This window comes from Odontesthes bonariensis, chromosome 9 (assembly GCF_027942865.1).
Source record: "Odontesthes bonariensis isolate fOdoBon6 chromosome 9, fOdoBon6.hap1, whole genome shotgun sequence".
Taxonomy (NCBI): domain Eukaryota; kingdom Metazoa; phylum Chordata; class Actinopteri; order Atheriniformes; family Atherinopsidae; genus Odontesthes; species Odontesthes bonariensis.
In genome coordinates this window covers 12,382,925-12,455,013 of record NC_134514.1, presented here as the reverse complement: position 1 = coordinate 12,455,013, position 72,089 = coordinate 12,382,925, and the positions used below count along the sequence as shown (strand labels likewise).

The following is a 72,089-nucleotide window of genomic DNA, read 5'->3' as shown; positions in this document are numbered from 1 at the left end:
ACATCACAGGTCAGCAAACTATGATATTTTTTTTATTATAATTATGCTGACTCATTTTCTTTTTATATGAAATTATAGGACTTTTTCTTGTTCAAGACCTCAAAATGTTAGATTTTAACTTGAAATATACAATTTTGTGGATCTTATCATCAGAAATAACTGATTAAAGATGATTAAAAAAGAGAAAAAAACAGTTGCAACTCTAACACAAATTACGTTCTTAACATGTCCTATATTTTGGTAAAGTCTCATTCTTAAAACTAACTGCTGTTAAAACAGCATTTAAGTGCAGTACTTGAGATTATTTTTAGACACTCCCCACCACTGGTTATAGCCCGTCACAACATTATTGTATAGCATTGCACAATCTCTTTTATTTAGAGAGCAATTAGCTCAAAAGCCAGGTATTTTCTTATCAGGACGTTTTTTGAATGGGGCAGCCTTCTACTCGTGACACGACCGGCGTGTTTAGGCTTTATAACACTTGCTGTTTACCAAGAACCCTCCATTATACCTGAGTCTGTTTAACACTCACCTTTGCTCAGAGCCTGCTGTCTAATGACTCAGGTCTTGGCTGCAGGTCAGCTTTATCAGGTTAGACTGTTTGCTGGCCGCAGGGTCATTTCAGGGTCAGCTGCCCCCCCACATCAAGTGAAAAATAAATTCCACAAACAGTTTAAAAGAGGAGAGTGGAAACTGAGCTTTTCAGACTCAGAAGGAGAGGGATGGGGAATGTATTTGGCCAGGTGTGGCACATGAAGGTGGAGGGGTGCAAGGACTATTTAGAGTAAAAGAAGCAATGCAAGCAGAAATCCCGCATTCACGTTTTTGTTTAAGAATAGAAGTTTGAGCAAGAAAATGCACTTTAAGTGACTATAATTGATATTTCATTTGTGAAATTGCTATATTCAGCTGCCTCGTTTACTTTCACAGCTCTCGCAAGCTGGGTTTCCATTGCCGGTTTTGATTCACATTTAGATGTGAATATGAAAGGGTAATGCACGCTTGATTCGGCAGAGATTAAAATGAAGTGACTCACCAACTGTTTCCAGTTTGAGCCGGTAAACAATAAACTCATTACTTACTGCCATCTTCCCAGAAATGAGATATTGACAGGAATTAAAGTAACTCCTTAAGAAGAGCTCACTCCATTTTCTTGTGAACGTCCTCTACAGTTGTTATTTGCTTTCTGTTCGGATGATTAATCTTCTTTGTGAAGTTTTTATCTTTCATTCCTCCACCGCCCCTCCAACCTCAAATAACTTGTTTCCACTGCCATCTTGCGGAAAGAATTGCTTCTGCAGGTTTAGGATAACAACATTTCAAAGTCATAATTGATCAAGTCACTTTACCTGATCATTATTTAATGCCTCAAATTTCTTAAACTTGAATGTTTCATACAACTGAGAGGCAGCAAGCCACTGTATCTGTAGTTGAGAGAAATAAACTAGTATAACGTGTCAGTTTTAGATGCTGTTAAAAAACATATGAGAAACATTTTTCAGTGTAATGCAGCCCAACACTAGTCAATATGGCGTCAGTAATAAACATAACGTAGACATATCGACTTTCAGCCAACAAAGACTCAAAATTAATTCAATTAAGAAATAGAATACATTGTTGAGCTGTTGTATTGGTACTCTGGGGGCTTTACACTATATGCAGCATATATAATATACATATATCTGTGAAACTGGATAGATTGTGTTTATTGTTTTATGTAACACAGGTTTACTTTGTTTGACATCCTTCTCCTTTTCTTTTTCAGTGTCCTCTTCAAGCCTGGTGAGAGCTTCCACCTGACTTCCTTGCTGCCCGGCGACGAGAGCACATTTTTCCACCCTCTCACCTCGGTAACCATGACAACTCTTAATAGCTCGCAACAGCGTGCTGGATGACGAGTCAGTCAACAAACACAGAGGAGTGACGACGGTGGGCAAGGCGGTGGAAATGAGAAATGGGGACAGATGAGGAAAAGGAGTGGATTCAGTTCTGTGGCACAAAAATGATCAACAAGGATGTTTGATTTTTAACGCAATCTTTGAAAACAGTGTTCAGTTTTTCATGCCCCCCTCTTAAAGTTATCGTCTGTTGTCACATGACAAAGGAACAAAAGCACCAAAATGAACTTTGTGGACCTGAATGAAGGCTCTGCGATGACTTTAACTGTGATTTAAGGTGGAAATATGAAGACACGGTGAGGCAAACAGAGACAGTGATCGACCTCTGTGGAGGCTGCGGGACGCCAGGGCTGAAAGTGTGTCGTCTCGCTTGTGAGCGGCCTGTGTGACAATCACAATAACCTGTTTTGATCTTGTGCATTCATTCCTCACTGGGCTTTAAAGGAGTCTTCCATGTTATTCTTTTCGCACTCAGTTTACTGTACTTGCATCAGTGCAAATGTTGTTGTTTCATGTTGTTCAATGTGTATACTGTGATTGAAAAGACTTTGACAATCTTGAAAGGACTATGCAATGCGACTATAGGTGTAAGTGATGCTTTGTATAACTGGATTCTGCACAAAACTCCACAAACTTGAGGCTGGAAATGAATCTGCAGCTGCCTGTAAAGTAACACAAAAGCAGATGGATGTACGTGTGACCAATATGTCAAGAAGTAGGAGGGATAAATGTAGGTCGTAAGCTGTCCTCTATATCTAGAAATCTGGTTTTCACCTTTGTTCGAGTGAGGCTGACTCACATGCATTCAGTGTGGCCCTTCCCCTCCATGGAAACCTCTGACTGTTTGCATACAGGTTCAGGTGAATTTCAGGAATGGGACTCACCCTCCCTTTATCTCTCCCGCTTCCTGCCACAGTGTGAAATAGGACAAATATTTTCAATAACTCCTCATCATAAATCAAGGCGCAGGATCCCCCCTGGGTAGAATGAAAACTTTGACAAACATTCAGAAACCAAACAAACATGAAAGAGGACAATGTTGTGACAGCACCAGCTCTAATTGTACAGGAATCCAAAGAGGCTGCTGTGGGCACAGACGCCCACGCTGACAGTATTAAGGTGTGTTCAGAAATTTGACTTCAGCTGGGATATCACATCCCAACTTTGAGATTAGCTGCATACTCCAGCTTCAAATTTAGCATCAATGTTTAGTTTCCATTTTGATATAACTCCCTGAAAGCAATTTTGTTCATAAGCGTGCAGATCCAGTCTCCTGTTCAATATTAGGTCATTACGTTGTTATTATTACATGCTTGGTTTGTGACTTTTATAGGCATATCTGCTGCCATCTGATCAGAGGGCGCTCATACCTGTGTGATAGGACTTGATTTTTTCTCCTCCTAATGTAATATTTTTGTATAAAATTTAAATCAATCATAAATCATTATTTATACTTTCTGAGAAAATATTGGTATTTCAAGTAAAATGTTGTTTTTTTTCAAAATGAATACATGCTTGTGGTTATTCTTATGCAAATGCCTGATGGTCCATTTAGATTTTTTTGTCACATATGACTTCACTTTTAACATGCAATATGACAAAGTAAATGCAGTAGAAATATACTGAGTGGAGTCTAAAGCACAATAAGTCCGGCTGAAATGTAGTTTCACAAGACTTTAAACTTGTGGAAAATATGTCTTCTCAGCAGCAGAAAGAAAAGGGTAGTTCAGTGTGTCTGTTTATAACCTCGACAGATATGTTACGATGTTGCTGTGCGATAAGAAAACAGCCGCTTTGAAGTGTATAGATCTAAAGTGCACATTTCATTTCAAGCAGCAAGTTCATTGACCCTGACATGTTGATAGCTCAATTCATGTCAGCCTTTATCAGGTACTAACACTGAATGCACCGTTAAAAAACACTCTATACTATATGGTATAGAGTGTTTTTAATGAGCTGAAACATATTTCATTGGTATTTTCAGCTTAAGGTTGAGATATATAACAAATTTTCAGTCATTACAGTATAAAGTACTGTGTAAATTTCTTAAGCCACATTTCATTTCTTTATAATTAGCTGCTAAGCACCCAAACTTTCTTGTAATCTTTGAGAGCTTCTTGGATATTGGCTTATTTCTCACTCGTTTTCAGTCGAGTATTTGTACCATTTGGACCATTTTTAGGGAAAATATTTTTGTTTCTTTTTTATTGTTGCTTGTTAAGCCACTCAATGCTTAAGCATAAGAATAAACCTAACTTGAGGGATGAAGCAGTATTGTATCTACACAAAACAGACAACTTAGAAAATAACCAACTTTAAAATGGATCTTTTGGCACCTAGCAGCAGCTGAATGAAAATATATAGCTTGTTTCCATTCTTTAGTTATGTCTGCAAAAAAAAATTGTGAAAGATAACACATTTGACATACACTGAACAGGATTTTTGCACCAATAAGGTGATTGCCAAAGAGATATCTGCTAAAAATGTATATCTTAGCATGTTGTGCAGTGTTTCCTTAAAGAACTGGACAAATTGAGGAAAAAATAAGTAAAAATTATCTTGAGCACGTGAACAGTATCCGAAATTGATGTCCTTCCAGCAAATACCTGATACAGGTCCTGAGAGATGCATCTGGATCTTCAGTTGATCTATCTACTGATGGCCCAAGCCTCATCAGGAATGGGCTCCATGGAAGGGTGGCTGTCGAGAAGCCATTCTTAGGCAAGGGTAACAGGGAGAAAAGGCTGAGGTACGCCAAATGACACAAGAATCAAACTGTAAATCAGTAACAACAGGTCTTATGGAGGGATGAATCCTCCTCAGAGCCCGGACCTCAACATTACTGAAGCAGTGTGGGATAATTTTAACAGAGAATGGAACAAAAGGCAGCCAAGATCCAAAGAAGAGCTTTGGGATGTCCTTTAAGATGCCTGGAGAACTATTCCTGAAGACTACTTAAAGAAATTACAAGAAAGCTTTTCGAAGAGGGTTCAGGCTGTGTTGGAGAATAAAGGTGCTCAGACCAAATATTGACTTTCAAGCTTGTTAGAATTGTACAAACTTTTATTTTCCTTATATTGCCCATATTTCCATTTATGTTTGCAAATTTTTCAATAAATCAGTGCACCTAATAATTTTTTTTCCTAGTAATAAATAAAAAAATGAGGATTGGCTCAAGACTTCTGCATACTACTATATACTTGTGTAAATACAGTTAAACTAGTAAGTCTAACTGAACACTGGTTTAGGTCTCTTAATCGATAAAACTGATATTATCAGTATTACTTCTATTATTTTTTCCCCGTAATTTTGAGACAGTCAGTTTAACCAGCATTAATTGTCTTTTTCACCACTTGGGGGCAACAGAAACAAACTCAAAGCACATATTAGATCTTTTTGAGATAAAGGAACAGACTTTAGACAGATTCCTTTTCCACATTGGTACGCTGGAGTTTTGTGCACAATCACAGTAATACAGGCAACAACTGTAATTGGCCTTTTTGGCATGTTGTGTTTATGCAGAATTCTGACTTGCGTAAGAAATAAAAATGTTATGTGTCACAGGCTGTAATCATATCTGGCTTGCTCACGATGCTAACAATATAACTAGTATTCTTGCTTTTTTTTTAATAGCTCTGACAATCAAAGCCTCCACCGTACACACCAACTCCTCCAACATCCAGTGTTTCCAGGTGCCATTGTCTGAAGCTCACAAACAAACCAAGAAACAGCAGCAAAGAAAGCACAGATAAAATTGTCCACAATGTAAATCTTGTTTGAATGCAGAAAGCCGACGTAAACAGAATGCTCAGAGAGCAAATTGTCTGCCAAGGCCAAAGCTGCATTTCACAAATATAACAAAAGGGATCCTAATGAGCACCAAAATTATAAGGGCTCTTCCTTTGCCCACGACCCGACTCTCTGACATGTTTTATGGTTTGGTGGTCTGGTCTTTGTAAAGTTTTGCCAACAAACACGTAAACACACAGAGACAGACATCAGAAAAGAACATCCACAGCTTCTTGACATGGCAGATAAATAGTGGTTTATGGTGGTCGCATATATCTGAATTGTAGCAACAAAACACACTTCACAAAGTTTTCATGGAACACACTGAACCGGTGCTGCTTGTGCTACAAATAGATGTAAACATTTCACTCAGGGCACTGCGCCTTATACAGCATTCTGTTTGTTGTACTTTGTTTCACTGGTGTCAAAACTCCTTCCAGGCAACATTAATATTCATTTGAAGTTTGGAATTTCCCACGTCAGTGTAACTAATATTCACTCTCCTTGTACCTCAGTATTTTTTCTCCACAAGCATAGGTGTTATTCTTCAGCAGCTCAATGCAAAATGTGTCTGGTTCTGCAAATCTATGTTTATGTTTATGCATTTAACAGATGCTTTTATCCAAGGCGACTTACAATTGAAAAAACATATAACATTACAGCCAATATCAAAGCTAACAATAAGCTAGATAGAAGGAAACCACAAGTCAGACTCTGTCAGATGTGACAGAGGTGACAGTGTAGCGATAGAGTGCAGGCATAGAAGGAAGTACAGAAATCTAGAATCATGAAACCAAAAGTAATAATTATGATAATAAAAAACAAACACTGAAAAACTATATAAAACAATAGAGCTGAAACTGATACAAAAGTCATAAGTACGATAACTGCATGTGACTTATAATTTCCTCTTTACAGAGGAAACGTTTTTTGCACTTTAATGCAAAAAGTTAAAACATAAATTTCAAATAAACATATGTTTTCTGTGGAGAAAAGTCCTGTGAGACACTTTAAAACTTAAAAACCTTCCAGGGTTGTGATTTATATGACCACCTCTGTTGACCTGCAGCCTCCACCATGGAGCCCCGCAGAGGAAAGCCTTGTAATCCACTGATGTTGCTCCATTTGCTTTTCAATGAGGGCTTTGATTCCAGGACCCAGGACGCCTCTAAAGATCTGACCGTGTCCCTTTTGGTCTTTTATTCCAAAGGAAACTGAAGTACTGGAAGCTTATTTGCATCTGTTAGAGTTTGACATATAACACTATTGTGTCTAAACATCACATGTAATTCAGCATTAAGGTCTGAACACAAACTGAATTCCTTCTAAAGCTTTTAAATGATTGTCATAACTGTGCTGAGGATTTTTTCTAGCTGCAGTTAATTGTAAGTATTGTCATTTTCTATTAAAGACAATTAACCATTTATTTCAGCATTTTTGACATCGTCACCACTGAGCGATGGGTTATGAAGGTTTAGGTGTTTCCCTAAAAACATTTGACATGACACATTGATTATATATTAGATTTAATCTCTACATTAGATTTACATGTAGATATTTGATTTTATTTCTGGTGAAAAAAAACAATCATGTTTCCAGTTTGATAAATCACTCCTAAAGTTCTGAGCTGGTTTGTATCATATCTGTATCAAATTTTAGGTCACAGTATTTATTATCATTGTCTCAGCCTTGAACCTTGAAAAATGAAACTCCTGAAAGTCATCCAGAAGTATTAACAGTATTAGTGGCAGTGATACTGTACTTGCACTGGAGGTGACGGTAAAAGTAATGGCAGCTATATTTATGGATTTATCACAGACAGTTTTACAGTGCATCTCTTAAAGTTCTTCTGAGTCAGGTTTGATAAACTATCAATACTCAGCAGAATTCTTCATTTGTGCACTGTATTTCTTGAAGAAGTCACGCTCTGATGGGTAAAATTTCCCATTCATGACTGCACTGTGTTTCACATTCTTACCTCAACTCAGAAATGAAAGATAATTACTGATCTACCTGTCACTTGAACTTTTGCTAATTAGTTTATGGTACTTCAGCTATTAAAGGAAGTACTTCCTGGAGGATAATCAAGGTCAATAGAGATGTTAGACAACAGTTGCACACTAAATAACAAGTTGAAATGTTTCACGAAATTAAGTTTTATTTACCACAACATTTTTTTCTAACGTGCTCCTTCGGCTGGCTTTCACCAACTATGATGTTAACTTTGTGGATATACTTTTACACGAGAGAAAACTTTAATCTGTGGTTCTCCTGTGGTGAGATAGACAAGAACCATAAACTAACGTCTAGAGAACGTGTGTACACGATTATGCTGGAGCCGAACGTTCCCGAAATGTTTGGGGAACTACAAAAAACAACATTTTCTTAGAGTCACATTCCTCTATTTACACAATATTTCTGTTGTATGTTTGGTATTTCTAAATACATCAAAAAAGAAGGTTGCTAGAATGTTCCAAGGTTAACAAGTTTAAATATTAGACCATCACAAATATATTCTAATCAGTTTCAAAACTCGTGACTGAAGTTTTTTAAATAAAGCCATTTAAGTTTAAGTAACAAGGGTAGGAAATATTTTCCAAACTTCCATAAAATCTGATATCAGAGGTTTCCCTGCGACGTTTTAAGCACCAAGAAATTTAGCCTTGGTTACTTTAAATTTTAACATATTTTGCGCTAGAATGATGACATAATTTTGTTTAACATTGTCATAAGGTTTTCCAAAGCTTGGATGCAATGTAAAGGTTAAGGGAATGTCTATACAACCAATTTGGAACATTCTGCAAAGGTTGAGAACAGATAGGACATATTTGGGGAAGTTCAGAGGAACAAAAACATGCACCTAAAGCTGATTAGGTTAAGTTTCCCAGTGAACTATATGGCAACCAACACCAAAACTTTCATGGGAACATTCCCACAACCCAAAAAAAAAAGTTTTTCTTCTGGGAAGATGTTGTGTGTGAGCTGCTCATTAGAATACCTGCTGCTTCTGCATGTGGGCAGGTTTGGCTCTCCCTATGGTTGTGGGATGTAACACCACTGTCATCTCAGTCTTAATTTCAGTGTGAGATGTGCACATGTACAGCCATATGACAAACACATAAACAAAGACGGCATCAAAAGCTCACAGAAATCTACAGTGTAATGTAAACTGTAAACCAAAGCTGTGCTCCCAGATGTGCTCTGAGGAACTTTCAGGCCCAGGAATGTGCATAACAAAAGCTACTGTACTTCATAAACTTCTCTTGTGTTGCTTTAAATGACTTTTTTCTTTCTTAGAAGTGTCTCCAATGCTTTTTGATGTACGGAAACTTTGGAAGTTTTATTTGTCACATGTGTTTTTCATAACTTACATCTAAAACACGGCTCAAATACATAAGTAATAAGTTACCATGCCCAGCAGAAATAGCGTTACATCTTCCAACAAAAGGAGGAATCAGATATATCGATCTTGGTAGATCATCTTGGATGCACAGTCAAAAAAGACAAAAAGTATGATAATAGCAGCTCAATGTTATTTAAAGGTGATTATAATAGAAGAAGAAGGTGAGACTGAACACGAAAGATAGAGCAGAAAATGCTCTTTTAGAGCATCGAACCATTCGAGATGGAAGTTGACCAGCTGATTACATGCGGCCGGGACTCAAGAGGTCAACACGAGAAGCGAGCTGACACACAGGGAACAGAGGAGCCGGACAAAGAGACAGAAAGTGGAAGCTGCAGGGTGAATGTGGCCGTGTGTTTAGCAGCGCCGGAAGAAAGGACGCTACATCAACTCCAGCTGAGCCCCAAAGGGTTCATGGATAAGACTACCCTGCAGGGGTCAGGGGTCGGGAGGCCACTCTTTGCCAGGTCTAATTGGTCACTGCGACAAGAGTTTACACCAACCTCTCTATGGAGAAATACATACACATGTATGGAGCTACTCTGACAGGAGTCTTCCATCAAAAGCCCTCATCAATGAGGCCTCTGTTGTGCTCCTGCACAGTCATGGAGATCAGTCGGTAACAATCAGTGCCCTTCACCGTACATCCACACTAGTACCACCTACAGTGACAGCTAGGGAACTTTTGATCTAACTCATCTTATTGATCAGCTTCCATTACTTTCAATAACATCCACTCAGTTATTGTTTTACAATGAGGTTATCCATCATGCATCAGAAAACCATGCAGTCTCCACAATGCATACTGGGCCCGCAGAGTCGCAAAAAGAGTTAAGTGAGCAACTTTGCCAATTTGATCATTCGATCATTCTGTTTTATCATACATTTAGCAAAGCGACGGACACTTAAACTTTAAAAAAGCTTGAACATCCACATTAAAGAAACTGTTGTAAACACATGGAAATTGAATAAATACAAGAAGAAAGCTGCAAATATTTATGCATAGATTAATAGTTGATTCGAGGGTTTAGTAGTATTGTGTTTTTGTTTTAGTTTGTGTATGATAATCATTAACCATTAATGTCCTGCTCTAATATTTGGTAGAAAATTGATAAAAGCTTTTTTTCCCCTCAGTGATAAGGACAATAAAGGCTTTAATAATAAGAAACATGAAGCTTTAATGAAAAAAAAAAAAAATAGGAACAAATAAATCAAACCAAGATGTCATTTTTTGATCACCTGCCTTCTTCAAAAGCCAAAAACAAAAAGCAGCTAAAAATCTTTGTCTTTAAATTTCAAGTATCAAATGTAAAAATATTCACTTTGCAGAAGTACTTCTTTCAAAATATACAGTTATGAAAATTGATTAACAACACTTAATTCTGTATTTTTACAACAGTAAAAGCTGTCAAAAATAAATGTAACAGTAACTCTCTGTTACAAGTGCAGCTCTCAAGTATTTTAGAATTGCATTCAGGTATACCATTAAATGTATTGAAGTGTCATTTAACACTCAATCACTGGAAAATACAGAATTAAGAAGATTTAATCAGCTGAAAAGAATTTAGTCGAAGTAAAATGAAGGGTTTTGATTCAATAAATAAATCAATAATGTGAATCTGCCAGGAGATGTGGAAATCCTGACAGTGATAATAACGTAATATATTCTCATTTTTGTCTGACACTGTTGCAAACCTCCTGCAGGACCTCAGGACCTCAATTTAACACACACACACACACACACACACACACACACACACACACACACACACACACACACACACACACACATAGCAAATAGATAAGTTCCATATAAGAGAAATCATACAGGATAAAGAGAGGTTAAACTAAACGTGAGAGGAGGGCACATGTTTGTGTTTTGGGACAAATGTGTGAGACTGTTCTCGCCTGAGTCCCACAAACGGACTCTATTTGCATCTGAGGCGGAAAAACTGTTAGAGTTCCTGGTTCAGAGGGATTCTGACAGATTGATGTTGTCATGCTGATGCTGTCACTGGCCTGCTGCTGGACAGGTTAATGATTTATGAAGAATAATGAGATGCCCAGAAAAAGACCCAAGTTAATGTTCACCTTTCTCGCTGGACCTTCTCTCTGGGGGGGCTACCAACAACCAGTCCAGACTAACCGTCGAGGGGGCTGACCGACTGACTGACTTACTCAACCGGCCTCCAGCTAAACCCTGCACACAAAGCAGGGAGGTAGGCCCCGCTCTGGGCCTCAGAGAGAAGGAGGAGATGAGAGACTGACAAGGGCCTATTGTCTCTTTAATTTGTCTCAGCAGAAGCAACAAGGGCAGCAGAAAATGATCCAAACAGTTGTTATGAGCCACTTAAACACAAATCTTCATTTGAATGTTTTGATTTTACAGATATTTACCTTACTCAGATGTAAAGAGGCATGCTCAGTACACCCTTTGTTTTATGCTAATTTTGCTAAATGGGCATCTACTTGAGGCAAGTCCTCCCCTAAGAGCTGTACATGTTTTTTTATGTGTGTTCGCATGTGTGTCGACAAAATTAGCCAGAGGAGAGTTCTCAGTTTTCCAAATCAATGACTTAGAGAAGGGAAACACTTGCATGGGATGTGTTTGTACTGAAACTAATTCTAATGACCTCACATAAACACAACAATAAAAGATTTTATAAAACTCAGTATCAAGCTGCAGCACACACCTGTATGGACTATATAAAGAGATCATGAGACACATATAAGATATGTGATATTATCTTTAAGTTATTATGAATTCTAAACCAGCTGCAGATCAAATTTAGTTGATCTAGTCGTAGTTTTCTTTCTTAGTATAAAGTGATAATAGACCACAAACAGTTGCAAGATACAGTGTGTTCTCCGAAAAGAAGCTTCTTGTTGAAATCTAATCAGAGACAAATACTGTTCAAGTTAAACCCAAAACCTCTGAAAGGTGTTCTGGAAGAGTTTGGAATCAATAAGGATTTCTTGTGCATATTTATTCAACTTTTTATGTTCAATTTTTGCACATATAAACATAAACATTTTTACACAATGTGACAGATAGTTAAACAGATGTTGAACACGTTAAAGATTCCATAAATTTACTGGAATCTGATAAGAATAAATATTTTCTATGTAAGACTACCCTTTCGAAATCTCCTGGGATTATAAATTATACACGTTTGGACAAGAAATACAGAGAACGTGATCTCATGTTGTTCTCAGTAGAAATTACATCTCTTCTCTGTGAGACTTTTTTACTGCAAGATGATGATAGAAAATATCGCTCCCACTAATAACCTGCGTTAAATCAGTTAAAACTGAAATCTTCATCTGTTTGTTACACAGATTTCTCCCAGTTGTTTGTCACTGTGAAGCTTAAATGGCTGCATTTATCCCTCTGTCATGCATATGGACCCTGAATCATTGCTGATGAAGTAAAGGAAAGGCGGATGGCAGACCAGGTGATGGATCACAGCAGGATTTGTCATCCGCTGCCTTAATGTAGTCTCATTAAGCTGTAAATCTTTCACAACATCACCCACTAAGACAATGACAGACAACCAAAGTGGTGCAAATCAGAGATTGTTGTGTAACAACACATTTTTAAAAGCAAAGAGGATACATATGAATAAGAAAAAGGGAAAGGGGCAGCACACATTTTCAGTTCTAAAGTATACAAAATATACAAATGTTTTTAAAAGATAGGAATCCACTGCCAAGAGATTGAATTCATTGAAACAAACTTGATAACATATCAATGGCATGCCTAAATGTAGAGGTATGTGCTATGGAATAAAGACATTCAATATATCAAAGTAAATCACAGGAAAATAAAAGCGAAATGCATCTTAATATTGGCATATAGTGTCATACTGGAGTCACACAATCTCCTTCGAAGATTCCTTTAAGGTTACAAACGCAGTTTTGGCAGACTGAGGTTGCCGGGTTAACTTTGTGCAACAGAATCTGGGTCTTACAGCTCAACAGAGTCCTCAGAGCTCAAACTTTACATTACAACTGTCAATAAAATAAGTTGAAGGCAGGCACCTCAGTGTTATTACCGTATAATGAAACAGACTGACTGTCTGTGTTCCTGCTGCAAAATCCCCCCCGAAATGGTAAGGTATATTGACTGAATTGAAGATCTAAATCCTAGATGATGCTTTCATAACTGACGAGTACAGTGAAAACTCTTTCAAATGATTTAAATCTAATCGCAGATTAGAAACAACTTCCAAAATACAGACATATATACAGTCTGCTGTATCTTTACTTTAACGGTTTGTTTTTGGAGAGTTTTTATGGTTTACGAACATTCACGACTGAATTTTAATTTTCTCCATGTACTGTTAGCGTATTTACTGCAAACAGTTCTTTGCTCATGACCACACAGTGTTTTGGTTCTCGCATTGGTGAAGCTGCAATAAAGCTAAACACTGACATCTGCTGGTCTAAACATCTACTGCAGAAAGCAAGAGGATGTAGTAGAAAATATGATGGCCTACTGGACATATCTGACTGTGTCTTTTCCCCCCTGACACACTCAAAGCCAGTGACTCCAAAGTGTATTCAGTTGGCATCTGTCCTCCTATGTCTTTTCTCACCAATAACACTTTTCTACTCCTAATTGACGTGATGAAAACTACTAAGAGACAGAATGATTCAAATGAAGAGGTGGAAAAATGGGGCAGATATTTGCTAAAATCATCCCCCTCTGTTATAAAAGTCAGACCTTTCAACAAACCTCCAATGGTCCAATATTTAGTGCTGGGAACAAATAAAAGGAAGCATGAAGAGAGCAAGGGTTGGCGATGTATCAATCAATGCCAACCCAAAAAAGGATTTACATTAAAAATAAACTCAAAAGGAACAAAGAATGCACAAAAGCACTATACAAAGACACCACTGTGAAAATATACTGTTCTGAAATGGACATGTGTGATGTGATGTCAAAGAGGTATTCAAATCCTGTCCAAACTCGTTGAAGTACTATCATTACACATGATATTATTAGATTATTAAAACGTATTTACAGCCGTTCAAAGCCCATCAGGCATTGCCAGATGTGCCTGTCAGGCTGTACTGAGGGCACACTCTTCTCTTTTACCGCTTTCGTCACTGCTGACATCATCTTCCTACTAGTGACTTCTGTTATCAAGATGGCGCTGCGGCCAGGATCAGGGGGAGGCGGCAGGTATTTTGGCCTTTTAAAATAGACTCTCTTGGCAAAAAACATTCTCTATAAGAAGTATTCACCACTGGCTGCTGTGCAGCCTCGCATTAGGTGCCTAGAGGCGCCTCAAACTGGTCGTAGAGGCTGGTTTTGTTGTCGAGACATGAAGATGATATGGCTGGTTGTCAGGTGTTACAGCTAACGTTAGCTGGTTGCTTTTACCTCTGCCTGGCCAAAATGACAAAATGACCAAAATAACACAACAATGGCACTTTTTTTTTTTACACGTTTTCATGTGTTCTGTTTTGATTGTTGTATCTAGTGTTTACGAGATCCGGCGTCATGACGCGATATTTACAAAAGAAATGCAGATTAATCTCTTGAAGCATTGTTAGAAACAAAGCTAGCTTCTACAGATAAGCAGGCCGGTCTGTGGGTGACTGGCGACTGATTTGACACTATTATGTGCCATGGATATAAGCACTGCCATTTTGATATATATTTGATATATAACTATGACAAAGCAGATGGGACTCTTTTTGTTTACCTACAGCTGTAGAGACATGGACACGTCAGGAGTTTGCTCTGCCTTACATTTACTTCATACCCATTTACTGAATCACCCTCTCACACATTTGTACCCCTAAATACAAGTAAATGTTTCTGGAATGTCCAGGTATTTTATCAAAGCAGTGTGATGATGGATCTGGATATAAGATGGAAAGGCCAGCCTCATGATTGTTTCATAAGAAGAGCTGGAGCAGCTTGAATAATAGATATGCTCTGGCTACAAGTATCTCGACTGGCCAGGTGATACTGATCCGAAAGGTGAAACCAAACCCTCAAGACTGGAAAAGAGCATGAGTAGTAGGGGAAAAAGCCCCACCAGTACACATTTAGGTCCTTGTAGATGTGGGCAGTAGTAAAACTTTGAAGAACCTTGTAGGTTTTGCTGAAATATAGTTTTTGATATATGCTCTTGAATTTAGGAATATATTTGTTTAATTATCTGCATCTTATTTTGTATTACAGAATAATCTCATACATATTTGATGAAGCTTCAGATCTAGAGTGGGTGTCTGTCTGTCAGACATGAGAATACACAAGTAATAAAGTAAGATGTGCCAGTTTACCAAAGTGCAAAGACGAGAGGTGAAGCAGCTGTGATCACTCTCCGTAATGCAACACATTCAACAGCATGAAACAGCTGGAAGAACCAAACAGAGATGTCGTGTTCACACGCTGCTTTCTGCTGTTTCTTAGAGCCACTGCTCGAGTTCATGTCACCTGAAGCCATTGTTTTTTTTACTGAAAACATTTGGCACCTACAAAAGAAAAACAAAATACTTTTCATTATAAAAGGCTGTCATTTTTTTAAAATAAAATACGATTCTTTCAACATTTTTAGCTGGCTTATACTGCAATAGACAATTCTCAATGAATTGCAGTTATTTGGATGACAATTCGTCATCAGCCAACATCACGTTACAGCCCACCTACTGTGTGGCAATAAGCAAAGCCGCCTTTACAGTCACAGCAGCTTTTCTTTAGCGGCTGTGTTTCCCCAAAGAAACATGGCAGAGAATCTTATCATGTGATGATGGCTTTGTCCAGATTCCCTGTCTTGTGATTGCACGTTTCAGACATTAATTGTTCCTCCTCTATGTTCAGCTGTTAACTAATAAAGATAATAAAGGCCTGTTGTATTTTTCACCACAAAAGCAGATTCACAACAAACCAGAATTCATTTTAGTGTCACCCATTATGGCTTTGACTGTAAGCCTGTCTTCTTTCCCCAAGCCCTCAAAACTGTGTGACCATAGCTGTTGGGTGATTAAAAGCCTTTTCACGAAGCACTGAGCTTCCCGGTGTCCACAGCTGCTGTAGCTGCTTATCTCCTCCCATGTTAATCTGTTGTGCTACGACCTGTTATTTGCTGCAGAATGGCGGGCAGCACTGTCGCGGTGCGCCTTCTATAAAAGCTCTTTAAGCTGCAGATCTTACAGGGAACAGATGCGAGATTCTGAGACCCTACAAGTCGAGCATCATCACTGAGGTCAACACCATTGATATTACATCATTACTCTGTGAGGGAAAACCTTGGCCTCCTGCTTGTAGGTTACCTGCTTTTAGATTATGACTTATTGTTGTTGTGTTCCATTTCTTTCTTCCCTGCCATCTTGCATCTGAAATTAATTTTTTCAGCACCAACAGTGCACACAAATTCATGTCAGTATCTTATTGTGCCAGATCTTTCTTTAATAGCATTACTAATCCTTTTCAAAAGTTTGCTTAATTTCTTACTGAACGTAGCTCAGAATTAACAATTCTTTTGGGCATTTTAAGGACATTGGAGACGAGCTTTAAACAACACTTTGCAATAATACTACCTAATGAAGCAAATAGTTTCTTCTGGCAGACATGCAGCGGTACATTTACTCTCCTCACCAGCCTTAAAGGGAAATACTGAAATTTTGACCAGATAATTTCTCCACTGGGCTCATTAGCTGATCCCAATGTGTGAGTAAAATATAATGAAATAAGAGCTCTTGCTTTATGTAGGCTTTGTTTTTTTGGTAAGTTTTGAGGATTTTCTCATTACTTTGACATTTATTCACTAAACGATGAATGATTTTATTTTTAAAAAAATCATCTGGATCTGTATGTAATGAATATCTTTGCTTGCAGTTACTGTGCAGTCAACGTAAAGTGAGGCTGTCTTTGTATTTGCCACAGGGACTTCATCATTATATTAGTAAAGCTTGAACTGTCTGACACCGCGCTGACACAGTTTTCTTTAGTTAGTTAGAGCATGGACCCTCCCGGCTTTGTCTTCAGTATCTCTCTGCATCGTCGCTTCCAGCTTGAAGAACTGAGTTGTAATAACTCGTTCGACAAATAGCTGAAGGCCTGTGTGGGTTGGCTCTGGCGAGGGGTAGACTTGGCGGAATGGTAGAGATTTTCTCCGATTATTTGTTAAAAGCTTGTTTCTCTGCCCAGAGCTAGAGACGGAGTCCAAGTCGCCTGTGGAAACTTAACCATAGCATGCTCGTCTGCGATGTTTCCTCACACTCTTGTTTGTCCGGCGTAGAGTTTGTGAATAAGTTTCAACTGCTGCAAGGTTGCAGGGCAAAACTGAACTGATCAGGGAGCGCTGTTCTCACCGAAGACAAACTGGGGTTGGATCCATTTAGTTTATTACCTTTCTTTTGTTACTCAGCTTTTATTGGTAAAAGCAAAGAAAGTACAACATTAACACAACACTGTGTTGGGTTAGGCTCCACCTAATTGAAACCCAACTGAAGAACTATTCCCAGTTCCAAAAGTTGGTCTGAATATGTGCATAAGGAACCTTCAGAAAGCATCAGACAAGCTAAACTTCACATGTATTTTCACTTAACTCCTTCAGCATATTTTTTTAATGCTTCTGAATGTTAGAGGCCTTGTTTTTAACAGTGATTACAGCTAGAAAACAACAATCATTGCCAAAATTGACAGCACATCACGTATAAGGAAATCATTGGGCTGTGCCGCAACAGTCAGTGCTGCTTGTGTATTCATACCATCTTTTCCGCAGTCCGCTTTGAATCTCATAATCTTTGTTTTTCTTCTTTATTTCTTCAGCTTTATGTATCCTGTCGGAGGGGGCTTGGGACCACCACAAGGTGAGTCATTCTGCAGTCAGTGCTACGTTACTCCTGCCAGTTTTGAATATGTTGAACTGGGTTCCTTTTCAGAATGAAAAATACTTGGGATTTTTTTCTGAATGTTAATGTGAAAGAGACGATGTGAGAGTTTCTACAATTCTTTTGAAATGAAATGCAACCAGATATTGAAAAAGACAGGTTTCCTTAGCAGTAAATTTAACAATCAGGGTTTATAAGAGTGAACATACTCCAATTCAGAACACGTACAACAGGATAGACGTTGTCATTAAAGTTTAACATTAAAGATTTTTAATAGCTGGCACTTTCAGAGTTTCATCACCACAAGCCACTACCTTTGTGAGGTAGCAGTGAGGAATCAGCACAGTGGTGTTCACACCTTTGTTACCTGTGCCAGGCACCATTCACTGCAGGCCTCTGATGTACCATCATTTAGCCATGCTGGCTTGTCTTATTTAAGCCTTCGGCTTTGCAGCAACACTCCCGATAAGCCATTCACGCACCACTGGGACAAGCGTCTCTTAGGGGTTATTACATGCCCCCGTTAGCAATGTCATTTCAGTCAGACAAATTAGTATGTGTGCAGCCTCCTAAACAAGCCATTTATTCAGCCCAGTAGGGCCCTAACACGGTGAATCATCTGGAGGCTCCAGCAGGAGCTGGCTGCTCAGCTCTGGTTGTCAGCTTACACAGCATGTGTGAAAATAAACACACACTTTTCCAATTTTTCCCCTCGCTCCTCTTGTTTTGCTCCAAGCTGCCACAATAGTCGCCAGAAAAACCGAACTGGTTGTTTTTGTGCACGTGTCTTTTTCCAGCAGTCCAGAAAATGTGTTTGCATTATCGATTTGTTTTCAATTTTGTTTTCAAACTCCAGACTTGTGTTAACTTTCACTTTGTACTTTGAATTGGACTTTTCTGTCATGCTTCCATAAGTAATATGTAGAAACTTTTCTTCACCAGGTCCACAGGATATAATAACAATGAACACAACTAGACACAAAAAGTAAAGTGTATATTAATATAAACAAATTACCAGTAATTCCTTAATATCCTAAATGTGTCCAGACTGCTGCTCTACTCTAATGAAGTCCTGATTTTATAACCACTGCCTCATCTGACAAAAGCACCATTTAAGTGACCTAAAGACAACATCTGCACAGTGAATTCAGCTATACTAGCATACAAAATGATTTCTCAGACAACGTTTCCTCACGAATTCCACAACATTGCGACGTCGGACATATTTCAGTCAATAACTCAATTTTGCTCCCCGGCATGTAATGTATACTGGTCCAAAGGCAAGTGTCTAACTAAATGGCCAGGTCATGCAGCTGTGCCTGTCACCATGCTGACTGTGTGTGTGTCTCTGCAGGCATGGTACCCATGCAGCAACAGCAGCAGCAGCAGCAGCAGCAGCAGCAGCAGGGCTTTCCTATGGTTCCAGTCATGCAGCCCAACATGCAGGGCATGATGGGAATGAACTTTGGTGGACAGATGCCCCCAGGCGCCATTCCTATGCAGGTGAGCCTCAGATTCAGTACTGGCCTTGAACCCGCTTTTCTATTTGCTTTCAATCTTTGAGGTGAAATTGATAGCTCCCTGCATCTGTGGTATTTTAACCAACACGCTACTGTATCTCGAATTCATGCAGTAATGCTGACACACTGCTGTAGTGATTGAATTTAAGTTGATTTAGAGCTCCTTGTATCCCCATTTTCTTCCACATTAATGTCTTAGCAAGAATTTATTACAAGGCTCTAATCCATTTCTGTCATTCTGCTTTCTCTCTGAGTGCGTTTAATATCAAGCCAAAGGAGTGTGACAGTAGAAATGCTAATGAGATTTCTAAGCTGCTGTTTTTGGATGTTTTTTGGGGGGACTTAAACAGGGCGGGATGGCGATCGGGATGCAAAACCCTGGGATGCCGTTCTTGGGTCAACCGCAGTTTATGGGCATGAGACCCGCTGGACCTCAGTACACTGTTGACATGCAGAAACAAATGGCCGAGGAGCACCAGTAAGACATTTTATATACTGATATCATATTTCTGCTTTGTCATACCTGCATTTGTTTTATATATGCATGTTTGCGAGTAGGGCTGAACGATCTATCGTTTTCGACCGAAAATCGCGATCTCTGACAACACGATTTTGGGATCGTCAAAGCTGCGGTTTTTTTTGGTGCATAATTTTTTTTAAATTTTATTTCTCCCCCAACCTCTAACAAGCTCCGAATCGCCCCCCAAACCCCTCCCCCTCTGTGGACAAGGTTGTGCACGTGAGTTCACACCAGTGTGAGCGCACACAAGCTGGGGCAGACTCAAGGCTCTAGCATGGTTGCCGCATCTGCTCGCGCGAGCGGTGTTGATGACGTCACGATTTCGTGCCCACCATGTATAGTGGCGCAAGTCGTTGCGCGCCAGTAGTTGCAATTTTCTCCGTCACAGAGGTGGCGCTGCTACGTGAAGGTTACCTCTACTCTACAACCACGAAAGTGGAGAAGAAAACAATGCCGCTGTCAAGAGCAAGAATACTGTAATTAATGATACTGCTGCAGTTTTCAGATCATTTTAATTTTTTAATTCAGTTAATAGAGGTGAAGGTCTGAAGCCCCCGGCATCAACAGAGTCTCTGCCCTCTTCTTTGCCTTCACGTATCTGTCCCGTAGCTTCTTCCACACATTCTTACAGAACTCTCCCTCTTTCCCCAAAGTTCTGCCCATCTCTGTGCACCAGTTTTGGGAGTTTACGTGCTCCCTGTGCTGTTTCACTGCAGTTTCGTACAGCTGCCTGTACAAACGCACCTCCTGACTGAGCCTGGTCTCACATCGGTCCATCCGGTTCGTTGTGCTCGGCGCCGCCAAGTTACAAAAATCGACTGGTGCACGACAACGCGCTGCGCCGTCTTTTCAAGGGAAGCGCCATGCCTGAAACGTCATTTTGACGTCATGGTGCGACACCGCCGTGACAGACGCGGCAACCATGCTACCGCCTTCACGCTCAGCAGCGTGTGCACAAGCTGTGATTGACAGGTAGGATTCCTCCACCCTAACTTGATTGGTTAAAAACAGCCGGGAGCGCTCGATTTTTGCAAGCATGATTACAGGCTTCAGAGGGAGCTACAGATTTCTTTATTTTTCCTAAACAGCCTATTTAATATTCTACTTCCAGAATCCCATGACAGTTCAAGCTAATATGACTAAAAAAAAGTTGCCGACCGCAGCTATTTTTTGGTGCTTTTTATGCCTTTAATGTTAGGACAGTTTGAGAGAGACACGAAGCAGGGGGCAGAGAGAGGGGAAAGACACGCAGCACAGGGCCGCCCGGTGCGGGAGTCGAACCGGGGCCAGCCGCATTTAATTAATTTACACTGAAACTTGATTTAAAGAAAATAAATCGTGGTTGAAATCGAAATCGCAATCTCTGCCAGAAAAATCGCAATTTCAATTTTTTCTTAAAATCGTTCAGCCCTATTTGCGAGACAGTTAACCTGAAGATTAAAAAAAAAAGTGCTGTTTTAGAGGAAAAGAGATGTTTTCAGCCACACCAGAGTTGTGGTGTGTTGTGCCGCCACTTAAATCCAAATGAAAATGTCTCAACAGCCATTGGATGAACTTGGATGTACATAAATGCTCACTGAAAGTAAGGATTAAATTGAAGACCGAATGCCCTCATGACATCACCATGCTTGAAATGTGTGCAAGTGCCCCTAAGAGTATTGGGGCTGTTTTTAAGAGAAGGAAAAAAAACTGGATTATTTATTTATTTATTTATTTATTTATTTTTGCGATAAATGTATGACGTAAAATTTTCAACAAAACTAGTGATGGGATAATTCAAAAAGTGCAGTCTAGTGAGTAAATCTTTTGCACAGCAGTGTTTTGTACAGACATTAGTGGTCTGCAGAGGATTTGCTAATCCTCTAATTGCCCACAGCTACTTTAACATCATCATGAGTTTGTCATCAGTGGTTTTGAGTAAAATGCCCCGAAACCAAGAGTGGATTGCTTTGATGTTTGTTACAGAGTCATTTACCCCTCAGGATGAGTTGTAGTCAGTTTGATGCCTTAACTTTTAATTTATAAAGTGCCATAAGGTTATTTTGTCCTCTATGTCATGACTAAACACCTGCTGAATTAACGACTCTCTACTTTAAAGTAATACAATGTAACTTCTCAAAAAGCCCGTTATGGAGCTCACCCTACAGGCTGTTCCGAGAGCAACTCTAGTCCGGTCTCTTGCTTTGTCGGCCTCTCTCTTTCTCTTCCTTGCTTCATCAGTCAACGTCTTCTTCTGTTTCTTGGGTGCCTCTGCCATGATGATCGTACTGACAATGTTGCGCTAGCTTAGCCTTATACCTGGGAGCGTGAGAGGGGTCTATTTGTTTTTGCGGTAGGTGTGCCAGAAAGCAAGTCGAAGTACTTCCGCTCAGCTCCCGGGCCGGTCCAGCAAAGTTACATAGCGCAGTTTTTCCAACTCAGACCCCCGAAGGGCATAGGAGACAGGCCAATCGTAATATTAAAACTCATTCTTGCCGCACAATTTTTTTCAAACTGTTATTTTAAGGTAGAAATGTTACATAGTATTCCTTTAATACAGCTTCGTAGACCTGCTGATGTAAACTTTGTCAATGCACCGAATCACTCAGGTTACTACTGCTGTGATAACTTTATGGATCTTTCCCCTGTCTAGAGTTTATACTTCCTTCCACTTCTTTTTTCTTTTGTTTCCTTCTCTTTTTTTCTTATAGATTTGCTATCCATTTATCTACGTCTTTTCTATGCATGCACAAGTGCCACAAAATAAACCCCCTCCCCTACTTAATGTTGCGTACTGTAGCTCCCCTTGCTCTACCAAAACAGCCTTTGAACTGTCAGAGCATGGACCTTTTAGGGGTGTTTTTAGGGTCTGGCATAGGGACATTGGCAGTGTATCCTTTGGCTCCTGTTGGACGGGGCATGGGACCTCTGTGGATTGGGGTTGTTCTTCTACGACTCACAATCGCTTGATTGGATTGGGATCAGGGGAGTTTGGGTTGATGGCTTTTCCATGTTCGTCAAGCTAGGCCTGAACCGTTTTTATGTTGCGGTGAAACACATTTTTGTGCTGGCCGAGGTTGCTGGTGCCTAGGTGCGGCATTGCAGCGAGGGGTGTGCTAGGCGTGCAACAATGTTTAGTGTATGTGTAAATGTAACGTCATTGCATCATCATGCCAGGACTCAAAGTTTCCCAGCAGGAAATTGCATTGTGATGTTGACTGTTGCTCCTTTCGCCTGTCAGTGGTTTTAAAGTTGTGGGTGTCCTGTTACTCAGGAGCATCCTGTTAGCTCCTTTGTGTATAATTGTAATATTGTATTGTCACGGTTATATATGTAGAAGATAGAATCATTTTAGAGATTAAATGTGAAAATATTGACATTAATGAACTACTAACTGGTAGAGCACCATATGTAAACACTGATAAAACAGAAATGTTGATTTTGTCAAATGAATCTATGCTTATCTAACGCTTACTGTACTTTATTGTTATTTTAACTAGTAATTCATACATTTTGCCTTACTCCCAGCACCACCAACAATGTTTTATATGATTCTGGTTCTTACTGTAACATCTGTGCTGTTCTTGCCCTTTAGAAAACGTCTGGAGCAGCAGCAGAAGATGATGGAGGAAGACAGGAAAAGAAGACAATTTGAGGAGCAGAAACAGAAACTGAGGCTGCTCAGCAGTGTCAAACCCAAGGTGAGTTTCTCTTCACATCCCGTTTACCTTGTTGTTTTTCTGGCACTTCTCGTCTTTGCAGCCCTCTTGATCTCATTACTCTATTGGGCTGTCCTCAGACAGGAGAGAAGAGTCGAGACGACGCTTTGGAAGCAATCAAAGGCAACTTGGATGGCTTCAGCCGAGACGCAAAAATGCATCCCACTCCATCATCACAGACTAAGAAACCAGGTACTTTCATCCTCTTCCTGTCATTTTTCTTGTTGTTCTTCTGAAATGCCTCAGTCTGACAATAATGACCTGATTTAGAGGCAGGTCATCATGAATGCCCAGCTGGCAGCCTGATAACCCATAAATGTGGATTTTTTTGGGGGAATATGATCCACAACACAGATTTCTCTCATCACATGGTTTTTTTCAGCCACCCTCTTCATCTGTAATCCTGTCAGTTGTTATTCATTTTTTAGTAATGTCTTATTTCATTGTGTTCAATACATCTGTATATGAACCCCAGTGTACACTTTCCTAACTTGATCGTGTCTTACAGTTGTAGAATTCCTTCACGCACATTTTTTATCCCTGTGCAATTCCAAACATTGTAGGCATGCATTTATGAAATGTACCCTGAGATAATGTTTTATAGCCATGGCTCCCAACCCTTTTAGTCTTTGAAACCTTATTTAGGCGCAATATAAACCTGCAGCTACACGTTACAGGTCATTCAGGCAAAAACTAATTTGACTTTTAAATTGTTTGGATCATTTGTAACCAGTGGCCTGTGTGCACCTATTGTGACCCATCAATCATCTCAAGACTCCTTAAGGCTGATTTATACCTCTTTTAACTGCCCTTGCGCTTGCGTTAATGGCTCGAGACGTTTATACTTCATTTTGCTTTGTCGGTGGTTGCGTGTGCTGCGTGGCGATTCACCGCCAGGACAGTAGGTGGAGCAGCGGGTTTTTTCAATGACAAGCCTACTACGATGAAAGGAAATTCACCGCCAGGACCTCTTTGGCAAGTCTCTCTTCGATTGGATTCATGCTTCTTCTTCTTCTTCTTCTTCTTCTTCGCTTTCTACCATGGCGTTTGAAAACAGCGGTCTTTTATTAGGGGATGAAACCGGAAGATGAACACGCCACCGGATGTGATGTAGATAGTGGCTTGCGCTCGCGTGTTGCGTCTTGCATGAAGTTTAGAAAATTGAGGTGACACACGCAAGCACGCAAGGACGCAAGGACGCAAGGACGCAAGGGGGGGCTTGCAACCGTGCAAGGGCTTACGTTGCGTCTTGCGTTGCGTCTTGCGTCACTGACAATAAATCAGGCTTTAGACTTATAATTCTAATCAGGTATCTTCGGTTTTAGAGTTATTATAGTGAAAATGATGTTTTATTCAGCGCTACAGTTTTACAGTTAAAACGAGTTTGCAGTTCTACAATGTCTGGTTTTGCACAAAATAATCTTAAACTCACTTTTGAAGTGTCCAACCCTTAATTCATTCACCATCATAGTGTGTCATGTGTTGTGGATCATCATTATTTCTTCATTTTTGCAGACTCATCGCCATCAGACCTGTCTGTCACCACTCACTCCCTCCCCCCAGCTTTGTCTGAGGAAAATGATGATTTTAGTGACTTTCAGGGGCCTCTAGATGCCCCCTCCTCCTCTTCCTCCACCTTCGGCCTCCCCTCTCAGGCCCAAGTCCAACCTTCATCCTCTGCCCCTAGAAGTTTGGCTGAGGATGACGACGAGTTTAGTGATTTTGTTCAGGGACCTCTAAACACTTTCCCTTCCTCCGACTTCCACCTCTCTTCTCAAGCTCAAGTCCGTCCATCTTTCCCTTCCCCACAATCCCTCCCTGCCTCTGTGTCCATTCCCACTGCCACCCAACACTCTGCTGTCAACACCAGCTCCCAATCTACATTTCAAGGTAACTCTTCTTTGTCTTTGTTGACACCTCTCCTTCCACCTCTTTAATTTACATTCAACTGTTTCCACACAGTCCACATAGTGCTGCTTTTTTGCTGGTGCTTTAGGTTTTAGTGGTACTCTCAGTTTTGATACTGTGGACGACAGGACAGAAAGATCAACTCCTGTGCAGAGAAATACAAGTCAGCCATCCGTTTATCGTCTTCCCAGATCCTCAAGATGTTTCTGACCTACTGCAGTTATTCGGCTATCAGAATAGGCAAAGTAGCTGGTCATAGAATGGTTTTCTTCTTGTATATTAGAAAAGAGATTCTTGTAAATATCTATTTTCAAGGCTATTCTTATAAAGGAAGCATAAGAAATTTGGTAGTGGAAACATTTGAGTGGAAGCAAGGCAGCAATACCTACAAAGCAATCTAAAGATGAAATCTAAATCTAAAGATTTTTTTTCCTGAGGAAATAATCTTGTCTTTAGCTCATCAGAAAGATTTGTAACTGAGTTGGTTTGTGTGTGGGAGAGTTTTGGTTAATCTCTTGAAAGCTACTTCTCTTTACTTTCTATAGAATTTATTTGTCGAGTAATTTCCCTAAAACATTTGAAAAGACCTTTCTAGACTCCAAATCCAGCAGTTTGTACCTTGTAGTCTTCTCCTTTCCTGCATTTTATGGGTTGATTGCTTAAAAAATGCATCTGCATCCACATCCTTGACAAAGTAAACAGGAACCCTTAGAGATTTATATTTGCTGCTAGTGGTCTTAAACTTCTCTGCGAAGCCTCAGTAGTTACTTCTACTGCATAAATAAATTTAGTTCAATGTGTTATCCTTTGCTCTGCTATTTAGACTCTGCACTTCAACACAATCAGGTTTCAGAGATGTATAACCTGTCCAAATTCACGGAGTCTGGACTGTGATAAAGAAGCTTGTTCCTCATTCACCCTTCTAGGCCCGTCACTGGAAGAGAAGCTGTTCTCCTCATACGATCTTACTGCTGATAAAACAGCCCATGTTAGCTTTAAATCCAAGCAAAGTTTGACTCAGATGGCTCCGAGAACTAAAGTGTCATCCCAGTTTCAAGCCAGCTCAAAAGCGAGGAACTGGGGTGCAGCCCCTGAGGACTTGAGTTCTGTCTTCGTCACAGAAAATCCACCAGAAGCCCAGGCGTCTTCACCCAACCAGCCCCCATCAGCTGCTGGCCTGTCCCCTCAAGCCAGTGGCGACAGTGGTGAGAGAAGTGCCTGTTTATTAGACTTCAAAGCTGTTGCTTCTCTCCTGCACTTTACTGCAGCATTAACACAAAAATAAGGCAGTAGTTTTCTTCCTCTCCTAAGAAATATTTTCATTCTTTCTAATCTAACAACATGATTCTGTCCCAGATGGCATCATACTGTTGTAGCTTGTGCGCTGTTAATTGAAATCAAAGTGACACTTTCCTCATCTATCAGATTATTCTGAAGTGGCAGTGCCTTTGAGGTATTCTCCTGGTGCCTGAACATCTCTGATCTTTTTCTGCCTACTTTATACCTCTGTCAGTCATGTTGGTGCTCTCTTCTTGCATCGCGGAACGGACCGCATCTGTCAAGGTCTGCTGGTGATACCTGCTGACTACATAAGCTGCCGTCTGTTCCCTCACTGTATAACACCCTCTCAGAGAACGACCTCTGGCGCATGCTGACTGTTTTGGTTTAACAGGGATGCGCATGGACTGGCAGATGCCACTGGGGCCCAAGATAATCCAAGGCTAATTGTGCATGCTACTCTGCTACTCCTCTCCGCTGTTATTTGTTTGTCTGTGCCCGTGTCCTCCGTGTTTATCGAGGGAAATATAGCAGCTCATCATGCAGACCAGGGAGATTTGTTAAGATTCATTGAACTGCCCAAGACTGATGGGAGAATAATGTGGATAGTGGTTGCCTGAGTAAAGTAAGGGACTCAAAACAAGTCCCACTGTTTTACTGAAATCTTTTTTTAGGCTTTTTTTCAGAGAAGAAAAAATTCAGATCACTGTCAGCTGTTAGATTAGAGTTTCTGTTTTGTTTTTGTTTTTTTTCTTATAAGGCAGTCCCCTCTCCTCTCTCCTTGAAGCTGGAAATGACTCAGACTGATTTATTATTGTCTGATGTGGCAGGATGTTTGTGATTCAGTGCAAGCTCTCCAGACATCAGGTGTATGATTTTGTTGTGTTCAGTATAAGCGGGGCTCAGCTGCCAAGAGGCTTGGTCAAGAGTTTTGCCATACAAGCTAACTAACTAACTAACTGTGTGTGTGTGTGTGTTTCTGCCTGTGACAGCAGGTGTTGGTGTTTACCCACAACAAGAGCACATCCAGTCCATGCCGCCAGCCTGGCTTTACAATGACAGCCTCATCCCGGGTAAACACTGATTCATGAATGCGTCCAGTGTAATGTTTTAGACAATATTTTGTGCAAAGAATGGCCCTAAACTGTAAACAGCATGAACTGTCACTTAACAGGATACAAAATCTGCTTTTCTTTCCTCAGAAATGTTCAAGAAGGTTCTTAAGTTCACAATGACTCCTGCAGGGATAGACACAGCCAAGCTCTACCCAATATTAATGTCATCAGGTCTTCCCAGAGAAGCGCTGGGGCAAATCTGGGCATCAGCCAACCGCACAACACCTGGCATGCTGACCAAAGAGGAGCTGTACACTGTACTGGCACTAATTGGTGTGGCACAGGTAAACACTGGCATCAAAACAAATGATCCACTTAGAAGGACTTCACTAATCCTTCCCCCTAGCTTACACTGTCACGCCATGAATTCCATACTGAAACAAGATGGGCTTGGCTTTGTTTTGAATCAGCCAGCAGCTTGTGAAGCGTTGTAAGCTCCATATATATGCCTGAGTCCCCATCAGCTGAGTTTGGCAGGAAGCTTCTTATCATCCTCGGCCTGGGCCTGTCATCAGCGCCCCCAGGAGGATGCAAATCTGCAGGCAGCTCACGAAATGCCACTGCTTCCATGCATGGAATAATAAGACACCTTTGGTGATGTAAATCATTAAACACGAGCATTAAACCACGAGCCAAACATGGTGCATTCTCTTGAGCCTGCCAGAGACTTCTGTTGAAAAGGCGCTCGACTCTGCTGCGTAATTAATAGGAACATCAGTCCGTCTTTACAATCATGGCACCAAATTAAATAATTGCCACTGTGCACAAATGCCTTCTACTGATTTTACAATTAAATTTTTTTTCCATTTTTTTTTCAATTCAATTATTTTTTCATATTTATAGCATTTTTTTTTTTCATTTTTCAATCCAAAGAAAATAAAGAAGCTTCATTATTTACAACATTGTTACAGAATACAATTCTGAAACATTAGGAGTACTTGTTAAAGATTTATACTATTTTTTGAGTGCTTTTTCACGTCTTCATCTTCCCTGTGGCTCGCAGCTCAATCTTGAAAACCATCATAATTATAACTTAAGGTTTTAAAAAACCTGGACATTTGATATGGCTCCCTAGTGTGTTTTTATATCTTTGGACAACAACTGAGCTCAAAGGAAAACTTTAGTTTTGTTTCAGATACACAGAGAATGCTAATATCTGCCGTTTTTCAGAGTGGCCTCCCAGCAATGAATGTGGAAATCCTTGGGCAGTTTCCCTCTCCACCCGTGCCCAACCTACCGGCCCTGACCATGGCCATGGCCCCCGTCCCCGTCATGCCCCAGCACCAGCAGCCCCTGATGACTCAGCCCCCGATGACTCAGCCCCCGGTCTCCATGCCCATACCCACACCAGCGCCACCAGTCATGGCCATGGCAGCCGCAGCTCCGGCTCAACCATCTACAAACACAAATTTCATTGCCAGTTTTCCTCCTGCACAGGTATCACCTCCATGCTTTTTGTTGTTTGCGTTGCTGTAGTTGATCGTGTCATACATTTTACTCACTAACAAAGCGTTCACTTAGGCAACCAAAGCCGATGACGATGACTTCCAGGACTTCCAGGAGGCTCCGAGGGCAGGAACAGTGGACCAGACCTTCACTGACTTTCAGGGAGAGTCGGGAGGAAATTTCCCCAGCAACACTGCACATCAGCACCAGAACAGGTACCGGCTGTCAAAACTGTGAGGACACTGTGTCAGTCTAAATGTTTCTTTTTCTTTTTTTAATATTGTAACATGCAGTTTTATTTATGATGTGACCTTAAAGGTAGGGTAGGAGATCCTGGATTTTGAGTCCAGCGAAGCTGCATTTTGAAAATACACCGGTAAAAAGTCCCAACCCTTTTCTTCACTTTCCTACCGAAGCCACGCCTCTAGAGTACATGAACGCGCACGAGCACGAAGGTGCACGAGCGCTGTTCTGACAGCAAGCATCGATCGTTGCCGTATTTAGTATTTAGTATATGCTAACTATATGTTTAATAATGCTAGGTGCTAGCCAAGCTGGCTCTAGTTTGGCTTCCTGCCAAGCTTCTGGACGCGTAATTCGTTCACGGAGCAGGGTACGCGCACAGGGGGAAGGAGGGGGAGGGAGGAGCAGATTGCAGTTTGATAGACGGCATCAGAATCCAATCATTGTTAACGGTCCGTTCAGTATGATTGGATAGTGTTTTTCCTAGATTGTACGTTCTAGAGGCCACTAAAACTTTTCATATTTGTGTCAAAACTTTTAATTAATTGGTTGCAATGGGGGTGTGAAGAGTATTTCAAGCAATGTGTAAAAAAATGCTCCAGAAAAAGATCCCCTACCCCATCTTTAATGCCGAGTTTACCAAACTAGAGTTGACGATATACTTTCTGCTCAGTGCTCATCATTTTCTCTCTCCTGTTACACTCCATCCATTTGCTTTTCTTGAGAATAGATGTGAATATTTACATAAATGAGTGTCTAATACACATCCCTGGATGGTTATTTATAACCAAATTGTTCCGCATAATAATTGTGTCTTGTCATTGTCGGTCTAACAGTCGAAGACACTGTCTTAATATCTTGTAATAACCTCCTCAGAATAGCAATGAGTTTGGGTCATCTCTTAATGAATTCATTTCGGTGGACAGCAGATAAGCTCATTTCTTCATATGACTTTCCAAGAGACTGTTCTTTCAGTGAGGCAGAGCTGAAAGGCAATTATCCACAGAGAGACAAAGAGAACACAGAATAAAAGCATCTCACATCTAAGTGGCGCAGGCGTTTTATAATTCTCTTGTATTTTCCCTCTGGAACACACATGGCTGACTGTCTCAACAATGTAACAAGAATTGACCACAGTCTGAGATTGTTGTCTTATTAAATGAGCATCTGAAAAGGTCGAGTTGGGTTGCCGGGCAGAACCGGCAGCCACGACTTAGTGTTGGATGTCCTGCGGATAAAAGGCTGTAAGAAGTATGATTTCATAGTTGTTTTATTCATTTATTTTTTTAATTTTGACACAATACTTTCCCTCTCAGTCTTCAGTGGGTGCCTGGTAACACAAACCCTGTGCTATTACAATGTGTAAAGGAGTATTTGTATTTGAGAGATTATGTCCTTTTGTGCTGAGCTAAATTAAAGCAGCTACCATACCATTATTCATAGCAAACAGCTTTGAAAGTGGTATTGATCTCATATGATGCATTAAAGTGAATACATCACAAAATGTTAAAGGTTTTTCTGACAGGATTTATATAACTCCTAAAGACTAATCTCTGTTCAGTAATATTTATGTAACAAAATGGTCTGCTTGTAACAACATGTTTTTTCCTCATTTTGTCCACAAATGGAATTCAAATCAATCTAGAAAGGAGCTACAGTAATTTTTTGTTGTCTGATGTCAAAAATTGTCCAAATTTCTAAATGTGAGTCAGGATAAATGTAGTCACTCTATCAGCCGAGTATTGTTAAATGTCTGCATCACCTGTGGTGGCCTCTGGATCATACTTGTTGTTCTGCAGTTTAATCTTTTTAGTGTTGTTACCCTCCAAATGTTCCATCAGCTCAGGCAGCTTATGCGGATTAAATTCTACCTTGAACTTCACTCTTTATGATGTCTGACCGTAGCTTTTGTGTCTTTGTAGCACGCCTGCCATGCTGACTCCAGTGTCGGGTTCCTCCTCCTCCTCCGTCACGACCTCCGATAAGTACGCTGCGTTCAAGCAGCTGTCTGTGGATCAGCCTGCAGAGCCTACGCCCCCTGCCTCAGGTATCCTCTCCACCTTCTGTAGGGCGTAGTGTTTACATCATTGTTTGCCCTTCATGAAAAAAAACCTCCTGGCAGGTAAAGGGATGGAAACGTAAAGACAGTTTCAGATAGAAAATATTGCCTTCAGATGTTTAGAGCACCACAAGTGATTTCACAAACTGAAAAAGTAATTTTATAATACATGCCCTTTATTTCATCTAAAATATATAAATTGATATCTGAAAGTTGCAGCTGATGAAGTAAATTAAATTTCCAAAGCAGCTTCTATGAGAGTACTGTCAGTTTAATGGAAATGCTTTAATGTCTTAATGTTTCGTCCCTTGGTTCATGAATAGTTCTGTTTCTTATGGCAGACTGCATTAAGGCAGCACCTGCCTACCTTTTTAAATGTGGTGTATTTTCTGTTCATAATCGCATTCTTTTTTTTTTTAATTTCTTCTTGTTCAGATATTGGAGACAAATACAGTGTGTTCAGACAGCTGGAGCAACCTGCTGACAAGAAACCAGTCGGTAAGAAACTTCCGTGCTCTTTCTTGCACATTCAAATCTCTCCGTGTTGTCAGCTTTTTTGCCTTCAGCTTCACATGTTGAGCTCAGAGATGGCCCCCGTCAGTGTCACACCCTTTAAACGCATCTTTAACACAGTGAACAGTGTTGGGCTTGGGGTTGTATTCCCTCTAATTAGGCATTTTGTTTGAACTTGGATAAAGCTGTCAGGTCACCGTAACGCCATTGTTCCATATTTACACTGTACCTTGTTTAGCGCGGCTGCGGTGTTGATTCAAGTGTGTTTCCCATCCCTGTTTCATTAGAACAGTTTCTGATGGGGGCAGCTCTTACAACTCCAGTAAGTCATGCTTTGCAGTGACCTTTCTTTGGCATTGTCAGGCTCCATCTTCCCTAATGAGCCCATTAGTTATCTCTCTGCCACCGTACACCAGCAATGTGAACAGATTCTCTGTTTCAGTCCGTGCATACATTACACCACAGTGGATTAACAACTGAAAAAGACACTAAAGTTCTTCCAATAGACAGTGGGTTTTCTCACTGTCGTAAATGACCATCTTAACTCGTGATTCCAACTTGTCAGACACAAAGAGACAACATTACTTGTTAAGATGGCAGTTTTTGCAGCTCTACTCTCTCTACAGTTCAGTGCATGTTAGTGATATGGTGTGTTTTTGTGTGGAAGAGCTTTTCATGCAGTGATGTGTGCTGTTCTTTAGAAACTCTGCAGCACACAGTTGATAACGAGCCTGGAAGTTTACTGTTCTCAGAGGAGCGGAGGCATACTGTAACTAATCCAGCAGCTTCTTCTCTTATAGCATTTAAAATTGATTTGTGACTGTTGAGATGTTTTTGTCTCTGGTATGTTTTTTGTTTACTAATCTTAAATCCTTTGGTTTACAGGGGAAGGATTTGCAGATTTCAAGTCTGTCAGCGCTGATGATGGCTTCACAGACTTTAAAACCGCCGACAGCGTCTCTCCATTAGACCCCCCAGATCAGGCCAAGATTTTTCAACCTGCTTTCCCCCCTGCTTTCCCAAACTCTCAGTCTTTACAACAACTTCCACAGCAGCAGCAGCAGCAGCAGCCAGCAGTGTCTCTTTCACAGCCCAGAAATCCTCTAAATATGGCCGACCTAGACCTTTTCTCTTCTATGGCTCCCTCTGTTCCTGCCCCCAATGAGACAAAACCCAGCACACTCCCCTCTATGTCTGCACCCCCCTCTCTAGTGCTCCTTCCTGGTGGAGTCAAACCTTCAGGGGGAGGAGCAGATGATTTTGGTGATTTTGCTCTATTTGGTGCCTCCTCTGACACCACTCAAGCTTCAGTAACAGGAGGAGCTGCAGCAGCACCTCAGGATGACTTTGCAGACTTCATGGCGTTTGGCAGTTCTGGTGGAGAGCCGAAAGGCGGGAGCAGCACAGGGGTCCAAGGTGAGACCTCCTCACAGCAGCAGCCCCTGCAGAGCTCAGACAAGTACGATGTATTCAAACAGCTGTCTCTGGAAGGAGGCCTCGCTTACGACGACACCAAAGGGAGTGGCGGCGGCTCCTTCTCTTCTCTCAAGAGCGACACGGACGACTTTGCAGACTTTCAGTCATCTAAGTTCTGCACGGCACTCGGAGCTTCAGAAAAGACTCTGGTGGACAAGGTGTCTGCTTTCAAACATGCCAAGGACGACTCCGCCTCCGTCAAGTCTCTCGACCTCCCGTCCATTGGCGGGAGCAGCGTGGGGAAGGATGACTCGGAGGACGCACTCTCAGTGCAACTGGACATGAAGCTGTCAGACATGGGTGGAGACCTGAAGCACGTGATGTCAGACAGCTCTCTGGATTTGCCAGGTCTCTCGGCCCACCAGCCCCCCGCTACAGGTGAGGAACTAGTGCGTTTGCTCTGGTGAGGCTCTGTAAAGTCACACCTGGTGTTATTTCGGAGGCCAATTGAATATACTCAAATACTGAAGAGAATACACAAATGACATATCAGATTTTTGCATCATTTTCATTCCAAATTTCATCATTCATCTCAGATTCTATATTTATTTATTTATTTATTTATTTAAATCCTCAGTGTCTTCCTCACTTCATCGTTATGTCCACCCCCCCACCCCACCCTGTATTTGTTGTTACTATAGTGACATAAAGCTCCTGGGCCGTATCTCTTATTTATTTACAAATGACTAGTGCCTGGTTTTGACATGTTGGCAGTTGTAGTCCATATTCGAGGTCCCCGGCTGCTGTCTGTCTGACTCCGATAAGCCTCCTGTTTGTTGTGTCCACGCTGCAGTGACAGACGTTGCACTTCAGTGTACCATTGGTGTGTATGTGTGAGTGTGTGGTTGAAGTGTTGAGCAGCGCTAACAGAAGATTCAGTTGAATACAGATGAGTACAGGAGGGCGTTTGCTGTCATGATCCTCTTATTTAGTCAAATCACAGTTTTCGCACAGCCGACCGCAATTTTCCCAAAGCGTTACCTGAAAGAATACTTTTTAGCTGTCGTGTGCTGACAGCATACCAAAAATGATCATTTTGATTAGCTAGAAAGGAAATGTCACCCATATATCAAGACATTATGCATGCAAAACCTGGAAAAAAGCTATTTGATAGAGAAACATTCTTTCTGGAAGCAGTGCAAACTTCAGACCTGAGTGCTTGAATAAGAGTGCATGCGTTTCTCTCTTTATGTCTGTCAGTTATTGTATTACCCTGTAGTATTTTCTCTCCAGTCATGCAGTATTATTTGAATAGAATGTCCTTCTGCTAATGAGATGCTTCATTGCTCGTCTGCTTTTTCCTCACTACCTCATGTTAATGAAAGTGGAGTTACATTTACCTAATTCTTGTTGTTACGTGATTTATTTAAAGGAAACCAACCCAGTTTCCTTCATAAACAGATAGTCTCCATGTCAGCACTTCCTCTCCTCTACCCTCCACAGCACAGCTCATCATTTATTCATTTGGCATATCACTTCCACATCATGGCTCATGTTTCATGACATTCCTCACCGATTTGTGGTGCAACAGGAGACCGCAAGTATTAGTTGTCAGGTGAAGACTTTGCGAGTCAAACATTTATTTGTTTTTTGGCTTTTAAGCTTTGACAATTTTCTTCACATTGAGCACATTCAACAAGCAAAGTCTTGATCTGACAATATTCATGCAATCATCTATCAGTATTACCACATATCCGTTAAGTGTTAATATGCCCACCAAATCATTTCACCCGAGGGATTCACGTTTATTTCCTTGGCTTGTTGAAAACACAAATGTAAGCATCCTCATTGCCTTATTTCAGTTTCTGTGCAGTGGTCAGATTTTGGTTTCATCCAAACAAGCCCCCTCTGTACTGAGAGCAAACAAATGGTTCATGGAGCTGCAGCGAAACGATTGCTGGTTGGGCAAAGACGATGCCCAGCTTTAACATCGATACATTCCTAAGAAACTGTATGCTACTAGAACGGCGGTTTCCATTTCATTCCTATTTATCTGCTGTTCTTGTTCTTTGAGAGCTTTGGGACTAACCTGTGAAAGTGTAGCAGGCCGAGCAGCTCCAGCGCCTCACCATGCTTTGCACTGTGTTTCTGGAAATGTTTGTAATCTTAAAGAGACAGTATTTCTTTTGCACGATTCCTTTTGGAAAAAAAAAAAAAGGAATCGGATATTTTTTCTCTCTTTCTGTCTTTTTTCCTTTCTTCGTTTTGTTTCATGGTTATCTGTTATATTGCGTCATGAATTGATCACGTGTGGCTCTACAGTCCGGCTTTCTGAGAACATAACGGAGTTAGTATTGCCCTTCCTGCCTTGCTTTTTGCTGCAGTGTGCCTGCTTTTTCAATTTGTGAAATTGACAAGAACATGATAAAAAAAATAAGCATTTTATGCATAAAAGTATTGCAAGTTGTTTTTATTGAAGAAATAATGTATACATACAGATTTGATAGTGTATTTTTATTACAGGAATATGAATCTTATTTTGAGGCTAGAAAGATTCCTTCGTCTAGTTGTGATTTACCAATCATCTAAATTAAATGTAGCCTACAGTATTTAGTAAGATATTAGTAATGTATTTTAGATTAATGAATCTAAACATTGATATCTTGTTGTTCTTTAAGGGATCATTGAGAGTTTGTGTTCATTTCCCTGCTTTGACAAACAATCACTGGAGCAAGAGAAAAGGGATACTGTCTCTTTAAATCTGTCCCCACATCTGTGATTGGATGTAATTAAGGCCCTCTCTGGGATGTCAGGTGTAACATGGCCCTCATTGTTTTCTGTAACCCTTTGAGTGCTTGAACAAGACAAACTTTACGTTTACAAGCAGATATAGGCAAATATAATCGTATTTGCCCCTAATTTAACTACTTATTTATTTATTATCCCATTTTACAATTGACTAAATATAAAATATGGCAGCCTCCCCACTTCTCTGAAAGCTTTTTGCTTCCCATTTTTAAATGAGCAGTGATTTCTTCAGTGCTCTGCCTGTTTCCCCTCAGGTCCTCAAAGGGTTAATGCTTCCTGCCTTGTTCTTTTCAACCAGGATTTTCAAGTGTTCTGTATTTAAATCTCTTCCAAAAACACCTGTTGCTTAACATCCTAATAGTCAAAGTTTTGTCATCTCCCCAGAACTACTGATTCTAGTCTGTGAATGTGCCTTCTCTCTCTGGTTTCTGCTTCTTTATCCTTGGATTATTTTTGTTTTCAGCTTCTCGCTGTTTGTTTTCTTCCTTTTCTTCTGACTCTGCATGCCCTTGTATTCAAATGACTGAAATCTAATTTTACAAGTGTTAGTTTGACAAACCTCTTGTAATGATAGACCTCTTTCACAGTACTTTGTGACCTTTCTCTCTTTCTCTCTACTCATATTGTCGTAATAAATATTACTGTTGGTATTGCTGAAATGCGTACCGTCTTATTTTTTTCCTTTCCTTTCTTGAGAGGGTCTGATGTGGTCTGATGACACGATGCTTACACAAGTAGATCCTTGTCAATTTCACAAATTGCTTTGCTAAAATAGGAAGGGTTCAACAAGGTGGATTTGTTTGGGGGGAGATTTGAATGCTGAACTGTTGACAAATATGTGCAAGCTGTCAGTCAATAATAGTCACAATGAAAATGATCAAAACACACGGTGTGAACCAGCACATGTAGAGACAGAGAAGATGTTTCATTGAGGTTGGTAAAAAAGCCAGCATTGAGACAAAATCCTTCAGGTTGCGTTCAGTACGAAGAGATCAGCTCCAATTATCGTCAGCCAACGGTTTGTCACTGTTGAAAACAGCCAGCGTCGTATATCCACAGAAGAGGGATAAGATGTGTTAGTGTTGCAGAATGATGAATATGATTCATCTCGGGCGTGAAAACAAAAAGAGATCATTTATTAAACAGAATTCTCTACAGTGTGAGTTGGAGGATGTCTTCCTTCAACATAGTGGGTAGGTATTACTGTCAGATTTAGAAACATGCCGACGTCTAATTCATGCAAATGTGTTCTCTGAAGTGCAAAACATGGAAGAGGGGTCGTCCTTTTACAATATATATCATCTCATGAAGTGAAATGACTGGTTTAACCAGATCACTAAAGAACAAACCTACATGTTTTCTTGCTCCTCTCTTGTATTTTTTGTAGTCACAGAGATGGTTTAGCTTTTACTTGAGCAGCTTCTGAGACATTTGTGGTATTTGGGGGCTTCCATCTGAATGCAATACCAGCGAGCCTAAAGAGATTTAAACATGGCAAATATCTTCTCTCTGAAACAATAGATTTAAACAAAAGAGTGCTCCGTAAAGGGCTGTTTATTTCTAAAGAAATGACCCTACAGTTAGATCACTTAGATCAACTATCCATTGTTTTTCTCAAAGAAATATTCCTATATATAGGTTTCCTTGTTTATAAGCATCATCAAAACCGATACTCAAAACTGGTAGATTTAACACAGTAGCCTGTCAGCTGGATGAGAGAATACATTTTGAAATGTTGGTGAAATCAACCTTTAAGAATATCAAAACCCCTCTTGGACTGTAGATAATAAATGTGACATAGTTATTATGTGACAGAATTCTTGGTCCTCCGTCCAGGCTCATTTGTCTTCCTTCTATCATGACAGCATCTGTGCTATTCGTAGGAACCACTCGTATGTCTGTGTTGTCATTACAGAAGGAGACGACATGAAATTTGACCCCTTTGGGACATCGGCCCTCAGCACCCTGGCCAGCTATGACTGGTCAGACCGGGAGGAAAGCCTGCCCGGTGAGGTCAGAAGGCAGCAGGGTTCGGAAGGAGCTTCCCTTCCATCTTTAGTCCCGTCACAGAGGAAGGAGCTGAGCTTTGGAAGCAGTGAAAACATCACAAGCATCTCCGTCGCAAAGATCAGCACCTCCTTCACCACAGAGGAATCTGCAGACGACAAGTTTGAGACCTTCGCTGACTTTGGCTCCGGTGACCAAGCCGGTTTCAATGACGAGGATGATTTTGGAGACTTTGCCAGTACTGTTTCTGAAAAGTCCGACTCGCCAGCTGCCACGGCCGAGGCGTCCTCAGAGGGAAACCAAAGTGAAGCCTCAGATGAGTTTGGTGCCTTCCAAGGGGACAAGCCCAAGTTCGGCAAGTCAGACTTCCTCAAAGCCAGCACTCAGGCCAAAGTCAAGTCCAGTGAGGAGATGATCAAGAACGAGCTGGCAACCTTTGACTTGTCCGTTCAAGGTGAGTCATCACGAAGATCCTCCTACATTTGAGCACATGTTAAGACTTTTCTCAGGAATTACTTTCTCTAGAACCATCAGTCTAGAAGGAAAACTTTTTATTCAACGCAAACATGAAACACAGTTATGTTTCCAATGTCTTAAATTTGTTGCTTTTCTTTCTATGTTAACAGAACAGCTCGATGATTGGATAATTTAAGAGATCACATTGGATTCAGGGAGTGTTTAATAATAGATAATTATAACAGTTATCACTAATTGCAGCCCTAAAGCTGTCAAAAATATATACTTGTCTGACATACTAACAACCAAATTGATTTAATTTCCAGTGTTTGGTGAACAGAAAAAGATGAAAATCTCCATGCGGGGAGCTGGAATAATTGATCATGTGCTACTTTGTGTGACAAAATGTTAGCTAATAGAGCCAATCTCTATAAATTCTATTGATTATCATTTCATTTGCAGTTTCAGCACTAAAATGAGATGTTGACATCTGTATTTAGACCAGACTTTGGAAAACATAGACTCTCTTGGCCACCTGTTTGGCTCTGAAATGGCTCCTTTGCCACCCCCACCTCTACACTCTGGCCCTTATCTGTAATAAAGCTGTCAGACATTAGATGGTAGTGTTGAGATGACAGCCCTGCTTTCATGGCTGTGACTGCTGAGATGGATGAGCAGAGGCCAACAAATCCATGAGCAGAAATTAACCGTATCCACTTTAAGGCTTCTCATTCTTCTTCTAACTGCTGTTTGCTGGTTTTATGTTCCACAAATAATTAATTACGGTTTCCTGCACCGTTATAAAAGCCCCACAGATTAATGTCCCTGTGCTGGATTTAATTTGTGTGAAGAAGAGGGGTTCACTAACTCCTCTTCGCCCTGCGGAGCAGTAATCTGATCTGTGGTGGGGCTTTGTGCTTGTCTGAGTGGATGAGGGGAAGATGACACATATCTCTTTGGGTGGTGGAGAACTTGGGGGTGGATTACCTATGCCTGGATGATCCTAGTTCACCTGTATATATATATATATATATATATATATATATATATATATATATACACATACACACACACACGCTCTAACTCCAAGCCCCACTGGGTAGTGTAGACTTAGCATGTGTTTGTTGTCATAGTTTGCCAGGATTTGTCTGTCTGTGAATCCCTATGAATTATTCATCCCTGCGTATTTGTGGCTCTGTTTTGTACCTAATTATTGTTGGCTACAAATGAAGCATTTACTCATGCCGCACTTCTCCAGGAGGAATTGGCCACAACAGAATGAAAGTCTGATTGCAAGCAAACAGGTGCATAGCTCAGAAAGAGTCATCACCATGAGTTGCTGTTTATGCACGTTTGTGGTTGTCTCTTACAGCATTGTGTTTGTGGTTATGTCTAAAATTAGTCATCGCCTTCTTGTGTCCTGTCTTCGCCTCAGGCTCCCACAAACGCAGTCACAGTTTGGGTGAGAAGGAGATCGGGCGGTCGCCGCCGTCTCCAGCTCCAGAGCAGCCTTTCAGAGACCGATCCAACACCCTGAGCGAGAAGCCCGCCCTGCCGGTCATCAGGGACAAGTACAAAGACTTAACTGGGGAGGTGGAGGTGAGGCGGGTTGTTGTTTTTAACAACCAACAGATCTCAGCACTGTTGATACTCAGTACTGTTAAAGGCTGCTGAAACAACAATGCTTCTTCTGTCTTGTCTTTATGTTTATGTTGTTGCAGGAGAGCGAACGCTATGCGTATGAATGGCAGAGATGTCTGGAAAGTGCTCTGGAGGTTTGTTTGAATATAATCATGTTCTATTGTGCCTCTATTTGTGAGAGCAACAATACTGGTGTAGTAGAATAATTGGGATAATTACATGAACTGAAATGTTTTTCCACTGAGACTTTTGTTTATCATGTATATCTTGAGACAAATTTTCTTCATACCTGCAAATATGATTATAGAATTTATCTTCATTTATCATTCTGTTTTTCTGTTTCTAAGGTATTTGATAAGTTTTTATTTAATCGTGTTCCACCTATTCAGAGCCCAAAATGTCATAAACACACTCCAGCAGGAGTGAGGCAGTGTGCAGGAGTTTAAACTGTAAGAATAAACACATTAAACTACTTAAACTATTAGCAGAAAAATAGTTTTCCCATGGCACTAAAAATGTTTCAGTCAAAAACGTACAAATATCGAAAGATAAAGATAATTTACTCATCAGCATAAGTTAGCGTAGCATCAAAATGCTTAACATGTATTTTATTTTAACGATGAGAAAAAAATCAAATGTGTGACATAAATAGTGTGTGTGACGAAACGGTGGCTTTTGTCTTTCCACGTTAAGGTCATCACCAAAGCCAACAACACCCTGAACAGCATCAGCAGCTCCTCTGTCTGCACCGAGGTCATCCAGTCCGCTCAGGGCATGGAGTACCTGCTGGGTGAGGAACTGCACACACAAACACACACACAGACCAAGACACACCAGCATTTCCAACATTCTGATCCGAACTGACTCATCTACATAAGCACACAACCCAAATCAGACATATATGCTTTAAAAAAGACTTTTCTTTCATGCCGTATAACAGAGCCTGTTGCTTTCCACATGAAACGCCAACAGTAATTAGCTAGAGGGGAGTCGGTTACAGGGACTTCTAACTGACACGCAGTGTATGCTCAGAGTCTGTGTATAAAGTTAATCAATGAGGTCCCAGGATGAGATGTAAAGTGGGAGCAAGAGACTGTTCAGCAACACTGTGCGTGGTCTCACAGCCTCTGAAAGACTTTCAGGACACAAATGACAAAATTAAGATGAACTCGTTTCTGCTCTGCCTGACAAGGTTCGTTTTTCTCTAATTTCATGACCATTTAAAACGTCAACTGAAGGGTCAGGGCACCATGTGCATCTACAGACAAAGAGCTACGAATTGTGTGTTTATGTCTTCATGTGTGTTTGTTTTTGTATTTTGATTGTCAGGTGTGGTGGAAGTGTATCGTGTGACCAGGCGAGTGGAGCTGGGCATCAAGGCGACAGCGGTTTGCTCGGAGAAGCTGCAGCAGCTGCTGAAAGACATCAGCCGCGTGTGGAACAACCTCATAGGCTTCATGTCGCTGGCCAAGCTCACAGTAAGATGCTCACAAACATCTGTTTTAAAAAGTAAAAAAAAAAAAACAGATTTATGCACAAAACAGCTTTTACTGCTCCCTGTTATGACCGAGACATGTTTAAGTATACATGATAATGTTATATTAGAAGTGAACTCACAACACCTGCCAGTAGCAGCATGACATGTTAGTGAATCAGCATTGTTGCTCCATTAGTGAATAATCAATGATTCATCGATTTGGATGCGATGCAGCTGAAGTATTTAGGTTGTCTGGTGTTGCATCAGCAGAGACAGCGAGGACAGTGTAGAGTTATTTATTTACCCAGCTGTCTGGCAGTGTCTGTAAAACAGAAGCAGAGAGGAGGCAGAGTGTGCTCATCCACAATGCCAGCAGAGGAGTTTTCAGACCGTTAAAGGTTAAACTGAGACAGCATCTTAAATTAGGTGGCAGAGAGAAATTGCAAACAAGTTTGTTTTGAAAAGGAGAAGCAAAAACTTTTTTTTTTTTTATTCCACATAGTCAAAGTAATTCAGTCTGTAAAAAGTTGTTGAAGCAGAATGTTTTAATGTCAGCAGACCTTGCTCTCAGTGCTGTTATTATATGAAATAGAAATGACTACATTTTGCCTTGCAGCAGGAAGTAAATGGTGTGTGTGTGTGTGTGTGCGTGTGTGTGTGTGTGTGTGTGTGTAGCCTGATGAAAGCTCCCTAGATTTCTCCTCCTGTATTCTGAGGCACGGCATCAAGAATGCCAAGGAGCTGGCTTGTGGAGTTTGTCTGCTCAACGTTGATGCCCGCAGCAAGGTTTGTGCACACACTCACACGTGCATACACCCAGAATAACTGTGGTGGATCCATTTTTACACGGAATTAGTGCTCATCATCAGCGGATAACAACTGACATTTCTTTGACTTTGAAACATTTTGCAGAGCAAAGAAGGAAGCGCTATTGGACGTCTGTTTAAACGAGTAGGCGACAGTCAACTGTCATCCAAATCTCATTCCACTCTTTTGCACTTGGGGCCTCGGGGGTCTTTTCTCCTTTTACAGACGGGCCCTGCAGGGGGCCAAAGTGACAGGATTCACCTCTCCATAGCTGCTCTGTTACAGGCGAATCGTGACAAACCTGTTTCTGAAAAAGCAGGTTCATCGTGTGAAATGTAAACAAAAAAAAAAAACGATATCTCAAAAGTTGAGACTGAAATTTTGCCGCTTTTGGAAAAGTATTCGCTCGTTTTGCAGACATCAGCCACAGTCACTCCTCCTTCATTACTGCTGTCAAGCTTTTCCTTCTCACAGGGCACATGATGCAAGTGATGACAGGCTGTCATAGACGTCTGTCACAGGTGGCAGAATTACATCAAACTTTCCAACTGAAATAACCCAGTTTGATGAACAGATTATGTCACCTTTTGTTGAGCTACTGTTAGCTCTGTCACTTTACTGCATACAGTGCTCATCATAAGTGTGTTAACAGTCCCATGAGGTTTATCTGCCATACTTACACACAGCACTGTACATATGTTTTTTTCACTGTGCTGAAAGACAGTTAAGTTAGTATAGAAGAAGATATAGAGCAGCTGTTGCAGCTGTTTACAGGTAGTCAGTGACTGCTGGTCTTCTATCTTAGACTCATTGTCTGATGAAAGAGACAAAAGAAAGAATACAGTTTGTGCGCACAGAGTAGGAGAGAAACTCGATATTAAGGGCTGACAGTAGGCAGAATGCAACTACTTGGTATTATGTAGTACTATTATCAAATATATAATAATCCTATCTTTTTTTTTGGCTATATCATCCGTCCAACACTAGCTGGAGTCTTAAATCAAATGAAGAGCAGAACAGGGCTGCTAACGCCTGATAGCCTGAAGGCTGCACTGTTTTTGGCAGAGCTGTTACTCCACTATCAGTGCAGTTAGATATAAACTAGTATATGAATAGTTTATAGTTTTATCTTCCTGTGAAGCAGACAGCCCGTCTTGAGGCACTTTGTTAGTCTACAAACCCTCCACGTCTCTCGTTTTTGTGCGCGAAAATGTGAAAAAAAAAAAGGTCAAAGCTTGACAGTTCAGACCTGCTTAAAAGCTGTTCTGAAGCTCTGATTGGACAGTCATTTTTCAGAGGAGTGAGACTGTTGTCACCCAGCTTTTATACTCGGGCATGACTAGAAAGTATCCAAAGATAACACCATGCAATAAGAGATAGTGCAGAGTTGTCACTTTGGCACCGCAGGGTGGGTTTTTGCACTCTGGGATTGGTTCTTCAAGGTATTGGGGTCGTTTCATGTCTTTTTCTCCTGTCACCTCCATTTCGAGGTAACTGCTCACCTCCACACTTTCAGCTAACAACCATCAGTGTTTGTAATAACTGTTCTCTGACTGGGGCCGTGTGCAGAATGGCTGTGTGTCTACCTCTTTGCCTACGGTGGCTGTGATTTTCGCTGATGTGGGCCATTAATGGTGTTCTCGGACCCTGTGGTTTGGAGGGCAGAATGGTGGTGCTGATTGTTTCTCGGGATCCCTCTGCTGCTTGGCCAGAGCCAGATGGATGGTCCAGGCTAGATATGGCTGACTGAGAGGCATCTTGGCTGTGAGCAGATGTAGCTTGAACATTAGTCAGAGAGTATGCCGGATAATAGACCTGCACACATAAAAGAACACTTTCTCGCACATCTCACACTTGCGTGCACAGAGGCAGGCTGAAATTAATGCATTTTTGTTTTGTCTGCGTGCCACAAGCATGAGATTAATAGCCCATCTTTTAATTACATTTTTGGCAGAGCCACACTGGTAAGAATGCATAAAAGCCAAGTGGAGGCTAGAATCCCCTCTGAGTATAATGAAGTGAAAGAACAGCTTTGGCTGCAGCTGACGGCACTGATTGTTTCATTGTCCTTTAGTGAAGAGGTGCTGATTTGTTTGTTCAACCAAGGGCAAAGAGGGGAGGGCATGTTCACGTGGCATCAGCAGATAGAGTTCATGGGCATCTTGTCATGATGTCTGTATTGTTTGTTGATTCATAAAGAGCAAAGAAATAAACGCACTCAGTCAGTCCATCTCGCTTTGTTCCTGTCAGACTGATATTGGTTGGAAGCAGCTTTTTTTCATCTTTGTTTCCTCTTAAGGAGAGACAGAGATGAGCAGTGGCCATTTTAGCATTTTTGCTCATTTTGGCTTTGATAGGGGGACGTGCTAGCCTGGCTGACGCGTCCACATCTCGATGAGATGGTGGTCTGGGAACTAGGTGTGCATTTTCTCGTATTTGAGGCGTGGTTTACGAATGCCTAGAGCCGTTTATTGGACGCTACGAATGTCTATCAAATGACGTCAGGTATTTCCCATGCTGCTTTGCGCGCGATTCATAGCCAATTGTATCACTTATACCAGATGACGACAGAAATTCGACGAGGAAGAAGAAAAAAATGGAAAATAAAAGTAAACTTGCGCTCTAAGCTACTTAAATTGACAACAAAGTAGGCCTAAATGCTATATTCTACATGAATTTTTATGTTGTAGAGTTGTGAATTTATTTTAATAATGGAGAAATTGAGCAGCCTTGCTTTGTTGTCTACAGTAGTAGATCAACCCTCATCTTACTTTGAAGCTCCCAGCTCCCAGAAGTGACGTCAACGAAGCTTTAGCAGCAGAGAAGCTATCAGGCTTGTGTTGATGATAATAATAAACTCCTGGACTATGTACAAACTTCCAAATGCATCGTTTTGTGAGTACAGACCATATTTTTGCTACTGTAGAAGTTTGGTGTCATGACATGTGATTCTAGTGTGGTAATTTTGGAGATACTGCCAGGGTCCGTTAGCGCTTGTACGAAGCTATTCGGGATAACTCAGTAACTCAGCTGATGTTCAGCCAATATCGGAAAAACTTCGGGTGGGCTACTTGGCTGGATGTCACGGTTCAAATGACCCTAGGGTGAATCTACTCCGAAACACTTTCTAAGGCTGCATCGAACGGTAACGTTGTGTCCGCTGTCATGTTGGATTAACACTCTACAAGCTTCGGTGTAGCGCATAGACGTCGTCATCGTCTTGCTGCCCCCCCCCCCCCCCCCCCCCCCCCCGTTCTGTGATTGGTTCCCAAACTCTGGCAAAAATAAGGGCGGTGGTTTCCAGGCTGACTTTGCAGTGAGAATGAAATCGAGCGCAAAGCAGCATGGGAATTCCCAGGCTAGGGACGTGCAGGAATTGAGAAATTCATTTAAATGCAGGGTTCTGAGGTGCCTCAAAGATTTGGATGATTATCCAGCAGTGTCCGTGTAGCAGACTTACAGAAGCTAAGAGAAGTTTATGAGAATCTTCCATCTCCTGAACATTAAGCATTATAAATCTGTGTCGGGTCACTCCATGGTTTATTATTGTTAAAGAGTAGCAGAGTTCCTACACGGATATCGAGATTCCTTATAAATCCAGGGCCTAAAATTTGGCGGGTTGAAAAATTTTTAGAACATGGAGCATAAATATGTTTTATATTTTCTTGCTGTTTAACTGTTTAAGTGTATCAGTGAGAAAACATGCAACATATTGTTTGAAAACAAAGTTTAATGCCTCCTCAGTATCTACTGATGAGTATTTTTCTGTCAAAAACAGGCTCTTTTCATTGAAAATCCCAGCATATCACTTCAGTAAAACATTTAGCCCCTCTAAAATGTGCTCACAGAATGGTGGCGTTGCATCATTTCAAATGACCTTTAGCTGTGCCTGACCTTTCCCATATTCTCTCTCGTAAATTTAAATGTAGTTGTTGTTGAGACTTGGAGTACAAGATCTAAGGCCCTACTCTCCCATGTAGACACTGGTGCATCAAATGGCAAACATCAAAAAGCTATTAATACATTTCTGACAACAAGTCCTGCAGGTAACAAAATAACAGCATTAATTCCTCCGTGTTCAGGTATAAAATGTGTTTTTTATCGAGTTTACAAGGTTAAAATGTGGCACAACAGATACCAATATCAAGACAGAGTAGAGACATGCACTCGCTGTGACTGTGTTGGAGGAATTATCCAACAAAGAGAGCGACATGTGAAGACCAACGCTGGAAAACATTCTTTCTTGTGCCGTGTTAACAATTTGGACATGAACTTTGTCAGGCATCGGGTTGTGGTCTAAGTTTTCTAAGAAAAACTCACACTGTAGTCCTCTATAGACATCTATTTACAAAAAAATATATCCCAGTCCATATCCTTCAAAAAGGATCAAGCTCAGTTCGATTTTGATTATAGATTATAATTTAGTTTATTGTCATTTGATGAGCTAAATGTTCAGTACGTAATTCTACAGAATCTACTGGTCAGATTTCTTCAATAGAAGCGCAAGCTCCTCTAATTTCCCCATTCGGCTCATATTTGTGTGTAAACTACACAGTGGACTCTCTGCACTCACTTTCTGTGAGCATACTGAGCGGTGGCTGAAATCTTTAATCAATCTTTTAGATCACTGCGGGCCAAATATCTTGTACTCTGAGAGAAAATGTGTGGGAGCCCCGAGGATAATCACTTCAAGTCTTTCATGTTTTCACTTGCAAATTTACTGTGAAAAGTGGCGGAACAGCAGCTCTGAGTGTTTGCTCGCTGCTCACTCTGTACATACTCGTCTTTGCTCTCTGCATTGCATGAAAACAGTCGCCTCACCTTTCTGGCTGCTGTTTTGCTTTCAGCCTTTGACTGAAGACAGTGACAGGAGGTTAAGGGTAATCATGCTTCATCTATTTTTACATTTCTGAAAACATGAGGCAGCATAGAGAAGCTTGCTTCGAGCTCAGGGCTTCGGTAGATTTTCATATTTACTGAGCAGATAGCGGCCCAGCCTGAATCCCTAACCTTTCCCACAGTTACAAAGGTCATTTGAATTATTAGTCCCTATTTCATCTGACAACTCAAGCTTGAAAGCTTGAATGTTATTTTGTCAGTGTAGTTACCGGAGGCTGCCCATCTAAAAGCATCTAGGTGTAATGAGGCTCCTCTGTGCAGCTGAAGTCTTCAGAGGAGCAGGGGCAGTTGAGCAGGAGGGGCTCTGTGGTGAGAGGTGAGAGGTGGAGGTTTTACAGCACGTCTTTGTGTGACCACCTTTTCATTTCACATCCTCGCCCTCCAACATTTCCAGCTTTGGCAGTCCTGAGTGAAGGTTTGTGGGAACAAGTAGGCCAGGGCACAAAGAGCTCTGAAAGGAAATCGCTCGGCTTGTGAAATGTGAGCATGTGAGAAAAAGTGAAGAGTGGAAAATGTGTCATTCAGCTTGCATTAGAAACCCCTCATCCAGCAGAGTGCCTAAGCTGCCGACTGCATTCATGCAGGTGGATATGTATTTGACTTAATGGTGGCTGTTTTTTTTTTGTTTTTTTTCTCCTTATACGCAGTCATTGCACTCTGCATGCGTTTCACTCTGCTTCTGTGTGGGAGGTTATGATTCACTGCACATGACTCATTCCTCTCTCTGGCTTTAGCTCCATCATTTCACCAGAGATGCAAACTCCTCAGCTGCACACCGCACGCGTTAGCATCTCCTGATTGCACACACAGCTGACCCAGTGAAAATCCAGACTTGCCCACAGCCGTCGTGTGGGAGGTCAGATCGCCCCGTCTCACCCGAACAGCTACAGTACAGAGAAAGCTTGCTGGGCACCGAGTCAAATCAAATTATTAAGCAAAAGGTTTGGCTGTGGGCATTTTTAGAATGAATAAAGTGATCCATATTTGCCTGCACAGACCCAAGAACCCAAAAGCCTTTTTAGATGTCATGTTGTGTACATTTATTTAATCCACCGCAGTTGCAGACTGTTGTACCTCCACAGGTTTGTATAAATAACCATTTAAGTGTTTCTCAGCATGTGGGCACTTTCACTTTGCATCCCTCAGAATGATTGTTAGATTGTTAGAGTCTTTGTAAAGAATCAGACCGGTTTGGAGGCAATCAGTGAGCTGTTCACAGTAGGAGGCTGTGCGGCTCGCACACACTTTAGTCAATAGAAACACACACCTATTAGATGTTAAGTATTATTTACATTCAGTGTAGTTTTCATGGTTCTTTTCTTGTACTTGAATGTGATTCTGCTATTTTAGAAGACTTTAGGTTTTCCCAGATGGTACCCCATGCGTACGGAAAACGTTACTTTTACCGCAGGGTCACCAACATGACTGCTGTCACTACAGTGAAACTAAAAACAACATGAATTATAATCTAAATGAACTTGTGTGTCCAAACTTATTATGATTTTAGAGGCTGATAAATCACAGCATGTGTTACGACTTATTCTTAATGTTGAAGCATGATTCTGGTTTATTTCAACCTAATGCATTCGGCAGAAAACTACGTAGCTTCTGCAGCTCTCAAAACTCACGGATCTTTACATTTTTTTCTTTTTGAGTCTGAAGTCTTGAGACAGACATAAGCTGCCTGTAGATGTAGGGACACTCTCCATCTGATCTTATCACCATCTTTATCTTCCACTGACATTGGCTGTTACTTAGATTTACTGTTTTGTGAACATATTATTCTAGAGTTGCAAAGATAGAATTGCCGTCAGAGCCTCAGTAGCCACATTAATAGGTCGTGAGGCAGGGTGAAATGAACGGGATTAAGAAGGGAGCTACGTTCCATCAAGGCTCATTCCCTTTCTACCAGTTTTAAGATGAGGCCAGTTTGAGCTGGCATCAAAAAGCAATCAAGGTTTTGTGAAATTTATTCTTGCAGCTGTCCCTTGATCCTGCTCACAGACAAACTGCACTCAAAACATGTTTCTGCCTCCTTTTAGGAACTTTAGAATGAAATGTATTGACCACCATCACTGCAGAGGGCGCACGTATAAGACAAACCTGCATACGTGACTCCTCCAGTGTGTGCCTCCTCTGCGGAGCTCATCTTTAATATTTCACCCTTTCACTCGGACAGGCTTTCAACTCTGAGACAGACAACTTCAAGCTGATGTACGGGGGCCACCAGTACCACGCCAGCTGTGCCAATTTCTGGATCAACTGTGTGGAGCCCAAACCCCCAGGCCTCATCCTGCCTGACCTGCTCTGAGCTGCCATGGTAACGCTGCTGGGACTAATTAACATCAAATAGCCGGAGCGGCCTCACACCGAGGTCGAGAGAAGGACATTTAAAGTCACTGGATCCCGCTTCTTCTTGTTTTAATTCCCATTTAGGTGAACTCGGTCTCTCTTTACAGCTGCGTTCACTGAGGTCAGCTTTTGAGGTCATATTTAAATCTATTACTGACGCTGCTTTATTTTCTTCTAATTATCACTTAAGAGTTGGTTAATGTTACAAAATCACTAATAATTAGTCATATTTAAACTATTAGGTGTGCAATATCATTAAAAACACTGGCACAGGATGTCTGTGAGCATCTTGAGTTTTTAATGTCTCTTGTTTCTTTGCATCTGTTTGTATTCATGACTCCCTTCGCTTCCTGTGAAGCAGACATGTTGAATCATAAGTCAAATATTGTACTTGAATTACTTTGACACGGCAGGTCTGTTTGATGAAACTCTGAGGCTGTTATGATTTTAATATCTTTTTGAAAAACATTCAGACTCACTGCTGTGCTACAAGACAGTTGTCTCATTTTATGCATTGTGTTAAATTAACTGCTCTGAATGTCTTTTTGCACTGTTGGGAAAGAAATGCAACATCTTTTGAGGTATTTAATTTGGTTTTTATAGATATTGGGGGGGTAGGGGAGTGAACAGATGGGACTTGGACAGAATAATGTTGACGGTTTTTCTGTATTGATGTGTGCAGATTTAAAAGTCTGGAAGAAGTTTGTGTGTGAAGTAAAATTACAGCTGATTTTTCTGTATATTACAGTGTTATGCTGTAGCAATGTAATTATCACCAACTGTAATGTGAATGTGAAACAAATAAATAAGTGTGCCTACAGGCTGGATTCACAGATTATTACATTGGTCGGACTTGAAGTTTAGATGAACGTTTTTCAAGATTTGGAATGAGACCCAAACACATTGAAGGTTTTACGGATCTCTGTAACTGACTTCCTAAATCTGCCGAACCGAAAATGACAGAGAGACGTGGGATCAAAGGAACCTAAACTGTATTTATAACTTCGCTCTTTGAAGCTGCAACGGTTAATTTCTCACTATTTAAAAAATTATTTTTCAATAAATGAATGCAAAAGGCAGTCACTCCAAGCTTTGAATTAAAAATACATTTCCAAGTGGATTTCCTCTCCACACCATCCGTGCCTAGTTTTGCTCATTTTGGAGGGCCAGGGCAACCACATTCATAGGTCTGTTTCCAATTTTTTTCATCAAAAAGAGAGAAGGTTCCTGGTTTGAATCCCGGTTGGGGCCTTTCTGTGTGGAGTTTGCATGTTCTCCCCGTGTATGTTTGGGTTCTCCTCGGGTACTCCGGCTTCCTCCCACCGCCCAAAAACAAGCGTGTGATTCTACAAACCGTAGGAGTGAGTGAGAGCTTGCATGGTTGTTTGTCTCGTTTGTCTTTGTGTGGCCCTCTGATGAACTGGCGACCTGTCCTCAACGTGCCCCGCCTCTCGCCCAATGGCAGCTGGGATAGGCTCCCGCGACCCTGAATTGGATTAATCATGTTTAGAAAATGGATGGATGGAAAATCCATCAAAAGTTCTGTGTCAAAGCCCGTATGCAATTAATGATTTAATAGTTGGAAAGCCTTTAGCCTTGAATGCAGTTCAGTGGTACAAAAAAATTGTAAGCGCTAGAACATGATTCAAACGGTAGCACTGCACCCTCCATCCATCTATTCATTTACTTCCACTTATCCAAGGGTCGGGTCACAGAGGCAACAGACCCAGGAGGGAAACCCAGACATCCCTCTCCCCAATGACCTCCAGCTCCTCCTGAGGGATCTCAAGGACAAGACATCTGTCCATCTCTCACTCCATCCTAATGCATCCTGCCTCAAAGCTACATTGTGAGATGAATTTACTTAAACAGTAATAATCCACAGAACCTCACAGTAAAAATAGTGTTGATGGAACAAAACTTTTATATACATATATATATATATATTCTGGATATATTAATCCAGAATCTGTTGAAGGATGGACATCCTGAATTCAATTCATGAGGCTTTCTGATGTTTTTTTGCCTGCTTCTCTTCTGACACTTCCGCCGTCAAATGCAGTAACACTGCAGCACATTTTTCTTTCCAATAGTGTACTTTCTCTGTGGCCAGAGAGGCCCCATCATTTCCATCACTTTGTCACAAAGTGGAATAAATTCTCCTCCAACAAGTCTGCCAGCCTCGCTGGCGGTATAGTTCAGCCAATCAGATGAGATGTCTCGGAGCTCCCTGAAACCTGTCTCATTATACCTCTCGCACTCTTCAGGTGTTCTCAAATATTAATTTTCATCTCTCCCCGTTCTCTAATCTATTTCCAGCAGAAAATGAATTCCTCTCCTATCACAGCGAACGCCAGGATTACAGAAAATTACAAACGCTGAAATCAATTACTGAACAAGGCTGAGCAATTCAAAATGCAAAATGTATCGCTCCTTTCTGCGCCTGTCGTCTTCACGCCTATTCTCTGCAACGCCGTCCTGCTTTGGGAGAGATGTGATGGAGTTGATATTGTACTGTGCTGACAAAGAAAAGCCTCTTTGATATTGCATTTGGGCCCTCACATTTCTGATTGAAATCAGCTGCCTCTGTTAGTTTAATCACAAGGCTAAAGGCAGTTTGTTTGAGTTGGTTAACGTTTGAACCTTTTCCCTTATTTTTAAAAGGCTAAAGCCTAAACCGTTTGATACTTCTGTCTTTGATTTGTAACAACGCTGATTCTTTTTGTTTTTAGGCAGATGATGATGTTTTAGAGTCGACACTTTGATATGCTTCGATAAGCATTTCGGGGTGAAACAGCTTCACATTTACATATATGTGAAACATGCACAGATTTCCAAAGATTTTTCTTATTGGAACACTTAAAGCCAGTTGGCTTTAAAAATACAGTGATTATATTGATGTTTGTCAGGTTTTTTTGACAATTTTTCCTACATTTCACATCGGAAAAAAAAATCTGTCTACTTTGTGATAATGAAAATATTTTTTTTTTGTTTGCAGCCCCAACCAAAACTTTATCCATATTCCCACATCATTTTTTAATAAATCCTCACAACTCGGATTACAACACATCCGGTGATGGGATCTTCACAGTGCTGTATCTTCAGAGTTGTTTGCTGCTGTATTGACGAAGCCTAAAAATATTAATTGTTGGAGGACTGCTTAGCTAAACGTAAAAATAGAGTTGAATTACTGTCAGAAGTGATTCTTAAAACGAGAAAATGTTGATGAGAACCAGATTAAGTGCTCGTTCAGGTGGAGTCAGTATGAACAACCAGACAACGGGCTTTCTTCTGAGTTGTCTTTGTTTGCGTTGGATGTATTCATGAGTGTGTTTGATACCCTGGTATGCATCTGTGACCTGCAACCCTGCTTTCTTCATGTTTCCGTGAATTAACTTTTAGGTGTGAAGATTGTAAGTGTGTGGCCATGTTGGTCTCCACCTTCTTACTGTCAGAAATGCATAAAGTTTTGTGCAGTATATTTTGACGTCACTACAAGCTTTCTTTAATGAATCTGAATGGGGTGGAGCTGGTTTTGGGTGAAATGGTCAAAATATAACATAATCAGAAAGTAAGCCTTTGAGAAATATAAAATATAGTAATTGTTTGCTAAAAATCCGACACCGTCCTCTTAGATTGGACCTTTTATAAGACCATTAAACAAGGCAGGTTAGCTTTTAGTAGGACTCTGTTACATTGCTTTATTAACTCAGGAGGGTGGAGTTTAGAGAGCACAGCAGACTGCTATTGTTTTATTATTTGATTATATTTGCCAAATCTATTGGATTGACCTTATTAATGATAGTTGTACTTCAGGGAGCACGGTTCCTTTTATTCAACCATCTCACAGTAATGAGTTGCGTCTACTGACCTTGTACACAAAAAAGTTGAAATAATGCTGAAAAAGAAGTACGAATTTTTTTCACAGTGTTAGATAAATAGAAAAACAGCACATTTGATGTAGCATGAATGCCAATGACAACCAAATATTTTTTTTACCCATGTGTGTATTTCACTTACTGTAAACCTAACATTGATAAACCCTCTTTTGAGCATCTGTTGGTCATTACAAAGTTTTTTGTACATCATAAACATCGTAAAAAAAAGGTGTGAAAAAAAAACCACATTACTTTTAATCCTGTAAAAACCTTAAAAATTTGCTTACTTACTTCTAAGTAAGCAAAGAAAATATGATTGATGCACACATCAAAACTGTTTCAATTAGTATGCCTGCTAAATTAGTTCCGCTTTTATTACATTAGAATGAAATGTATCTCAGTGCTGTGGTCTTATTACTGCATCAAAGGCACATGGAAAAATACTGCTCAGAGGAAGACAAAGAAGAGAAGTAATTAATTAAAACATTTTAAAGTCTGATGGTAAATATGGCAAAAGTAGCACTTTGCTTATTAGGTAATGCAAGAACAGGTAATGGCACTTTAAATGGCCCCATCAAAGTTACAATTACATAAGCAGGCTAAGTGATTTCCGGATGGTCGAAGGCATAAAATGAGACTACTTACTAGTGTGGCTGAAAATCCCTGATAAAGAACAAAGATATTTGGAGAGATACCAGAGTTGCTTGTGTCTTAACAGGTCATTTCATCTTAGGATATAGATGCAGTTGGTTTTTAGATGGTAAGCGAACAGCATTTAAAATGGTTCCTATCTCCAACTTGACCACCATATGCCAGGAAGTGTTACACACAGAATATTTTTGTCAACAAATCTCACGAGAAGACCAAAGCAAATATTTGACATATACCACCTTCTATAAGTTATGAATAATAGAAATGGTTGTTAAAAAAGAAAAAAAGAGTACAACATAGATATGGTTAGAGAGTAGTTTGGATACAGTCATTTTCAGCAGCATATTGATTCACCTTTCCATCCCATCTCTAATGTTTTACAGCAGTCTGTACAGAAATATTACTCATTTTCTCTGTTGAGATGTTTCAGTGCAAATTGAATAGAGTTCACGGCTCACAGTGCTGTGCCTCAGTGTCCTTTCTATCCATCAGCTTAGACAACCGAGGCTCTGAAGACGACAGACAGATGAGTCACTGTTACACCACAGAGACAACACATTCATTCAGCTGCCCACTGATGAAGAATGACTTGTTTCATGACAAACCAAATTCTTCACCTGCAGTCAAGATGAGTCTCAGCTGACTGTGAGACTGCGTTCCTCTCTTATTACCTCTAATGCGCTCAGTTATGGATTCTTTATATAACCGCTTCTACTCTGCATTTTCATTACCATAACGTGAAGCACTAACAGCATCTAAATCTGCCCTGTGGGACTAATATTAAGGTTTCCAAGTGCTGCTGGTAGCTGGATAAGCAGCCATTCCCTTAATGTTTGCAGCTGTTCTGAGACTAAAGAATGCTCACTATGAATTACATCCAACATTTAAAGCCTATGTTGCTGTGTGACTAAATCAGGTTGTCAAATTATAACTATAACAAGGATGGCGGGGCTGAGATTAATGCAGCACATTTGTGTTAATAATGGTCTTTTGCGTATGGTTTTGTTAAAATGGAACAGCAGGATTTACAACAGACTGCTTCAGGAGTACTGCTGCAGCTCATACAGATTATAGTGAATCATTAAAGTCTGCATAATTTGAAGGCCAGCAAAGCAATGATTCAATAATTCACTCCAGCTATAGCATATGTTCTTATTTGCTCTGCGTGGTGGAAATAAAAACTTGCCTGGTAAAGAAATACTGCAGCCAGGATTTTATGCAGATTCCTCCCAAGCAATAACAACCTGTGTTGTGTTTTCTGAACAAATGCATTTCCATCTGTTCAGTACATAACTTCAACTACGTACATGGTAAATATTTCAGTAGAGATCTAATAATCCTATTCCCTTTTTTTCTTTAGAACAAAGGGATGGGTTCTATATGGAAATCCAAAAGATCTCTGTGGAAATTCACCAATTCCAAAAAAAAAAAAAAAAACATTTTGCAAAAATTTTGTAAAAAAAAAAAATGTTTTTACACTTGAGAGGAGTGGCGAAGTTGATACATCCTAAAAATAATGACATTAATTCACATTAATCTGACAAAGTGCAATGAAAGTGGCTCAGCCAAAGTTTAGGGTTTGGTAATGTGATCATGGTTTGTTTTCTTTCATTACAGGTATTTTTATTTTTTTAACCTCTTGTCCTGTCCAGCATTATGGCAGCAGAATTGTAATCTGAATACCGTTTATGCCAAACACATTTGCTTTGCCAAGGGAAGCTTTATGAATGTGAATTGATGCCCATCAATTGCTTATTTAGGGACCGAGCAGTGAAACTGCAAGGACCCTATTGTATCTGTAAGGACTATTCTTCCGATTCTTTGCAAAAGGTGCTCGAAAACTCATGAAATTTTGCGAGCGCCACCTGCCAGTCGACGACATGAAAGAATCTAAACTTTATATTTTTGGGAGTCGCTCATTGACTCTGTAGCGCCCCCTACGATGCTTAAAAATGGTTCCCGCATTGGGCTTAGTTTCGCGTGGGACGACAAAATTTGGTACTCTCATTCATCATGCCCGATTCCATGCCTTGCATATGATCGAACTCCTCCAACAGATTTAATGCTACAGACTTCAAACTTGGCCAGGTTACTCTTAAGACATGGGGGGGAAAAAAATGGAGAAACTTTTTCAAACTCTGAACGGTGTGGGCGTGGCCAGGCGGTGAAAATCGTGTGATGGCCTTATCATCATCGCAAAGTCATGAAACTTGGCACACACGTCCGCCCTGTCGACCTCGTACGTATGTAAAGGGTATCGTGTGTGGGTGGAGCAAAATGGCTCAGTGGCGCCCCCACAGTGCAGCAGCATCTTCAGAGACTGGAGGAGGTGTTTTCCCGGCTTCAGGGACAGGGATTAAAAGTCAAACTCTCAAAATGTCATTTTTTTCAGAAAAGAGTTAAATACCTGGGCCATGTGGTCAGCGAGGAAGGAGTGTCCACAGATCCTGACAAAGTGGCAGCCGTGCAGAAGTGGCAGCGTCCCAAACATCCAGCAGAGCTGAAATCCTTCCTAGGATTCGCTAGTTAGGAGATTCGTCGAGGGATTCGTAAAGGTGGCAGCCCCACTGAACCGTCTGGCAACGCAAGTGAGCGGCTCAAAAAGAAAGGGTAAGACCCCCAAAACACCACTACATCTTTTGTGGACGGAAGAGTGCGAATCAGCTTTTCAATCTCTGAAAATAGCATTGATCAACTCACCTGTTTTAGCATATGCGGATTTTCAGAAACCGTTTGTCCTGGAGGTGGACGCCAGCCACGCAGGCTTGGGAGCAGTGTTATCACAGGAGATGAATGGTAAGCTTCGCCCCATAGCCTTTGCTAGCCGGAGTTTGAGGCCTACAGAAAGAAATATGGACAACTACAGTTCCTTTAAGCTAGAGTTTTTGGCCCTTAAATGGGCAGTGGCGGAGAAGTTTAGAGAATATCTCTTGGGACATTCTTTTGTGGTGTACACTGATAACAACCCTTTAAGTCACCTCCAGACGGCTAAGCTTGGGGCAGTAGAACAACTTTGGGCCTCTCAGCTGGAGGAGCCGTCCAGGACGAAGCAATGGCAATGCTGATGCTCTCTCCAGACAGTACCTGGAAAGAGTAGCAGCAGGAACAGAGGTACCACAGGACACGAGGAGCAGTGGTGCCACACCACAGCCCACCATAACAGTGCTACACAATGAAATTGCAGCATTGTCTGGACGCACACAGGCTGACCTGGGACTGCTGCAAAAGAAGGACTCCGTCCTTGGCCCTGTCTGGGAGGCATGGAGCCTCGGCCACGCACCAAATCCTGAAGAGAGAGCCAAGCTGTCTGCCCCGTGCAAAAAGGTGCTCAGTCAGTGGGAGAGCCTAGTAGAGCGAAACGGGGCCCTCTATCGATCCAGTCGTCACCCTGGAACTAACCGGGAAATATTCCAGCTATTGCTGCCCCAGACTCTCCAGAGGGAAGTTCTTTCAAGTGTGCACGATGCCCATGGCCACCAGGGCGTTGACAGGACATTGCAACTCACACGCAGCCGCTGCTACTGGCCAGGTATGGCAAAAGACATTGAAGCATGGTGTCGTAATTGTGAGAGATGTATTCTTGCTAAAGCTGTACAGCCTAAATTGCGCTCCTACTCAGGCAGTATCCAGGCCTCCCGGCCCCATGAAATATTGGCCATTGACTTTACTCTCATGGAACCGGCAAATGACGGAAGGGAAAATGTGTTAATAGTTACTGATATTTTCTCCAAGTATACCCAGGCCATCCCGACCAAAGACCAGCGGGCCAGCACAGTAGCTGAAAACTTGGTGCGACACTGGTTTTACCTCTTTGGAGTGCCCGCCCGGATCCACTCTGACCAGGGAAAAAACTTTGAGAGTAAACTCCTTCAAGAGCTCTGCAAAGTGTATGGGGTTCAGAAGAGCCGCACAACACCATACCATCCGCAAGGTAACGGTCAATGCGAACGTTTTAATCGTACTTTACACGACTTACTCAGAACACTGCCCCCAGAGAAAAAGAGACGCTGGCCCCAGCACCTGCCACAGGTAACATATGCATACAACACCACTGCTCATCAAACCACAGGCCTGACACCATATTATCTCATGTTTGGCTGTGAACCTAAGCTGCCAGTCGACTTTTTGCTTGGCACAGATGCTGAAGTGGTTGTCACCGAGGACTGGGTCCAACAACATCAAGACCAGCTGAACACAACACAGGAGTATGTCAGACAACAAATTGCCAGGAAAGCAGAGCAGAGGAACCAGGCCAACAATGACCAAGTCAGAGATGCTGGCTTTGATGTAGGTACACTGGTATACCTCAGAAACCATCAGGTGCGTGGACGAAATAAAATTCAGGACCACTGGGATCCCCGTATCTACAGGGTGGTCAGACGTCCGGAGGAGAAAGGAGTGGTGTATTCTGTCATTCCTACATATCAAGATGGCCCAGTCCGGCAAATCCACCGCTCACAAATGAGAAAAGCATTAGTGTCTGATGTTCCAGATCAAAATGTTGTCACTCTCACAGTCTCAGATGCACTGCCAGATGTGGAGGATGACTCGGGTGAAGGAGAGTGGATCATGTTGCCTCGGATAGCATCGGAAAGAGGAGAACCTGATGTCAGTAGACCTGCTAGTCCCCATCCCAAAACACCAAATCCTGTATCACCACCTGTACTCAGGCGTACAGGAAGGACAAAGGCCGGTCATCATCCCAATCCCCATAGATTACCCCAGTCAATAGTCACTATTCGAGGGGATGAGTGAACTTTGCCATCGTCGGGTCGCCGATGCAATTGGGGGGGAAGAGATGTGACAGGAGCCGCTTTCGGACAGACCGATCTAAGAAAGTAGTTATCAGAACTACCCTCCTCGAATTTCGTTCTGATAACTATCCTTCCCCAGCGGAACTGTTTCAGTCTGCATTCGCACATGAGTCGGGACCTGATAGGGACTGATGCGTCGCGCGCAGCCGTCTGCTTCAGTGACGTGTTAGCCGTTAGCCGTTAGCCGTTTAGCGCTACATTCAAACACAAAGCAAAACGGTAAAAGTAAGGAGAGTAGAAAAAACACCACCAAGAAGCTAATATGGAGAGTGGGGAGGCCACTGTGTTTATGGTCTGCATGATGGTGATATTAATCATGGACAATCACATCAGGCGTCTAATATCGAGGCTGGAAAAGCTCACAGAGAGTTTTTCATTTCATGAAGTAAGGAAGGAGAGCAGAGCGCTGGAGACAAATGAGACCAGTGTAAGTTTAACTTATTAAACACCCGCCGGTTGTGTCCGTGTATGAGTAAACATTTCAGCCGTGATAGCATGACATGGGGCGTAGCTACCGACCACCACACACCTCCGTTAGATTCGTTCTATAGAACTATGAAAAGACCCGACCTCGGAGAAGGAGCTAAATAGTTATAGGAACTGAGGGAGTTAGCCCCGAGTTCCTGTATGTCCGAACACGGGAGAAAACGGCCCCGCGGATTAAAAGGTTATTAGAACTGCCAAAGGTTCCTACAGTCCGAAAGCGGCTAGGGGTAGTGGGTAATTAAGGCCAGGTGTGGCCAATTCCCAAGACAAAAGCCAGTAGGAGCTGTGCTGCACAGACTGCAAGGTGTGTTGGTGCCCTGCAGACAGCAAGGTGTGTGGTTGTCCTGTATTTGCTGGGGAGCAGAAAAGCCAGGGTATGTACAGCAGGAATCTTAAATTGTTTTAAAATGTGTGCCCAGAGTTTTAAACATGATTTTATAAATGCTCACACAGGTGACGGTGGCGTAGTGTACCGTCAGAGGTGACAGCAGGAGTTGGCCACCAAACATTTTGGAGACGGGTGCATGGTGCCGTTGTCAGCCGTTGTTTTAGTATTATTTTCTTTTGGTTTTATTGATTTTTATTAAGCAACTGAGCCAAAGCACCTCGTAGCCGTGGTGGTGGTATCGGGAGACAGGCTGGGCAGGTGGACTTTTATTTGCATGGTTTTACTGAAAGTGTTTTAATTGCATGTGTGTCATCTGGTGTTTTTATTGTCCTACTGCCAAACTGTCTGATTTAGGTTCTGCCAACCACCTACAGGATTTTAACGCTGTTGTAAATAAACAAATATATTTTACTCTCTAAACTGTCGTCTTCATGGTTGTGGGCCTTGCCAGGGGGTTTAGCTAGGCTTGGTTAATCACCAGCCGCAGTTGCTACACATACAACCCTGCCTAATATAGACATAACCAGGATAGGATGTTATCTTTTCTGTACAACGCCCCTTTGTTGTTGATGATGAAAAATAAACTTCTTCCCACAGCCTCTTGCAGTGGCTCTCCAGCTTCAGCTTTTAGTGTGGACCCGATTGATCCTCTTAGCGGCCCTTAATCCTAACGTTATCAGCCAGATGTGTTCGTCAGGTTCATACTTTGATTTAATTATCAAACTATCCTGCTACACGAGGAGAGTAGATGGCTTGGTGTCTGAAGGTCTGACAGATTTGACGTTCCAACAAACCTTCACGTTTTTTTTTGGGGGGGGGGGTGTAATGTTGTTCCAAAGAATTCGGCTCCTTCCACAGACTCTTCTTTTATATTTTCAGCCAACAGAGACTAATAATTAAAAAAGTCCGAGTGGATGTTTAGGGACGATTATACGAGGGGTTTGTTGTCATTGGATGATCCGCATGCAAATGTCGAAAGCCAACACAGGAGGAAGATTAAGTGAGAAGGGCAAAATTAATTTATTCATTTTGAATTGTCTGTGAACATAACATTGGTGTAAACTGTAGTTATCATTAGGCTAATAAAACAATAAACAAAACTCAGCCTGCTTCATCTTCTTTAAAGTTTAGCCTCTGTACTCTTTTTGGTTTTTTTTTTTCCCCCTCATCCTTCTGTTTTTTTTAATTTGAGTTTTTCGTTAGCATCTCCTCCTAATCATGTTTGTCTTCATCGAGTTTTCCTTTTGCCATAAGTTTGTTGTAACCCGCTCACCCCAAACCAGATGCAAACGGTCCGAGAGGGAGCGGGACCTGGCTTTAGAGGCCAACCGGCTCGTCAAACAGGAGTTTGGAGACAAAATCGAGAGGTTGAGCAGCTGAGGAAACACAGGTAAAGTCTGAGGAAAATGGTGATCTGGGCGTGGGGTTCTTTATTCTGTACTTTTGTTATGGTAACGAAATCTGATGAATTTATTTATCTGTGTCAAAGAGGGGCTTTGTTGTTCACACGCATTGGGTCATTGCCATAAACTTCCATCGTAGTGTATAATGATGCAGTCCCTCATACAGCGGCCTGCTGTGAGGAATACACGCCAACTGTGATATTGTTCCGCCTTTTTTAAATGAAACACAAGAGAAACAGGGTACTGAAAGGAGGATCCAACATTTCTGGTTCCAAAGACAGCAAAAAACTGTGATTTATTATGTGAAAGGGAAGTGAAAGTAACCCACCAGTCCAAACAAACGGTGGCTACAGCAGCTGCCTTGGACAGCAGGAAGTTGGACCAGGCAGAGGCAGTGCAAACATTTTCAACAATTACCCCTGAACCTCAGCCTTTAAGGCAGTTGGAATATTTTTAGAACGGTTTAATCTGTGTCCTCTCCTGTGTCTTTACTTCATCATGTTCTCTGTTTCAGATCTAATCTGGAGCAGGAGTTGAGAGAAGAGCGCGAGCGAAAGAGTGAGCAGCATCTCGGCACCACACCCACACAATCCAGCACCGCTCGCAGGGACAGGAGACTCCCAGAGAGCGCGCCCAAGGTCAGTCTCTGCTCACGTTTACCAAAGTAAAGCGCAGGTCAAGGCGGGGCCCTCAGCTTCATCTATGGACATTTTTTTAATTTTTTTTTTCCAACAGCATCTCCCAGAGCCCCCGTCAGTCAAAAGAGAGAATGAGCAGTCACAGAGTGGACAGGAGGACAAAACCAGCCTGAGCTCCAGCTCGCTTCTGTTAAGGTCCCTGTCACATCATGGATGAGCAGGCGAAGCTCTCACCTCATTTGCTGTGCTAAAAGGTTACTAACACTTTGGTGGTGATAGTTTTTATTACACGGAAATATCCATCAAATGTTTGCGTTTTATTCTTCAGGAAGAGGAGATCAGTCAGCCTTCCATGTGTACGATGTGTGCAGAGGAAGACTCTCTCATGAAGACAAAGGTAGAAACAGTGTGTGTGTGTGTGTGTGTGTGTGTGTGTGTGTGGGGGGGGGGGGGGGTTAGTGTACAGTGTCAATAAACTCAGAATGCAATTGATACAAATCATTTTTACCTTTAATGTCAAAGACAATATGTGAGAAGTCAACTTTTTTCTGCTCATTTGGAATTTATAGCCAGTAACTTCAGGCAAGTTCAGCTGAAACAGAAAAATAATTTAATAAGAGCAGCTCTATTAAAATACACTTAGACTTTACCGGTGTTGTAAAAAAAAAATTTAGAAAATAGGATACTTTGTGCATAGGCCTGTTTGATTCTAGTTATTTATTTATTTTTGTTACAATACTTAACATGTGATAGTGCCGAACAGAGAAAGAGGGAGAGCAAAGAAAAAAAAAGAACAGAAATAGGAAAAAACAATCATTGAAAACAATGAAAAATCAGACAACCAGCTGCTACACCTGTAGAAACAAAACTGAAGACAATTCACAGCCTCTGTGGGGAATCCAGCCTTAGAAGCACCAGGAGCACCTGTAGGCAGACAAGCAGAGAACAAACATACAAAAAACCAAACAAAAAAAAGCACAAGTAGCAGCAATCACATACAACACAACTGTGGATACAGGTGACCTTAAACCACAGGACAACACAGCAACTGCATAGCGAGCATGCTACTGGGCTAATGAATGTGTGTGAGTGTGTGTGTGCTTGAACATGCAATACACATAGAAGGTCCCACATAGGTCCCACATAATAACCATGCTTAATTATAAGTGTGTAGGGCCACAACCCCCCCCCCCAGCAATCAGGCAGAGAGGGCCCCCAGACCCAGGCCACCAACAGCCCCCAAGGAGCACAGAACCCGGGAAGCCCACCGCAGGGACAACCACGCATCCACCCAGAAGACAGCAGAGGAAAACTCCGGACAGAGCCCCCACAAGCATAGGGCAGAGGCCCCCCGGTGACCAGAGGTGACAGCCCACCAGCCCCACCAAACCCCCGCCACCCAGACCCAGCAGGACAACTCCTCCTCCTGGCCCCTCCCATTACAGGTATTTTAACTGCATCATCTTCTTAATCTGCTATATACTACAGATCAGCTTGAAAATTAAATCTGTGAATCAACCCTTAATAATCGCATAACAATAACAGGATGGGAAACGTGCAGTTTTTTTGGGATTTGAACCAGGATTCCTTTTACTGTGAGGCGACAGTGCTAATAACCCCTACCCCTCCCATTCTTTGTTACATATATGCAAAATATGGCTAAGGTTGCAAATAATGAGATCATCATATATAACATTGATAAATTGTTAGATCATATTAAATCTCAGAAATCTTGCAGAATAGCAACAATAAAACACTAGAGGCAGATAAGAAAACTGCAAGTAGCTAAATTCTGAACTCATGAAAAGGTCCTTTCTAACCACAAACATAAATATAAAGATAGAATTCAAAACACATCATATTTACTGGCAACATTAGAGATGAAATAAAGAGATAAACCAGAGAGTAAAACAATTAAATGAAAATGAGGTTAATAGAGTAAATAGAATTCAGTTCGAGTCCAAACAAAAAGTACAATGAAAATACACGCAGCAACCAAAAACAAACTAAAATACACGAGTAAATTGAGAGCAACCAAATCTTAAACTATACACCCTCCAGCTACAGGAAAACAACTATAAGACATCAGTTTCTGTCCCACCTTAATAAGAATAATTGTCTCCACATCACCATCCCTACAAACATTTTCTGCCACTGCACACAGAAACAAAGACACAAGACCTGTTTACCTTTGGACCCTGATGACAAAACATACGAAAAAACATGATGTCCAGTTTGGCAGCTTGGACCCTAAATGATTAAGAAATCGAGAGAAAATACTTAATTCAATTATCAAACTGTTTGCTGTGACGTAATTGCCCATGTTTCAGGCTCTGCAACATTGTACTGTTCTGTTTAAAATTCCCACTTTAAACTAATAAGTTTCTACATCTTTTGAGTCCACTGAACGAAGAACGTTAGCTGAGAAGTCAGGTAGACCAGCTCTAGCTGAAAAAACAGTCGCCAAAAGTAAACGAAAAACAAAAGAAAATATAAAAAGCGAAGCAAATGAACCCGCAGCAGTTACACAGCAGCTCACCAGCATCTGATGCATCCTGTCGTCTGAATGTCATCTTCGGAAACTTCATCAGCCCCCTTCGTTCTGCATGGCCTGCACCGCTGGATTCTGGCCTGCTCTGATGCTCAGGATGATGCAAATGACTCTACTTGCTGCTTTAACGATGGATGATAATATCCTGCTGCTGCTGAGGGATGTGTTTACTTTAGTGCTCCTGCATGTACTCACATTAACACAGCCAGGAGGCGGTGGGATGGAGGGACAAAGAAAAAGATTCATATTTTGCTCTGGGAGAAATACTGTCTGCAGCGTGTAATTTGGACCCATCACTTGAACATCTCTGTGGCGGTGGGACTGTCATCAGACGGGCCTCGTCTCTGTGGGTAATGGAATTCATTGTGGAGACCACTCCAGAGGTCCCTCAGAAGTGTGGGTACAAGACGAATAGTGCTCATCAATTTCTGCCTGCTGCTCTGTAACCACAGCAAATGAAAATGAATGACAGAACACTTCTTTGACATCTGAAGACATCTCTGGGGGGGGGCTGTGCAGAATGAACATCAAGAGGCCTTTGGAGTATGATATATCGCAGTCTGTTCATGTGGAAACGTCTCAGAAACGCCTCCAGCCATCGTTAAAAAAAGAAGTCTGCAAATCGTTCGTCTGCTTTTGAATAAATGCACATTCCGGATCCAGTATTAACCTGGCAAAAATTGCTTTTCTAAAGTGATATTAGTTCTTATTTTATATTAATATCACTATCACTTGCCACTAGTTTTTATTCCTCCTTTAAATCTTTAATATTTACACTAATAACACATTCATCTGTAAGAGAAAGGACAATTTTCCTAAAAACAATACTTTATTTCAGGTAAAAGTGGTAAAAGTAAATTAAATGAGCAAATTGCCTTTGATTAATTAATCTGGAAAAACCTGCAAGTATTTGCTCATAGAGTCCTGTGCAACACACTGGCTGCTTCTGGTAGCATCGAGTTTCTAGATTAATGTGCATAGAACATACCTGCAGCCCTGTTACTGCTAATCTGCACCACAGGCTTGTATCCTTCATGGTAGAATAAGTGTAACCATCAACGAGCAGTAAGCTTAAAAAAATGTAATTGATGAATAAAAATTCACATTATTCTTCTTGGCTGCTCGCAGCCAACATGTTTCCATTATTTGACTTTTTGAAAACAAATGCTTTGAAGCGATAAAACGTAGACCACATTTCACCTACAAATTCAATGTGACTTAACTTGTGAAATATCAACATTATTTCCTTTTCAACCAAGAGGTTATGGAAAACTATTCAAGAAAAAGTTGTGTTTTGTGACATTTATTGAAATAGGAAAGAGGAATATGTTAAGCTGGGAATAAAATGTGTGGCTTTATGGAGAAAGATAACCTACATGAAAAGAAGATGGTGATATCGTTGGATGAAGTTTTAAAAAATTATGATCCCAAGTTGCACTGTTCATGAATGGCCATTAGCTTTTTTAATACAATACCAGCAAAGTCAAGGATACAGGATGACTATCTCACAGTGTGACTGTTGCTATCACATCTAACATTTGCAAATTAACCAACAAGACTGGGGCATGAAATTGTGCTAAAGAAAAAGTTTGAGATTCAATCAAAGATGAAAACTGAGTCAAGTTATCTCAGCAGACCCTTTGTTTGATGTGACAGTGCCAAGAGGACCAGAGAATGGAAAAAGTAACTTTAGCCATGAGCTGTATTTTGTGATCTAAAAGATAATGTCACACCATTTACATGCAACAATATTGTGCTAAAGTGTTGAGCCACTTATCATTTCTTAAGATTTTCATTCCAAGCAACCAGACTTTCTTGTAATCCTGTGATTTTGAGCAATAGTTCTCTTTCTGAAGGTCTTTCAGTTTTTCTTTCACTTGTTTCCAGTCCAGTCCTTGTACCCGACCATATTCAGAAGAATGTTTTTTTTTAATTGATTTGTTAAGCCACTATAATCTGCCAAGCATAAAAAAGGCACCAAACTCATAGGATTATTTTTTCATTTATTTATTTTTGTCCTAAAATAACAGACAACTTTGCAGATTACCACGATTTCCTTGTAAAATATAAAAAGAATTGAGTGGTGGCTCATGGATTTTGCACAGTACCGCACAGCAGCTCTGAAAAGAAAAAAGTACCGATCATGCCAAAGCACTGCTGTAAACTATGACAGTAAATCCTTTTACTTTGATGGATCTACAAAAACTGCAGTTTTGTAATCGGTTTGGTTTAAATGCTAAGTCATTTAAAAAAAGCAATCACTAAAAAATGAGAAAAGAACAGTTGTCGTCAAGCATGACTGCTGGCTGTTACTAATAAATGCACAGCGAGCATCCACAGCAATGCTGCACAGACAACATTGTGGCATTTGGGCAACAAGTCGTTCAAAGACTGTATGCTCACTTTTGTACCAGAGGTAAAAACCTTTGTCTCCTCCCCAGCTGTCGCTGCTGCACACACTGGTTGTGAAGATTGGCACATGTCTGGCTTTTTCTGGCCTCACTTTTGTGAAGGAGGCGGAAGTGTGAAACATCATTACATGCCATCTGTGCTCCTGTACCGCTCACAGACAGAAGCAGTTGTCAATGAAAGTTGCAACTGAAGCGTTGGTGGAGCTAATGTAATGAAATGGCTTCTTGCATCAGGCTTACAGACTTTAATGTGATTTATTTTAATGCAAACTGTGTGTTTCAGATTTAGAACCTTTGGCATAAAATGCTGTGTCATATTCTTTTAAACGACCAAAACAATTATATGGTTTAGCAGTTAAAAAAATTTAAATAAATCTAAACTAATTAGCAGATGATTAAATAAGAGTTCATTGCAAACATCTGTTACTGTTAATTAATTTCCTGACATCTTATTGAAATGTCTGTGACTCTGTGGATCAAAATAGCAGATACTCCTGCAGCTTCATTTTCTACCATGAATCTCCACCTCTGTTCACACTGACCTGTTTTAATGCGTGGAGTGACCCGCCAACTCCACTCCATCCTCTTCAGCGTCTGCCTATTTTGAGAATCACGGGACTCAATGACCCTCGAAGCCCATTATTTCCATATGACAGAGGATACAGCAAGTAGCTTGAGAGCTAACAGTAGCTCACAGTAGGAAACCAAACTCAGACCACACGCTGTGCAATTTTATTCTCAAATGCCTACATTTCCAGTTCATCCACAGATAGTTGGTACTGATCTTTCATTTAAACTCAATCTCTTCCTGAGTCTTGCACTGAACCGGTCCAGGTTGTTAAAATACCACACCACAGAACGCGCCAGCCAGTGTCCACATTAACTGGCGACCTTTAGCTAAAAGCGGAGATTGTTGCTGGTAGCTATGGCAGCTGTTGGAAAACGAAAATAAGCCATTTAACTGTCCTGGTCAATGCTGTGATGTGTGTATTTTATTTAACTGTCAGTATATCATCCACGCATTTTCTATACCAGCTGCAGGGGGGCTGGGCCACATAGAGACAAATAAGACAAAAACCCATCCACACTCACTCCAAGGGACAATGTAGAATCACCAATTAACCTAACGTGCATATTTTTGGGCAGGGTGATGAAGCTGGAGTACCAGGGGAGAACATGCAAACTCCACACAGGAGGGCCCACAACCAGGATTTGAACCAGGAGCCCTTTTGCTGTGAGGCAATGGTGCAAACCACCACACCTAATTGTTATATGAAGCATTGTTAGAGTGAACTGTCACATTCAAGAAATACACGATCACATTTGAGAACGCAGGTAAGCGTAACACCGGCAGATTTATTTTTCAGTCAAATCCTCCTTCATATTGGCTCCATAAACCTGGGCTTCACTGCGAGTACATTACTCTGTGTTTTTGTTTAGGTTTTTAGAGGATAATGTTTAGACTGTTTAGTATGGGTAGAGCCGAAGTTGGTGCATTCAATGAAATTCAGTGACAAATGGTGAATAAGAATCTCTTAAGTGAGCTATATAAGTGCTGATGAGAATTTCCCATGAATGACAAAGCACTGACAAAGTACTTTGACTCCCACTTTCGAGTGAATGTAGTATTTAAACTTGTAGTTGGATGGAGATAAAATCCAGGGTGCTGAATATTTCTACTTTGAGCTGGGAGTGAGTGTGATGATGAAATCCAGTGCAAATCTGAACCGCTCAACAAGATATTTTCAGACCTGCGGGGCTCCATTATGCTAGAGTTGTGATTGGTTTTGAGTTAGCAGTGCTTTCAGACACCTAAATATAAGCTCTGAAGCATACACTGTTTTTCTCTCTTTTTTTTCATAATATGTCACCTTTAAAGTTAGCCTGTGGAGTTTTCAGTGGATTCAAACAGATTTTTATGTGGTGATTCTCCTCTAGTTTGCCTCCAGCACACACTCCTGCCACAGTGCTGTGATCTACAGGTGCAAGAGATGCAAACAGCGGCACCAACTTAATCTGTAAAAAGAAAGCTGTCTGGATAGCTGGTAAATGTGAATGTGAATAATGCAGGTTTTAAAGTAATGAGGAAGAAAAAGCAAGAGAAAAACATTAAGAACAACAATTAAGAATCCAAATGTTGTTAACTGAATTAGGTTTTCTGTTATGTGATCATCTTTAAGTCTTGATGACGATGTGGGTTATAATTTACTGTAGTTTGGCTAACTCCCACGATTAGGACTTAAGAAGCGTGTACTTTCACCCATAAACCCACCGAAGGGGAATTTTTAGGCTGTGTGACATTACTCTTCAGGTGAACACTAAATCACCAAAGTGAACCAGTTTACAGACAGAAATAAAATGTATCTTTTGTGCTATGCTGATCTTTTTGCAACCTTAACTGAATGCAGCCAGAAGGCAGCAAGTGTAGAAAAGAAAATATTCTTCACAGAGCTACCACTTCTTTGAAGCAGCGTATACATTTTTAATACAGCATCAAATAGCACTACAATAACATAGTGTGGTCACAGGACAGAACAGTCGACCCTGTGGTACACAGGAGCTCTCGCTAAACCTCGACTTCTAGCTTACATGTTTTCAATTTTCACCTAAAAAAAGTTAGATACAACATCTGCAAATGTTCAGTTAAAGTGCTCCGTAACCTTTTCCCCCTCACTAACACACACTTCAATAAAATAATTTGCCTATATATTGTTTTTCTGTATACTTATCTTTAATGCTACCATAAATTAAGAGCATGTCGCTGCCCTTCACACCAAACATTACTGCAAAACTGACACAATACCACCACATGACACCACGTCAGGAAAACGACATTACTGTCAGTGCTGCAGAGTCTCAAGTGAAACGAACACCTTCATGGGGTGCTCGCCTCCACTGGATATGGAAAGAAAGACCAGTGGAAAGACGACACCGACTTTGATACTCAGAGTTTTATGTCTGGCATCACTATGGTCCCATTTGATCCTCTGGTCCAGAAGATTCTGGACTTGACACCACCTTTGCTCCCACTCAAAGACTAATCAGAGGGAAGTGGGCGGGCCACAAGCAGGACCATCGACGGCCAGTGCTCAGTAAAACTCCCTCTGTCCAAACACACCAGTGTTCAGTAAACAAGCTTCATACACATGTACACTCCCACGCAGCACTTCACCAGTCCAGAACAGACCCGCACTTGCAGTCTGGAAAGGCAAAAAAGCTTCCCTGTCCTCCTCGACCCCTCACTGTAGACGGACGGTTGGCACAGGCTCTCACAGACCCCAGTACGGAGCAAGGCTCCGGCGGTCCCTCTCGTAAACATCAGGTATGACCCCGTAGGGCGTCTGCACCATCTTAACAGAGTTTCTGCCAAACAGCTTCCTCTCGTACTCGATAAGCTGGCGCCAGAAGCCACCGTTGGGCCGGATGACGGGACGGCGGGCTTTGATCCAGGCATGGGCCTCAGCCAGAGACACACGGTGATACTTCATGAGGTACGCAAGACAGAGCGAAGCTGAGCGGCTCACCCCCGCGGCACAGTGCACCAGCACCGCTCCTCGTTTGCGCCCAACACTATGGATCTTATCAGCCACGCTGTCGAAGTACAACGAGAGGGGGGAGTGTGGCATATCGGCCAGCGGGACCTTTACATACTCCATGTGAGGCCAGTTGAAGTTGGGCAGCTCAATGGTGGCGTTGACCACACAGGTGATGCCCTTAGAGAGCAGCAGGCTGCGGTTGGATGCCACGTTCCCTCTGCTGAGAAAGAGGTTGGGGGTGATTTGAGCGATGCCTCCCAGCAGGCTCCCATTTTCAGGCAGCAGCCTCGGCACCGTAGCGGGCACCATGGAGCTGCGATGGTGGTGGTGATGGTTGTGAAAGAAGCCTTGGCTGCGGGAACCCATCATGGAATCAAATGGTAACGTCAAATCGGGAAAAATATTCAGGAGCTCAGAATCACAGAAGTGCAGCGAGACCAGCCAGACAGCTCCTGAAAGACAAATACAGACTTCACTTTTTTGTGTCAAACATTCAAACACTTCAAGGATGAGGAACATGACAGCAATTTGCCAACACAACAGCAAATAAAAATCTAGTTTAGAGGGCACTGTGCTGCGACAGCTGTTCCCAGGAAATGTCCTCAGTGCAGTTTCAAACTTAAAAAACCCAGACAGCCAAAACTGTTAGTGTCACTTCAGATCTATCTAAAAAGATGCTGATGAGAGGATGCGACCAAACGCTTCACACACATCACTTTACAATTATATCAAAGTGTTTTCATGAATCCCCAGCTTTTATGTCTCGGCCACAGGGACCAGTTTCTCTCTGCATGTCTTAACATCCAGGTCGGACAGCCTCGAGCTGCACACAGAGTTGCGCCTCCTCTGCCATGTGAGAGCAGACGCCCTGCAGGCAAACGCTCACCTTATCTCATTTTCATCCATCCACATCTCCCACATACAGATTACATCTGGTCTCTCTGGCTACTGCGATTGTCATTTTTGGGTCCGCACCAAACAGGAGGGTGAAAACTAATAATATATACTGGAACATACTTTATTTAAGCACAAATTTCAACAAGGTTTATTGTTGTTATTTCAAATGCTTTTAAATTAAAAAAAAAAACAAAACACCTTCATTATTTGCTTTAACAAGCTGGTACATAAATGTAAAGCCTTCTGATGTGACATATATATATATATATATATATATATATATATATATATATATATATATATATATATACACCGATGATGGGAATA

General features: G+C 41.3%; 3 protein-coding genes across 12 annotated transcripts in view; 2 read left to right on the top strand and 1 right to left on the bottom strand.

Annotated features, from left to right (window-relative positions):
- Positions 1–1,789, top strand: part of hnf1ba (HNF1 homeobox Ba) — a 16,909-nt gene extending 15,120 nt beyond the window's left edge. Inside the window, exon 10 of the mRNA XM_075474348.1 lies at positions 1,769–1,789. Coding sequence (XP_075330463.1) covers positions 1,769–1,789 — 21 coding nt within the window. The remainder of the gene's footprint in view (positions 1–1,768) is intronic.
- A 12,444-nt stretch (positions 1,790–14,233) lies between these two features.
- synrg (synergin, gamma) lies at positions 14,234–50,931 on the top strand. Of its 7 annotated transcripts, none has more exons than XM_075473156.1 (23): positions 14,234–14,281; positions 17,885–17,925; positions 19,301–19,449; positions 19,817–19,944; positions 23,561–23,666; positions 23,765–23,876; positions 25,200–25,574; positions 26,519–26,797; positions 27,866–27,943; positions 28,073–28,269; positions 29,156–29,422; positions 29,507–29,646; positions 31,597–31,721; positions 32,169–32,231; positions 33,132–34,100; positions 38,386–38,931; positions 40,369–40,532; positions 40,655–40,708; positions 41,268–41,364; positions 41,904–42,052; positions 42,727–42,837; positions 42,964–43,002; positions 49,937–50,931. In XM_075473156.1, the coding sequence occupies exons 1-23, from the start codon at positions 14,247–14,249 to the stop codon at positions 50,066–50,068; spliced, it is 4,356 nt and encodes a 1,451-aa protein (XP_075329271.1). In that variant the 5' UTR covers positions 14,234–14,246; the 3' UTR covers positions 50,069–50,931. The 7 variants fall into 7 exon arrangements, with proteins under 7 accessions (XP_075329271.1, XP_075329270.1, XP_075329273.1 ...); XM_075473155.1 differs by having other exon boundaries at positions 27,863–27,943; XM_075473158.1 differs by lacking the exon at positions 26,519–26,797.
- An 18,856-nt stretch (positions 50,932–69,787) lies between these two features.
- The window catches only part of dusp14 (dual specificity phosphatase 14), an 8,635-nt gene continuing 6,333 nt past the window's right edge, over positions 69,788–72,089 (bottom strand). For all 4 annotated transcript variants that reach the window (XM_075473151.1, XM_075473152.1, XM_075473153.1 and 1 more), the window contains exon 2: positions 69,788–71,317. In XM_075473151.1, coding sequence (XP_075329266.1) covers positions 70,599–71,234 — 636 coding nt within the window. In that variant the 5' untranslated portion in view covers positions 71,235–71,317 and the 3' untranslated portion in view covers positions 69,788–70,598. The remainder of the gene's footprint in view (positions 71,318–72,089) is intronic.

Coding starts and splice junctions, on each gene's coding strand:
- synrg (XM_075473155.1), top strand. CDS start 14,247: ATGGCGCTGCGGCCAGGATCAGGGGGAGGCGGCAG. Junction 23,667..23,764: donor TCAGCAGTGTCAAACCCAAG/GTGAGTTTCTCT, acceptor GGCTGTCCTCAG/ACAGGAGAGAAGAGTCGAGA. Junction 23,877..25,199: donor ATCACAGACTAAGAAACCAG/GTACTTTCATCC, acceptor TCATTTTTGCAG/ACTCATCGCCATCAGACCTG.